Source organism: Phalangium opilio, unplaced genomic scaffold, assembly GCF_054372755.1.
Source record: "Phalangium opilio isolate 3A_F unplaced genomic scaffold, DU_Popi_V2 ptg000073l_1, whole genome shotgun sequence".
NCBI lineage: Eukaryota > Metazoa > Arthropoda > Arachnida > Opiliones > Phalangiidae > Phalangium > Phalangium opilio.
In genome coordinates this window covers 2,686,376-2,747,323 of record NW_028324183.1, presented here as the reverse complement: position 1 = coordinate 2,747,323, position 60,948 = coordinate 2,686,376, and the positions used below count along the sequence as shown (strand labels likewise).

General features: G+C 39.3%; 1 protein-coding gene, 1 long non-coding RNA gene and 9 other non-coding genes across 15 annotated transcripts; 10 read left to right on the top strand and 1 right to left on the bottom strand.

Moving 5' to 3' along the window:
• Positions 1 to 8,185: 8,185 nt before the first annotated feature.
• On the bottom strand, positions 8,186 to 12,579 carry LOC149659330 (uncharacterized). Of its 5 annotated transcripts, none has more exons than XR_016369822.1 (5): positions 11,846 to 12,579; positions 11,545 to 11,721; positions 11,335 to 11,478; positions 8,317 to 11,271; positions 8,186 to 8,256 (listed from the first exon to the last, which is right to left on the bottom strand). XR_016369822.1 is itself a non-coding variant. In XM_089844012.1 (5 exons), exon 5 carries the CDS (start codon positions 10,668 to 10,670, stop codon positions 9,756 to 9,758), a length of 915 nt encoding a protein of 304 aa, XP_089700138.1. In that variant the 5' UTR covers positions 10,671 to 11,271; positions 11,335 to 11,478; positions 11,545 to 11,721; positions 11,846 to 12,055; positions 12,152 to 12,579; the 3' UTR covers positions 8,192 to 9,755. The 5 variants fall into 5 exon arrangements, 4 of the variants coding, with proteins under 4 accessions (XP_089700138.1, XP_089700139.1, XP_089700136.1 ...); XM_089844012.1 differs by having other exon boundaries at positions 8,192 to 11,271; positions 11,846 to 12,055; positions 12,152 to 12,579; XM_089844013.1 differs by having other exon boundaries at positions 8,192 to 11,271; positions 11,846 to 12,041; positions 12,152 to 12,579.
• A 2,808-nt stretch (positions 12,580 to 15,387) lies between these two features.
• On the top strand, positions 15,388 to 15,460 carry TRNAC-ACA (transfer RNA cysteine (anticodon ACA)). The gene has a single exon. It is a non-coding gene; the product is annotated as a tRNA-Cys (tRNA).
• A 1,095-nt stretch (positions 15,461 to 16,555) lies between these two features.
• On the top strand, positions 16,556 to 16,628 carry TRNAC-ACA (transfer RNA cysteine (anticodon ACA)). Its single transcript has one exon. It is a non-coding gene; the product is annotated as a tRNA-Cys (tRNA).
• Positions 16,629 to 18,759: 2,131 nt separating this feature from the next.
• On the top strand, positions 18,760 to 18,831 carry TRNAC-ACA (transfer RNA cysteine (anticodon ACA)). The gene has a single exon. It is a non-coding gene; the product is annotated as a tRNA-Cys (tRNA).
• Positions 18,832 to 19,149: 318 nt separating this feature from the next.
• Positions 19,150 to 19,221, top strand: TRNAC-ACA (transfer RNA cysteine (anticodon ACA)). The gene has a single exon. It is a non-coding gene; the product is annotated as a tRNA-Cys (tRNA).
• Positions 19,222 to 19,537: 316 nt separating this feature from the next.
• TRNAC-ACA (transfer RNA cysteine (anticodon ACA)) lies at positions 19,538 to 19,610 on the top strand. The gene has a single exon. It is a non-coding gene; the product is annotated as a tRNA-Cys (tRNA).
• Positions 19,611 to 22,000: 2,390 nt separating this feature from the next.
• TRNAC-ACA (transfer RNA cysteine (anticodon ACA)) lies at positions 22,001 to 22,072 on the top strand. The gene has a single exon. It is a non-coding gene; the product is annotated as a tRNA-Cys (tRNA).
• Positions 22,073 to 22,390: 318 nt separating this feature from the next.
• Positions 22,391 to 22,462, top strand: TRNAC-ACA (transfer RNA cysteine (anticodon ACA)). Its single transcript has one exon. It is a non-coding gene; the product is annotated as a tRNA-Cys (tRNA).
• Positions 22,463 to 24,427: 1,965 nt separating this feature from the next.
• TRNAC-ACA (transfer RNA cysteine (anticodon ACA)) lies at positions 24,428 to 24,499 on the top strand. Its single transcript has one exon. It is a non-coding gene; the product is annotated as a tRNA-Cys (tRNA).
• A 3,869-nt stretch (positions 24,500 to 28,368) lies between these two features.
• On the top strand, positions 28,369 to 28,440 carry TRNAC-ACA (transfer RNA cysteine (anticodon ACA)). The gene has a single exon. It is a non-coding gene; the product is annotated as a tRNA-Cys (tRNA).
• A 10,998-nt stretch (positions 28,441 to 39,438) lies between these two features.
• LOC149659320 (uncharacterized) lies at positions 39,439 to 39,788 on the top strand. The gene is made up of 2 exons (XR_016369834.1): positions 39,439 to 39,507; positions 39,578 to 39,788. It is a non-coding gene; the product is annotated as an uncharacterized LOC149659320 (long non-coding RNA).
• The last annotated feature ends 21,160 nt before the right edge of the window (positions 39,789 to 60,948 follow it).

Sequence of the window (60,948 nt, the reverse complement as noted above, 5' to 3'; positions counted from 1 at the left end):
AGGTCCGATTACCAAAATTTCATTATAATAATCAATATTTAAACTATAAAATTAAAATATACATGAAATTAGAAAATGTGTGTTTAAAAGACCCCACTTGTCTGTTGAAATGACGGTGAAGGTCCCCACTTGTAAATTTATCGAGTGTGAAAAATGAAATTGAAGTACTTGATGGAACCATATAGGCTTTGACACTAATTCAAAACCTAATAATTTATACTCAAATGTCCCCAGATATAAGGTTGGAAGACTGTTTAGGTCCCCACTTGTAAACCTGAAATCAGCTCAAAACTTAAGTGTTAAGCCTTTTAAAGGTCCGATTACCGAAATTTCATTATAATAATCAATATTTAAACTATAAAATTAAAATATACATGAAATTAGAAAACGTGTGTTTAAAAGACCCCAATTGTCTGTTCAAATGACAGTGAAGGCCCCACTTGTAAGTTTTTTGAGTGTTAAAAAATACTAAAGAAAATTTTCCATTTATTCTATTAGTTGACTCTCACAACTTTCCTGAAGCACCGAAATATCAAGGTAATTACGTGAGAAATGTATGTCAGTTTTTACCCTAAATCAGAAAATGATGAATCGTTGGTTACGTTTTTTTCAAAAATATGTTGATGATTTCCAAACCGAGAAATCTTGAGATTTCGCTCAAACTCTGAGTATAGTTGCTAAACAAAGATTTTACTCGGGGGAAAGAGATACCGCTCAAACTCTGAGTATAGTTGCTAAACATAGATTTTACTCGGGGGAAAGAGATACAAGAAATCCGAGCTGTGATAATTAATTAGTTAGCTATTTAAAAATCTAATTAATTGGCATTTTTCACTAATTGAAAATGGTAATTGAATTTTAATTAATTTACAGCTAATTGAGAAATAATTGTAATAACTAAGTGTGCATCGGAAAGGCATTTATCTATTTTAAAATTAATTAGATTTAGTTTTGGCTTATTAGCCAATTGGATTTTCAATTAATCTCTTTCGCCGATTTGTAGTAAAAAATCGAGTTTCATCTAAACGGGAGAGAATGCGTCCCACTACCAGTAGTGAGGGGGGAACAAAATTGTTAACCCACCCACTGTTTCCTCTCTCTCCGTTTCACAGTGAAAACTATGACTCTTTCGTAAATCGTAACTCCCGTATTTCGATCATGATTTTTCCCTCTTGAATTAATAGCAGTGCGCATGGATTTAAAACTCCGGAGCCCGTTTTAGGAACAGTGGCAAGAAAATGATGAAATGAAACTAAATTTAGCATGATGGAAGTTCCGAGGCTTTTCTCATTTCTCGAGAATAATACATGTTAGGCTTTCATACCCCTTTATCGAAAACAATAAATGCATAAACAAAGGCGGAGTAGGAAGTCCATGTGCACTTTCATGGTGTTATTTTTTACTTACGGTTAATTTTTTGACCTTAATTATACAGGTAATTAATTAGAAATTTGTAATTGAAATTAATTAGTTTAAAAGTAAATGACTAATTTCTTATTGAATTGAATTAGTTTATATGTCAAATTACTAATTGGCTAATTAATTAGTTTAAAACATTTTTCTAACTGCTAATTGTAATTATTTAGTTGCCAGCTTAATAGCATAGCTAGGCAAGAAATTAACATATTAGAAGTATTCGGATTTTTTTGTGATTTTGAAAGATGCAAACAGTTTTCACAAGAGCGATTGCGCTGAAATTTTCCTACTATTGAAGCGTTTTGTTATTACAGCCCAATAAAAGAAACCTTTATTAATTCTGTGATGCTAGAACAGATCAAATTAAGATTAGAGATTTTAAAGAAGCTAAATACGAATGATATTGCCAAGAAATTCGAGAAGAATTGGTTCGGCATTGTATTTCAATAACGTTGTGTTACTTATTTATAACAAATTTCTTTATAACGGTGTTTTCATTCCTAAATTTATCGATATTTCAAAAAAAAATGGCTCGAAAACAAAATAATTTTAACCACTTAATATTTTGCTTTAAAATTGACCAAGGTCCTTTAATTAACCTCCCTTGTAATTTGAACAATATTCAAATTACACTCTCTAATACGATTGAAACAATGTGTTTCTAACCTTTTTGTCTATTCATTTAGAACTGTACTTCTAGACCTTCCAGAGTTAAAATATAATAGAAAACAAAGGTAGGATCCTCAATTATTCATAATAGATAAATCGCGCCAGCATTTATTACAATCCTTTTAAATCCTACGACTCATACCGTTCAAAGCTCTCTGTTTGAACTTTCCATCTCTAGGCACTGAGTGGCGATTGAGTCTCGAGTAATTAATTATGGCTTTTAAAACTATTTAAACGATTGAATTTGCCTAATTTATTATGAATACGAATTATTACTTACTAGTATTTTCAATCCACCATGAGCTCATAAGGTATGTTCCATAAGTTTGTCACCGGTAACTGAGAGTTTGTCTTGAAGTGACGCTGGCAAAACGTCATAGATTCTGTAAAAGGCTTAACAAAGACTAAATAGGAAGATGGACTGAAAAACCGAGTGCACTCAATTCTCGCGTCGTTCGCGATAGCTCTAAGTAAGTCTCTAGCATAAGTTTCATACTTATGGAACATATCTTCTTAACTTATGATCCACCTTATTCCCTATCGCCAGAACATAGTCTTATCTCGGGATTCGTGGAGGATAGGTACGGGAAGAAATTCATCTGTCGGCTGCTACTGTAGCATACGACAGACGAATTTCTTGATTTTCTTCCCGTTAATCCTCTCTACGAATCCCGAGATAGCCCCAACTTCCGACGATAGGGAATAAGGTGGATTAGGTGGCATCCTTATGGTTTTCTCATTTGAGAATGATTCGCGATCCTAAAGTAATAAATCTAACCTTGATATCTCACAAATGTCTGCGGTAATTCAAATTAAGCTTGGAACCAGTTTTCATTTAAACGACATTTTATTTAATCAGGATTATGTTAAATTTGTGTAGTTAGTCCAAAATTAACATATTGCGAGGGAGTTCCAAAATACATGCGAACAGACTAGAAGCCTTCCAGAAGCTATATTAAACCCATAATTCTTCCAATTAGTTGCAACAATTAATCTTTCTTTTCAACAGAGAGACACTTTGCTTGTACGCGACTCTAAAATCACATAACACAAGCCTGCAGTGTACCACGTGACCACGTCCACGTGTTTAATTATTCGTAAACCTTCGGTTGAGAAACCCAAAATGTACCAAAGTGAACCGAAGAGGAAATTTGCTTGTCCACTTTTAAAAATAAATTTAGCCCAAGTCCCAAAGGCCACACGTCAAGTGATGCTATCTGTCTCTGTTATCGGAACTATTTTATCCCTTTCATGAATTATCATTATATATAAATCCGCCTACAATTCATCACGTAGATTTTCTCGTCAGAAGTAAATGGACTTAAAGCTACGACTTTATGTTAAATTTTATTTTCAACAAGCCGTTAATTTAATTTTAAACATATTTAGCCTTATCAAACACAATTAGAAACTCTCCCACATAATAATAAATACATTTCAACCATAAGATTTCTGGAAATTAGTGCCGAAATTCAAAAATAAAGTTTTCGCGCCACGGTAATCTACTTCTGTCTCCTTTTTAACCAGTCTTTGAACACCCCTCCTACCCCAAACCCGATTTCCATGTTTCCTGCATGTACATGTAAAGAACCTACAGTAGTTGGCAGAACCAAAATGAAGGTGCATAATTCTCCCCTACATTCTCTGCACTGTCATAATGGATGACAACCAGACAAGACTCTCTCCTCTCGTTTTGTTGGGAAATCATAAACGCGTGAGAATAATTGTTTTCCCGCTATAGGATAGTCGACTCCGAGGGGTCGGCCATTCACGAAATCCAACTTAAGAAATCCGAAAACAATAACAAAATCACAAATCCGGCAACAATTCAAACTTATTTCGCTGATTTCGAAATCTAACAAAAAAACCGAAATCAGTAACGAAATCACAAAATCAGTAACGAAATCACAATATCAGTAACGAAATAACTAAATCAAAAAATCGGTAACGAAATAACAGAATGAAAAAATTAGTAAATAAATCACAAAATCAGTAAAGAATTCGCGAAGTCCATTACAAAATTCAAGAAATCCAAGAAAAAGTCTCAGAATCCATGGAAATCACAGGAAATATCTCAAAATCCGTGGAAATCACGGGGAAAATTTAGCAAAATCCATGGGATTTTATCGAATCTTGAAATGAATCAAAATCCGACTAAATCAAACGATACGCGGAGAAATCAAATTGTATTTCAAAATCCCGTACATTTTATCCAAAACGTCCGACCCCTCGCTCTACTCCTTATCTCCGACGGCAGCTGATGCGATGTATACACTGTTCCAGCTTCGGTTGTCAGTACGCACAATGCTAGGTCTCTATGTGAGGTAGGTTTTTGCGTACTGCCAACAGAAGAAAGCAATACTGATATTTAGGATTTTAAAACGCGATATTCTGTACAGATAGTTTTCACACATAGAGGATTCATACCATTTACACAAGGAAGACGGGCTATCTGGAGGACAAAAGCAGACGGGTTTTTGTCCGCCGGGTGGCCCGGTCTCCTGGTGTAAATGCTATGAATTTTCCATGTGTGAAAACTATCTATACTGAAAAAAACATTTGTTCGTCGTTACATAGAGACCTAGTTTGGCTTGTTCTGATAACCAATGCTGGAACAGAGTATATATCGAATAATCATAATAAGTTGCCATCGAACGGTTTAAAAATTTATTTACAAAAAACCTTCCTCGCCATTCAAATCAATAAAACCACAGGAAAAAATGAATCTAATCTATCAAAAAACAAAATAAATCCTCCTCTCGCAAAGACTTAATAACTCATACTCTTACACAAAAAACTTCTTCTGTTATCAACAAATGTTTAGCCATTAAAACCAAAAAATAAAAATATTAAGAATGGTGAAAATCGAGCTTAAAGAGAAAGTTAGGCATTGACTTAAGACGAACCTCAATTTAAACTCCATAAATTAAAACTTAAAAAGTATATACAACCCAAGGTTTACTCGTTCAGCACACGCAAAGTGAATTTGTTAACATTAGGGTTCGGTGCTAATAGGGAATCTCAGAGTAGGATTTTAGCCATGCCAATATCAGATTAATGTCAATATACATTATGCATGACGTCACGAGTGACGACTTCTACACCTGCCTCCATTAATTGACGCAGAAAGACCCAGAACACGGCTGTTAAAGATTCCAAGCAGATAAAATCTATGAATTCCTCCCCATATATTTGAGGAGAATTCTCAACAAACGCTTCGATTTTGACTTTGTGTCAAACCCTATACGATTGTTTTAGGTATTTCAACAGACAAGTGGGGTCTTTTAAACACAATTTATCTAATTTCATGTATATTATAATTTCATAGTTAAAATATTGATTATCAGAATGAAATTTAAGAAATCAGTCCTATTTCTAGCTTAACACGTTTTGAGCTAATTTCAGGTTTACAAGTGGGGACCTAAACCGTCTTCCTACCTTATATCTGGGGACATTTGTGTATAAATTATTAGATTTTGAATTAGTGTCAAAGCCTATATGGTTCCATCAAGTATTTCAATTTCATTTTTCACACTCGATAAATTTACAAGTGGGGACCTTCACAGTCATTTCAACTGACAAGTGGGGTCTTTCAAACACACATTTTCAAATTTCAAGTATATTATAATTTTATAGTTAAAATATTGATTATCAGAATGAAATTTAAGTAATCAGTCCTATTTCTATCTTAACACTTTTTGAGCTAATTTCAGGTTTACAAGTGGGGACCTAAACCGTCTTCCTACCTTATATCTGGGGACATTTGTGTATAAATTTTTAGATTTTGAATTAGTGTCAAAGCCTATATGGTTCCATCAAGTATTTCAATTTCATTTTTCACACTTGATAAATTTACAAGTGGGGACCTTGGCTGTCATTTCAACTGACAAGTGGGGTCTTTTAAACACACATTTTCAAATTTCATGTATATTATAATTTTATAGTTAAAATATTGATTATCAGAATGGAATTTAAGTAATCAGTCCTATTTCTAGCTTAACACTTTTTGAGCTAATTTCAGGTTTACAAGTGGGGACCTAAACCGTCTTCCTACCTTATATCTGGGGACATTTGTGTATAAACTATTAGATTTTGAATTAGTGTCAAAGCCTATATGGTTCCATCAAGTATTTCAATTTCATTTTTCACACTCGATAAATTTACAAGTTGGGACCTTCACAGTCATTTCAACTGACAAGTGGGGTCTTTTAAACACACATTTTCAAATTTCATGTATATTAAAATTTTATAGTTAAAATATTGATTTTCAGAATGAAATTTAAGTAATCAGTCCTATTTCTAGCTTAACACTTAAGTTTTGAGCTAATTTCAGGTTTACAAGTGAGGACCTAAACCGTCTTCCTACCTTATATCTGGGGACATTTGTGTATAAATTTTTAGATTTTGAATTAGTGTCAAAGCCTATGTGGTTCCATCAAGCATTTCAAGATAATTTTTCACACTTGATAAATTTACAAGTTGGCTGTCATTTCAACAGACAAGTGGGGTCTTTTATACACACATTTTCTAATTACATGTATATTACACTTTTGTAATTAAAATATAGATTATTATGATGAAATTTTAGAAATAGGATCTTTACGGTTCCTTCAAATATTTGAAGATATTTTTTTAAACTCGAAAATTTTACAAGTGGGGACCTTCGCTGTCATTTCAACGGACAAGTGGGGTCGTTAAAATACATTTTTTCAAAATTCATTTTAATTCACTTTTTTTAATGAAAATATTGATAATTATGATGAAATTTACATTATATGTAACGTTAGTCCCATTTTAAAATGTGGGGAACTTGGCCATCTTTTTAATGTACATCTGGGGACTTACAGTTTTTTAAATCGAGTTAATGTTTTAAACGAAGTTAATTTAATGACGCCTAAAGAAGTAGGAAAAGTAGTTTTCGTACGTCAAGTGTAATTAAATTATGAAAAAATCACCGTTCGGTCTGTGAGATACAAGATTTTATATTGTTATCGCTGAATAATGTATATTTTGTATTTCTAAAGTAGCGACATCTATCTGTGCTTATTGTAATGAAACCCCATTTTTGTGCCCCCACATGTACGCCGAAGAGACCATATGGTCCTCATTTCGTACAACTGGGTACCCGGGTGTGTGAAAACCTCTGGCGACATCTCTCGGATATGTGTTAATTTCCATGGTCCCCACTTGTAATGTGAAAAGACCAAGTACCTTACAAGTGGGGACTTTTTTTAAAAAATTAATTTGGGCTCTAATTAGTCTAATTATATCATTTATCTAATTACTTACATGTGAGGACTGTAAAATGTCCCCACATGTAAGTCGGGTCCCCACTATGTGGGTGAAAAGATTGTCAGAATCCCCACTTGTCAATCGTATGCAGACGCAGACAGACAGACACACACACACAGACACACACGTCGAAATTAGAACCTCTCCGTGACATACGTCACTCGGAGAGGTAAAAATCTAAAAAAAAGTTTCTTTAAAGACAAGGTTGCCAAATCACCCGATTCAAAAAGCATTTGGAAAAGTTTGAAACCATATATAAAAAGTAAAAATAACACTGTAACATCCCTGTTAGTTAATGACAATATAGTTACAGAAAACGACGATATTGCGAGATTATTTAACGACCATTTTACCAAAAATCAAGCCATTCAAAAAGTTGACCCATACTTTTTTATTCATTTCAATCATGAAATATCAGAATTCTGTTTTCAGGAAGTTTCAGAAGATATGGTTTTCAATATATTAAAGAAACTCCCAAATAGTAGAGCCATAGGTACAGACGGCATCTCAGTCTGCCTGTTAAAGGGTATAGCAATTCTTATTGCCCCAATTCTAACCAAAATTGTTAATCTATCATTTTCAACTGGAACCTACCCAGAAAAATGGAAAGAAGCTAAGGTGGTACCACTTTATAAATCAGGTGATCATATGGATTTAAATAATTAACCATGTCAAAAGTTATAGAAAAATGTGCACACCACCAAATTATGAAATTTGCCCTCGATAATAGTCTGTTTAACAACATGCAATCAGATTTCGTGCCTGGACATTCTTTATTAACTGGTACAATAAATTTACATGAACGAATAATTGACGGACTAGAACATGGTTTTCATCGATCTTTCTAAAGCTTTTGATTGTGTTGACCACCAAATCCTCCTAAAAACACTTAAAAGTTGCAAACTCAATAGTTCCTCGATTAAATGGTTTAAATCTTACCTCGAGCATCGTAGACAACAAGTGTATCTCAATGGATGTTATTCTAACTTCGAACATATTAGAGCAGGGGTGCCCCCAGGGCGGCATATTAGGCCCCTTGTTATTTAATTTATATACCAAAGACAACCACCTATCGGTGAAAGAATCTGTTTTACTCGAATATGCCGATGATGAGGCTATAATTAATTCTGATGGCGATGTGAAATGCCTAATCTCCAAACTGGAAACAGACATAAATGCGTTGAAAAGGGCACTGCTGACAATTGGCCTTAGAATTAAGGCGGAAGATAATATTTATTTAGTACTCCACAAAAACACCAGATGTCTCTGACTTTCATAACAGGGGTCGTAATGTTCGGGGGATATGAACTGTTTTTTGGTGTATTTTTCCCACATAATCGTACGGAAATCGCCAATCATCGAGAGGGGCGTGGAAAATCACCGGAATATCTCTTCCCAGTGAGCATTTATAAGAAGGACTCTCCGAGAGACCAAATTCTTCGTCAGCCCCCCTTGTTATTGCTGTAGTAAAAACTCGAGAAATTTCGTGCACCGCGGTAGTAGGCGTGAGAGAGAGATCGGGCTCTGCCGTTATAGTTACCTTGCCCCTTCCCTTTCCTTTCTATACTCACGTCTAAAACCGGCTCAAGGTGTCCACGTGCGGGCTCACTATAATTACAGACGGACCACATGCTGTTCAGTCAAAGAAGGAAGATAGTAGCAAGTTCGAATGTTTTCTTCAATAAATGTTATAATAACAAGATGGTCTAGCCCATAATTAATCCACATCGTTTACGCACTCTTGCTATCCCTACTACAATAAATATACTTCTAGTGAAATATCCCCTAATATACCAGTCAGAGGGAATAATTTTTCAATGGCTGCTTGGCAAAGAGAATCGATATCGCCAAGGCCCGTTACTAAATTACTAATACTAATACTAATACTAATACTACTACCACTACTACTCAGGTAAAACTATCAGTCGCATCGATAACTTGTAGCGAAGAAGAAACCAAAAAAAATCCAAAGCGCGCTTCTAGAATTCTCGCCCGCACGGACCGGTTCTACATCCATCCCATTCCTCTCTCTCTCTCTCTTAGAGCTAACTCAGCACGTCGGTATATAGTTCCTTTTGCTAAAAATTCCCCTCGATTTCATTGAATTCTGAAATAGTGGAGTGAGATGAAAAGCGTGAAACCCTTACTGTTGACGGGTGAAAGGGTCGCGGGACAAACTAATAGCCTCATCGTATATATACGATGGGGCTAAAAATAAATTGGCAACAATGGTGGTGAAGCAATGTTACTATGGAAGAAAAATATCAAGTGGAAAGTAACAGGAAAAAATAGCAAAATATATTTATGTAACTTATAATTTCAAAATTCGAGTAGCCCCAAAAAAGGCTTTGTAACTAAATGATTTCGACAATTTGATTTTAATTTAGTTTTGTCGTCACTGTTTTTGGTTTTCGTTTCGCCAAGTTTTTTGTAAGGGGAACGTTCGAAGTTTTCACCTTTTTCTTTGGCGGCTCCTCAAGTGACTTTGGCTCTCTTATTTCCAGTGATCTGAAGTGTCGAGAGTCAATGATTTCTGGCAGAAGGCATTCCTCATAAAAGAAACGAAGCTTGGGGATTGCTCTCTCCCAGTAACTAGGATCTGGGAAGATACTCAGTCCTTTTAGGGTCCAAATAACAAAGTCACAATAGTTTCGCTTCGTTATATGTAGCTGCCCCTGAATTTGATGAAAATAGTCGTGATTTCTTTTCAATTTCAGCTGACCATTGACGATGCTTGAACAAAATTGTTTTTTCTTATTTGGGGCGTCTAGGGGGTGACAAAAACGGACCGAATGGGGACATTTCACCTCTAAAATACCATCGTTATCCACCAATCCATCTGGTGAAGCGCCCAAAAAACCCATATCGGTGTCAATGAAAATTCCACATTTTGTCACCTGTTTGTTAGAATGCATCTCGTATTCTTCTATCGCCTTTTGTTCTTTTCTTTTGCCCCATTCAACCGCCACATTTGAGAAAGCTTTCGGGTATAGAATTGTTTTCACTAAATTTCGGTATAATGTTTGCGGCCTTCTTTTCATTATTTTTCCAAAATTAGACGCTGTAATTCGATTCTTTCGTAACAAGTGCCATTCCTCGCAATCAGCCTGGTCTTTGGTCCTCTTTTGGATAATATCTTGTTGCTCCTTAGTTACTGCAAGTTCGGCGAAAATTTCCTTTCTCCTTCTTTCCATAGCATCGGGGACCATAACTGGTTTTTCTGAATTTTCTCCGTAGTTTTTGAAATCACGCGTCTCATGATTGCGTTCTTCGGCTTCTTGGCTTTCTTTCATCTCTCTTATACGTTTTTCCAGGCTCGTTCTCTTGTAATTTTTCTGCCTCGCATTTCGACTACCATGAGTTTTAATTGTGACACAAGGCTCTCACTGGTCACAGTTTTCATAATTTTTGCATGCCAATTTCTACCTAGTTGAAATTGTAGCGCAGCTGCGATGCAACGCGTGAAATAGGATCCACGTCTGTTGAAACATATTTGTTTTCCTCCAACAGTTTTTGCGACCAAGGACATGAAGTTTTCCGCCAAATTATTTGTTTCGTTTTGCAAAAGAGCCGTTGCTAGGTCTTGCGCTCTTTGCGAAGCGTTCTTCAGTTTCATTTCTAAAGCTGGGGTCAAGAGAGAAAACCTATCTGGACCCGCGGACTCGCAGAAATAGGGACGACAATTATCGTGCCGACCAAAAACATGGAAGTAGATGTTTCTAATATCTTGCCTTAGAATTTCAGCGTATTTATTTTGAAGCGAAACAAGTTGTTTAACATCGCCATGCAACTGCATGGTTGCTTCTTTTAGTTCCGCGGCGACGTGGGCGATAGCCCCTCTCATAGCTTTCCCCATTCGAACTATCCTCGATGTTGTCAAGGCCACCCCCTGATCTTTACGTCGTAAAAAAAAATTCTTTTTAAATCACATCCCGTCCTCTAATACTTATAACCTACATTTTAGTTTTTATAGGTCAGGAAATCAAACGTGTCCATTTTACCACTAAACCCCCCCCCCGATCTTTACGTCATAAAATAAAACGGGAACACCATAGAAAATACATAGTACGGGTTCCCTATGGGAAATAACATGGTGGTACTCTGGAAAACTCCATAGGTTTAACATGGTGGTTCTTGAGTTAGGACCCCCCTTTTCTCACTACTTACGATGTCAAAATCTCTATCCTCATTACAGACTATACAGTCTCTTCAACATTCACGATCCTGCACTACCGATATCACGAAGGTGCTCGCCAATGTCGGCAAAGGTGCTTCGCACCGGATGTTGTCGGTGTGCAAACAGTTCGGCATAAAGCACTGCCTTTAGTTGAACGTTACTGCGACCTTCAAACAAAATAAACATCATGTCCAATTTGTCCATTTTGCTAGGAAACGAGACTAACTACTATAATTCTACTACTTAGCTGCTACACTGAAGACCCTGTATATCAAAAGCGACCGGAAGTACCTCAAAGTTATCAAAGATTGCCAGATTGAGCGGGTCATGGGGTTTATAGTGGAGAAGGTTGCTTTGACTTTCGACACGTGACACCGCGGTATGTTTTAGGTGCTCCAATGTCCTCTCCCGATAGGTCCAACCAATTACCATCCTGGTTTTTCGGCTCAGCGTTGCGGTATTGCCGGTCCCATTAGAAATACAAGGTCTGTATTGTTAAGGCTTAGAAATAAGTGGTTTTTATAAACTGGTCCTCAGGATTAGTGACCCCTAACGTCTATAAAAAGTAAACTGGTCCTTAGGACCAGTGACCCTTACCTTAATTTTCTTTCTACTGGTCCCATTGTAAATTTTTTTTGTTGATATATATAGGCGCTAGCCCACTTGCGAGAAGGTTCAAGGTAGTTGGACCATAAAGGATAGGTTTGACTAAATTGACTCTGCGAGACTTCAAAATTCCAATCGTGCCGAGACTGCCGACTGCCGCGTAGTTTTAAATCTAACTTAATAACACTACCAAAACCTGGTACCACCAAAGAGGGTAGAAAGACGGGGAGTAGAAGGCTTGGCTGGAGTGTTCTCGCTTTGAAAGTTTACCTCTAAGCTTCCGGTGTGCGCGCGCATCTTTCTCTGCCCTCTTATTGGTTGAAATACGGTGAACCGGATATTAGGAGGAAAATATAACAAATAAATAAAAAAGAAAAGCGAGAACACCCAAAATGCCTTGCCAAAGCCGCTAGCTTCTACTCGCCCTCTTTCTACCCTCTTTGGTAGCACTTGGCAAGCCCTTCATTTGGGTCTTAACTCTAGAGTGATACGGTTTATTGTGTTTGAAAGAGAAAAGTTAAGAGTAGAAATTGGAAGAAACTGGTCCCGCCTCAATTCCCATCAAAAAACTTAATTATTAATTTTTTCAATTAAAAAACTGGTCCAAGCAATTAATAAACTGGTTTTGGACCAGTGGACGTGTGCTCAAAGGTAGAGCATTCCACTGCAGATCGAGAGGTCCATGGTTCAAACCCGAGTTACCTCTGTAACAGCACGGATCATTGCCATTATTTTAGTTAATTCGACATTACGGTTACGAACTGGTGGTGGTAGCTCAGTGATAGAGCATTCGACTGCAGATCGAGAGGTCCATGGTTCAACTCTAGTTGTCCTTTTAACAGCACGGATCATTGCCTTTATTTTAGTTAATTAGATATTACGGTTATGAAGAAGGGGGGATAGCTCAGTGGTAGAGCATTCGACTGCAGATCGAGAGGTCCTTGGTCCAAACCAGAGTTCCTTCTGTAACAGCACGGATCATTGCCATTATTTTAGTTATTTCGAAATTACGGTTACGAACTGGGGGTAGTAGCTCAGTGGTAGAGCATTCCACTGCTGTTCGAGAGGTCCATGGTTCAAACCCTAGTAGCCCCTGTAACAGCTCGGACCATTGCCATTATTTTAGTTAATTCGACATTACAGTTACGAACAAGGGGGAATAGCTCAGTAGTAGAGCATTCGACTGCATATCGAGAGGTCCTTGGTCCAAACCCGAGTTCCCTCTGTAACAGCACGGATCATTGCCATTATTTTAGTTAATTCGACATTACGGTTACGAATTGGGGGTAGTAGCTCAGTGGTAGAGCATTCCACTGCAGATCGAGAGGTCCGTGGTTCAAACCCGAGTTCCCTCTGTAACAGCACGGATCACTGCCATTATTTTAGTTAATTCGACATTACGGTTACGAACTGGTGGTGGTAGTTCAGTGGTAGAGCATTCGACTGGAGATCGAGAGGTCCATGGTTCAACTCTAGTTGACCTTTTAACAGCACGGATCATTGCCTTTATTTTAGTTAATTAGACATTACGGTTATGAAGAAGGGGGTATAGCTCAAAGGTAGAGCATTCGACTGCAGATCGAGAGGTCCATGGTTCAAACCCGAGTTCCCCCTGTAACAGCACGGATCATTGCCTATATTTTAGTTAATTAGACATTAAGGTCATGAAAATGGTGGAATAGCTCAGTGGTAGAGCATTCGACTGCAGATCGAGAGGTCCTTGGTTCAAACCCGAGTTCCCCTGTAACAGCACGGACCATTGCCTTTATTTTATGTAATTAGACATTACGGTTATGAAGAAGTGTGAATAGCTCAGTGGTAGAGCATTCGACTGCAGATCGAGAGGTCCCTGGTCCAAACCCGAGTTCCTTCTATAACAGCACGGATCATTGCCATTATTTTGGTTATTTCGAAATTACGGTTACGAACTGGGGGTAGTAGCTCAGTGGTAGAGCATTCCACTGCAGTTCGAGAGGTCTATGGTTCAAACCCTAGTAGCCCCTGTAACAGCTCGGACCATTGCCATTATTTTTGTTAATTCGACATTACAGTTACGAACAAGGGGGAAAAGCTCAGTAGTAGAGCATTCGACTGCAGATCGAGAGGTCCTTGGTCCAAACCCGAGATCCCTCTGTAACAGCACGGATCATTGCCATTATTTTAGTTAATTCGACATTACGGTTACGAACTGGTGGTGGTAGCTCAGTGGTAGAGCATTCGACTGCAGATCGAGAGGTCCATGGTTCAACTCTAGTTGTCCTTTTAACAGCACGGATCATTGCCATTATTTTAGTTAATTCGACATTACGGTTACGAACTGGTGGTGGTAGCTCAGTGGTAGAGCATTCGACTGCAGATCGAGAGGTCCATGGTTCAACTCTAGTTGTCCTTTTAACAGCACGGATCATTGCCTTTATTTTAGTTAATTAGACATTACGGTTATGAAGCAGGGGGGATAGCTCAGTGGTAGAGCATTCGACTGCAGGTCGAGAGGTCCATGGTTCATCTCTAGTTGTCCTTTTAATAGCACGGATCATTGCCTTTATTCTAGTTAATTAGACATTACGGTTATGAAGAAGTGGGAATAGCTCAGAAGTAGAGCATTCCACTGCAGATCGAGAGGTCCATGGTTCAAACCCGAGTTCCCCCTGTAACAGCACGGATCATTGCCTTTATTTTATTTAATTAGACATTACGGTTATGAAGAAGGGGGGATAGCTTAGTGGTAGAGCATTCGACCGCAGATCGAGAGGTCCTTGGTCCAAACCCGAGTTCCCCCTGTAACAGCACGGATCATTGCCATTATTTTAGTTATTTCGAAATTACGGTTACGAACTGGGGGTAGTAGCTCAGTGGTAGAGCATTCCACTGCAGTTCGAGAGGTCTATGGTTCAAACCCTAGTAGCCCCTGTAACAGCTCGGACCATTGCCATTATTTTTGTTAATTCGACATTACAGTTACGAACAAGGGGGAAAAGCTCAGTAGTAGAGCATTCGACTGCAGATCGAGAGGTCCTTGGTCCAAACCCGAGTTCCCTCTGTAACAGCACGGATCATTGCCATTATTTTAGTTAATTCGACATTACGGTTACGAATTGGGGGTAGTAGCTCAGTGGTAGAGCATTCCACTGCAGATCGAGAGGTCCATGGTTCAAACCCGAGTTCCCTCTGTAACAGCACGGATCATTGCCATTATTTTAGTTAATTCGACATTACGGTTACGAACTGGTGGTGGTAGCTCAGTGGTAGAGCATTCGACTACAGATCGAGTGGTCCTTGGTTCAAACCCGAGTTCCCCCTGTAACAGCACGGATCATTGCCATTATTTTAGTTAATTCGACATTACGGTTACGAACTGGTGGTGGTAGCTCAGTGGTAGAGCATTCGACTGCAGATCGAGAGGTCCATGGTTCAACTCTAGTTGTCCTTTTAACAGCACGGATCATTGCCTTTATTTTAGTTAATTAGACATTACGGTTATGAAGCAGGGGGGATAGCTCAGTGGTAGAGCATTCGACTGCAGGTCGAGAGGTCCTTGGTCCAAACCCGAGTTCCCTCTGTAACAGCACGGATCATTGCCATTATTTTAGTTAATTCGACATTATGGTTACGAACTGGTGGTGGTAGCTCAGTGGTAGAGCATTCGACTGCAGATCGAGAGGTCCATGGTTCATCTCTAGTTGTCCTTTTAATAGCACGGATCATTGCCTTTATTCTAGTTAATTAGACATTACGGTTATGAAGAAGTGGGAATAGCTCAGAAGTAGAGCATTCCACTGCAGATCGAGAGGTCCATGGTTCAAACCCGAGTTCCCCCTGTAACAGCACGGATCATTGCCTTTATTTTATTTAATTAGACATTACGGTTATGAAGAAGGGGGGATAGCTTAGTGGTAGAGCATTCGACCGCAGATCGAGAGGTCCTTGGTCCAAACCCGAGTTCCCCCTGTAACAGCACGGATCATTGCCATTATTTTAGTTATTTCGAAATTACGGTTACGAACTGGGGGTAGTAGCTCAGTGGTAGAGCATTCCACTGCAGTTCGAGAGGTCTATGGTTCAAACCCTAGTAGCCCCTGTAACAGCTCGGACCATTGCCATTATTTTTGTTAATTCGACATTACAGTTACGAACAAGAGGGAATAGCTCAGTAGTAGAGCATTCGACTGCAGATCGAGAGGTCCTTGGTCCAAACCCGAGTTCCCTCTGTAACAGCACGGATCATTGCCATTATTTTAGTTAATTCGACATTACGGTTACGAATTGGGGGTAGAAGCTCAGTGGTAGAGCATTCCACTGCAGATCGAGAGGTCCATGGTTCAAACCCGAGTTCCCTCTGTAACAGCACGGATCATTGCCATTATTTTAGTTAATTCGACATTACGGTTACGAACTGGTGGTGGTAGCTCAGTGGTAGAGCATTCGACTACAGATCGAGTGGTCCTTGGTTCAAACCCGAGTTCCCCCTGTAACAGCACGGATCATTGCCATTATTTTAGTTAATTCGACATTACGGTTACGAACTGGTGGTGGTAGCTCAGTGGTAGAGCATTCGACTGCAGATCGAGAGGTCCATGGTTCAACTCTAGTTGTCCTTTTAACAGCACGGATCATTGCCTTTATTTTAGTTAATTAGACATTACGGTTATGAAGCAGGGGGGATAGCTCAGTGGTAGAGCATTCGACTGCAGATCGAGAGGTCCTTGGTCCAAACCCGAGTTCCCTCTGTAACAGCACGGATCATTGCCATTATTTTGGTTATTTCGAAATTACGGTTACGAACTGGGGGTAGTAGCTCAGTGGTAGAGCATTCCACTGCAGTTCGAGAGGTCTATGGTTCAAACCCTAGTAGCCCCTGTAACAGCTCGGACCATTGCCATTATTTTTGTTAATTCGACATTACAGTTACGAACAAGGGGGAAAAGCTCAGTAGTAGAGCATTCGACTGCAGATCGAGAGGTCCTTGGTCCAAACCCGAGTTCCCTCTGTAACAGCACGGATCATTGCCATTATTTTAGTTAATTCGACATTACGGTTACGAACTGGTGGTGGTAGCTCAGTGGTAGAGCATTCGACTGCAGATCGAGAGGTCCATGGTTCATCTCTAGTTGTCCTTTTAATAGCACGGATCATTGCCTTTATTCTAGTTAATTAGACATTACGGTTATGAAGAAGTGGGAATAGCTCAGAAGTAGAGCATTCCACTGCAGATCGAGAGGTACATGGTTCAAACCCGAGTTCCCCCTGTAACAGCGCGGATCATTGCCTTTATTTTATTTAATTAGACATTACGGTTATGAAGAAGGGGGGATAGCTTAGTGGTAGAGCATTCGACCGCAGATCGAGAGGTCCTTGGTCCAAACCCGAGTTCCCCCTGTAACAGCACGGATCATTGCCATTATTTTAGTTATTTCGAAATTACGGTTACGAACTGGGGGTAGTAGCTCAGTGGTAGAGCATTCCACTGCAGTTTGAGAGGTCTATGGTTCAAACCCTAGTAGCCCCTGTAACAGCTCGGACCATTGCCATTATTTTTGTTAATTCGACATTACAGTTACGAACAAGAGGGAATAGCTCAGTAGTAGAGCATTCGACTGCAGATCGAGAGGTCCTTGGTCCAAACCCGAGTTCCCTCTGTAACAGCACGGATCATTGCCATTATTTTAGTTAATTCGACATTACGGTTACGAATTGGGGGTAGTAGCTCAGTGGTAGAGCATTCCACTGCAGATCGAGAGGTCCATGGTTCAAACCCGAGTTCCCTCTGTAACAGCACGGATCATTGCCATTATTTTAGTTAATTCGACATTACGGTTACGAACTGGTGGTGGTAGCTCAGTGGTAGAGCATTCGACTGCAGATCGAGAGGTCCATGGTTCAACTCTAGTTGTCCTTTTAACAGCACGGATCATTGCCTTTATTTTAGTTAATTAGACATTACGGTTATGAAGCGGGGGATAGCTCAGTGGTAGAGCATTCGACTGCAGATCGAGAGGTCCTTGGTCCAAACCCGAGTTCCCTCTGTAACAGCACGGATCAGTGCCATTATTTTAGTTAATTCGACATTACGGTTACGAACTGGTGGTGGTAGCTCAGTGGTAGAGCATTCGACTGCAGATCGAGAGGTCCATGGTTCAACTCTAGTTGTCCTTTTAACAGCACGGATCATTGCCTTTATTTTAGTTAATTAGACATTACGGTTATGAAGCAGGGGGGATAGCTCAGTGGTAGAGCATTCGACTGCAGATCGAGAGGTCCTTGGTCCAAACCCGAGTTCCCTCTGTAACAGCACGGATCATTGCCATTATTTTAGTTAATTCGACATTATGGTTACGAAGTGGTGGTGGTAGCTCAGTGGTAGAGCATTCGACTGCAGATCGAGAGGTCCATGGTTCATCTCTAGTTGTCCTTTTAACAGCACGGATCATTGCCTTTATTCTAGTTAATTAGACATTACGGTTATGAAGAAGTGGGAATAGCTCAGTGGTAGAGCATTCCACTGCAGATCGAGAGGTCCATGGTTCAAACCCGAGTTTCCTCTGTAACAGCACGGACCATTGCCATTATTTTAGTTAATTCGACATTACAGTTACGAGCAAGGGGGAATAGCTCAGTGGTAGAGCATTCGACTACAGATCGAGAGGTTCTTGGTTCAAACCCGAGTTCCCCCTGTAACAGCACGGATCATTGCCTTTATTTTATTTAATTAGACATTACGGTTATGAAGAAGGGGGGATAGCTCAGTGGTAGAGCATTCGACTGCAGATCGAGAGGTCCTTGGTCCAAACCCGAGTTCCTTCTGTAACAGCACGGATCATTGCCATTATTTTAGATAATTCGAAATTACGGTTACGAACTGGGGGTAGTAGCTCAGTGGTAGAGCATTCCACTGCAGTTCGAGAGGTCCATGGTTCAAACCCTAGTAGCCCCTGTAACAGCTCGGACCATTGCAATTATTTTAGTTAATTCGACATTACAGTTACGAACAAGGGGGAATAGCTCAGTAGTAGAGCATTCGACTACAGATCGAGAGGTCCTTGGTCCAAACCCGAGTTCCCTCTGTAACAGCACGGATCTATGCCATTATTTTAGTTAATTCGACACTACGGTTAAGAAGTGGTGGTGGTAGCTCAGTGGTAGAGCATTCGACTGCAGATCGAGAGGTCGATGGTTCAACTGTAGTTGTCCTTTTAACAGCACGGATCATTGCCTTTATTTTATTTAATTAGACATTACGGTTATGAGTAAGGGGGAATAGGTCAGTGGTGGAGCATTAGACTGCAGATCGAGAGGTCCTTGGTCCAAACCCGAGTTCCCTCTGTAACAGCACGGATCATTGCCATTATTTTAGTTAATTCGACATTACGGTTACGAACTGGTGGTGGTAGCTCAGTGGTAGAGCATTCGACTACAGATCGAGTGGTCCTTGGTTCAAACCCGAGTTCCCCCTGTAACAGCACGGATCATTGCCATTATTTTAGTTAATTCGACATTACGGTTACGAACTGGTGGTGGTAGCTCAGTGGTAGAGCATTCGACTGCAGATCGAGAGGTCCATGGTTCAACTCTAGTTGTCCTTTTAACAGCACGGATCATTGCCTTTATTTTAGTTAATTAGACATTACGGTTATGAAGCAGGGGGGATAGCTCAGTGGTAGAGCATTCGACTGCAGATCGAGAAGTCCTTGGTCCAAACCCGAGTTCCCTCTGTAACAGCACGGATCATTGCCATTATTTTGGTTATTTCGAAATTACGGTTACGAACTGGGGGTAGTAGCTCAGTGGTAGAGCATTCCACTGCAGTTCGAGAGGTCTATGGTTCAAACCCTAGTAGCCCCTGTAACAGCTCGGACCATTGCCATTATTTTTGTTAATTCGACATTACAGTTACGAACAAGGGGGAAAAGCTCAGTAGTAGAGCATTCGACTGCAGATCGAGAGGTCCTTGGTCCAAACCCGAGTTCCCTCTGTAACAGCACGGATCATTGCCATTATTTTAGTTAATTCGACATTACGGTTACGAACTGGTGGTGGTAGCTCAGTGGTAGAGCATTCGACTGCAGATCGAGAGGTCCATGGTTCAACTCTAGTTGTCCTTTTAACAGCACGGATCATTGCCTTTATTTTAGTTAATTAGACATTACGGTTATGAAGCAGGGGGGATAGCTCAGTGGTAGAGCATTCGACTGCAGGTCGAGAGGTCCTTGGTCCAAACCCGAGTTCCCTCTGTAACAGCACGGATCATTGCCATTATTTTAGTTAATTCGACATTATGGTTACGAAGTGGTGGTGGTAGCTCAGTGGTAGAGCATTCGACTGCAGATCGAGAGGTCCATGGTTCATCTCTAGTTGTCCTTTTAATAGCACGGATCATTGCCTTTATTCTAGTTAATTAGACATTACGGTTATGAAGAAGTGGGAATAGCTCAGAAGTAGAGCATTCCACTGCAGATCGAGAGGTACATGGTTCAAACCCGAGTTCCCCCTGTAACAGCGCGGATCATTGCCTTTATTTTATTTAATTAGACATTACGGTTATGAAGAAGGGGGGATAGCTTAGTGGTAGAGCATTCGACCGCAGATCGAGAGGTCCTTGGTCCAAACCCGAGTTCCCCCTGTAACAGCACGGATCATTGCCATTATTTTAGTTATTTCGAAATTACGGTTACGAACTGGGGGTAGTAGCTCAGTGGTAGAGCATTCCACTGCAGTTCGAGAGGTCTATGGTTCAAACCCTAGTAGCCCCTGTAACAGCTCGGACCATTGCCATTATTTTTGTTAATTCGACATTACAGTTACGAACAAGAGGGAATAGCTCAGTAGTAGAGCATTCGACTGCAGATCGAGAGGTCCTTGGTCCAAACCCGAGTTCCCTCTGTAACAGCACGGATCATTGCCATTATTTTAGTTAATTCGACATTACGGTTACGAATTGGGGGTAGTAGCTCAGTGGTAGAGCATTCCACTGCAGATCGAGAGGTCCATGGTTCAAACCCGAGTTCCCTCTGTAACAGCACGGATCATTGCCATTATTTTAGTTAATTCGACATTACGGTTACGAACTGGTGGTGGTAGCTCAGTGGTAGAGCATTCGACTGCAGATCGAGAGGTCCATGGTTCAACTCTAGTTGTCCTTTTAACAGCACGGATCATTGCCTTTATTTTAGTTAATTAGACATTACGGTTATGAAGCGGGGGATAGCTCAGTGGTAGAGCATTCGACTGCAGATCGAGAGGTCCTTGGTCCAAACCCGAGTTCCCTCTGTAACAGCACGGATCAGTGCCATTATTTTAGTTAATTCGACATTACGGTTACGAACTGGTGGTGGTAGCTCAGTGGTAGAGCATTCGACTGCAGATCGAGAGGTCCATGGTTCAACTCTAGTTGTCCTTTTAACAGCACGGATCATTGCCTTTATTTTAGTTAATTAGACATTACGGTTATGAAGCAGGGGGGATAGCTCAGTGGTAGAGCATTCGACTGCAGATCGAGAGGTCCTTGGTCCAAACCCGAGTTCCCTCTGTAACAGCACGGATCATTGCCATTATTTTAGTTAATTCGACATTATGGTTACGAAGTGGTGGTGGTAGCTCAGTGGTAGAGCATTCGACTGCAGATCGAGAGGTCCATGGTTCATCTCTAGTTGTCCTTTTAACAGCACGGATCATTGCCTTTATTCTAGTTAATTAGACATTACGGTTATGAAGAAGTGGGAATAGCTCAGTGGTAGAGCATTCCACTGCAGATCGAGAGGTCCATGGTTCAAACCCGAGTTTCCTCTGTAACAGCACGGACCATTGCCATTATTTTAGTTAATTCGACATTATAGTTACGAGCAAGGGGGAATAGCTCAGTGGTAGAGCATTCGACTACAGATCGAGAGGTCCTTGGTTCAAACCCGAGTTCCCCCTGTAACAGCACGGATCATTGCCTTTATTTTATTTAATTAGACATTACGGTTATGAAGAAGGGGGGATAGCTCAGTGGTAGAGCATTCGACTGCAGATCGAGAGGTCCTTGGTCCAAACCCGAGTTCCTTCTGTAACAGCACGGATCATTGCCATTATTTTAGATAATTCGAAATTACGGTTACGAACTGGGGGTAGTAGCTCAGTGGTAGAGCATTCCACTGCAGTTCGAGAGGTCCATGGTTCAAACCCTAGTAGCCCCTGTAACAGCTCGGACCATTGCAATTATTTTAGTTAATTCGACATTACAGTTACGAACAAGGGGGAATAGCTCAGTAGTAGAGCATTCGACTACAGATCGAGAGGTCCTTGGTCCAAACCCGAGTTCCCTCTGTAACAGCACGGATCTATGCCATTATTTTAGTTAATTCGCCATTACGGTTACGAACTGGGGGTAGTAGCTCAGTGGTAGAGCATTCCACTGCAGATCGAGAGGTCCATGGTCCAAACCCGAGTTCCCTCTGTAACAGCACGGATCATTGCCATTATTTTAGTTAATTCGCCATTACGGTTACGAACTGGGGGTAGTAGCTCAGTGGTAGAGCATTCCACTGCAGATCGAGAGGTCCATGGTCCAAACCCGAGTTCCCTCTGTAACAGCACGGATCATTGCCATAATTTTAGTTAATTCGACATTACGGTTACGAACTGGTGGTGGTAGTTCAGTGGTAGAGCATTCGACTGGAGATCGAGAGGTCCTTGGTCCAAACCCGAGTTCCCTCTGTAACAGCACGGATCATTGCCATTATTTTAGTTAATTCGCCATTACGGTTACGAACTGGGGGTAGTAGCTCAGTGGTAGAGCATTCCACTGCAGATCGAGAGGTCCATGGTCCAAACCCGAGTTCCCTCTGTAACAGCACGGATCATTGCCATAATTTTAGTTAATTCGACATTACGGTTACGAACTGGTGGTGGTAGTTCAGTGGTAGAGCATTCGACTGGAGATCGAGAGGTCCATGGTTCAACTCTAGTTGTCCTTTTAACAGCACGGATCATTGCCTTTATTTTAGTTAATTAGACATTACGGTTATGAAAAAGGGGGTATAGCTCAAAGGTAGAGCATTCGACTGCAGATCGAGAGGTCCTTGGTTCAAACCCGAGTTCCCCCTATAAATGCACGGATCATTGCCTATATTTTAGTTAATTAGACATTAAGGTCATGAACAAGGGGGAATAACTCAGTGGTAGAGCATTCGACTGCAGATCGAGAGGTCCTTGGTTCAAACCCGAGTTCCCCCTGTAACAGCACGGATCATTGCCTATATTTTAGTTAATTAGACATTAAGGTTATGAAGAAGGGGGAATAGCTCAGTCACTGCCTTCTCTAATACTAGGCCTTGCGATAGGAACAAAAAGGGGGTGGCAGTTAGGATTTCACAAATGGCGCTAGATGTCGCTTTTCTGAGGTTTTAAACTGGCGGCAAATTCAAAACTATGGGAAATTTTTAGCAACGACGAAGTGTAATCTGCTAAGTTCGGCTCGAAAAAGAAAGCAAAAAATCGGTCAATAAACCGGTTCATGATGCTGAACGGTTTCCGAGTTCGAATAATACTAGTTTAAATTTGGTGTACGTTTTGACACGTGTCAATGGCGTCTGCATGGAAATTTCAACTTATCACAGCCCTTAAGTTTTTCCCAAAAACTGCCACTGCCAATGAAATGCCTTAAGTTTGATTTGGATTGACCAATGAGCGAGCTTAGGAGAGGTAGGAGGAGATTTCTTATACAGCTGAATTCGGTCACAGACATTATAAACTCCGATATTTTAATTACCCACTTCTCTAGTTTAGGAGACGATGTGCCCTGGTCAATGGTCATGGGCCAGGTTATTTAGTAGTTTAAAAAAATCTTTATTTCCCACCCTGGTCCGCCATAAGCGAAAGACGTGACGTCATGCGAGACTGCGCAGTACGAATTTATTTTCGTCATCGCGAAAATTCGCCTCAAAAAAGAGCCATCTAACGGTTACTAAGCGCAAATTCAAAATGTCACATAAAAATCCTTCTGTCGTACATTTCAAGGCCTAGTATTAGAGTTGGCAGTGGCTCAGTGGTAGAGCATTCGACTGCAGATCGAGAGGTCCTTGGTCCAAACCCGAGTTCCCTCTGTAACAGCACGGATCATTGCCATTATTTTAGTTAATTCGACATTCCGGTTACGAACTGGTGGTGGTAGCTCAGTGGTAGAGCATTCGACTGCAGATCGAGAGGTCATTGGTTCAACTCTAGTTGTCCTTTTAACAGCACGGATCATTGCCTTTATTTTAGTTAATTAGACATTACGGTTATGAAGCAGGGGGGATAACTCAGTGGTAGAGCATTCGACTACAGATCGAGAGGTCCTTGGTCCAAACCCGAGTTCCCTCTGTAACAGCACGGATCATTGCCATTATTTTAGTTAATTCGACACTACGGTTACGAGGTGGTGGTGGTAGCTCAGTGGTAGAGCATTCGACTGTAGATCGAGAGGTCCATGGTTCAACTCTAGTTGTCCTTTTAACAGCACGGATCATTGCCTTTATTTTAGTTAATTAGACATTACGGTTATGAAGAAGGGGGGATAACTCAATGGTAGAGCATTCGACTGCAGATCGAGAGGTCCTTGGTCCAAACCCGAGTTACCTCTGTAACAGCACGGATCATTGCCAATATTTTAGTTAATTCGACATTACGGTTATGAAGAAGGGGGAATAGCTCAGTGGTAGAGCATTCGACTGCAGATCGAGAGGACCTTGGTCCAAACCCGAGTTCCCTCTGTAACAGCACGGATCATTGAAATTATTTTAGTTAATTCGACATTCCGGTTACGAACTGGTGGTGATAGCTCAGTGGTAGAGCATTCGACTGCAGATCGAGAGGTCCATGGTTCAACTCTAGCTGTCCTTTTAACAGCACGGATCATTGCCTTTATTTTAGTTAATTAGACATTACGGTTACGAACTGGGGGTAGTAGCTCAGTGGTAGAGCATTCCACTGCAGATCGAGAGGTCCATGGTCCAAACCCGAGTTCCCTCTGTAACAGCACGGATCATTGCCATTATTTTAGTTAATTCGACATTACGGTTACGAACTGGTGGTGGTAGTTCAGTGGTAGAGCATTCGACTGGAGATCGAGAGGTCCATGGTTCAACTCTAGTTGTCCTTTTAACAGCACGGATCATTGCCTTTATTTTAGTTAATTAGACATTACGGTTATGAAAAAGGGGGTATAGCTCAAAGGTAGAGCATTCGACTGCAGATCGAGAGGTCCATGGTTCAAACCCGAGTTCCCCCTATAAATGCACGGATCATTGCCTATATTTTAGTTAATTAGACATTAAGGTCATGAACAAGGGGGAATAACTCAGTGGTAGAGCATTCGACTGCAGATCGAGAGGTCCTTGGTTCAAACCCGAGTTCCCCCTGTAACAGCACGGATCATTGCCTATATTTTAGTTAATTAGACATTAAGGTTATGAAGAAGGGGGAATAGCTCAGTCACTGCCTTCTCTAATACTAGGCCTTGCGATAGGAACAAAAAGGGGGTGGCAGTTAGGATTTCACAAATGGCGCTAGATGTCGCTTTTCTGATGTTTTAAACTGGCGGCAAATTCAAAACTATGGGAAATTTTTAGCAACGACGAAGTGTAATCTGCTAAGTTCGGCTCGAAAAAGAAAGCAAAAAATCGGTCAATAAACCGGTTCATGATGCTGAACGGTTTCCGAGTTCGAATAATACTAGTTTAAATTTGGTGTACGTTTTGACACGTGTCAATGGCGTCTGCATGGAAATTTCAACTTATCACAGCCCTTAAGTTTTTCCCAAAAACTGCCACTGCCAATGAAATGCCTTAAGTTTGATTTGGATTGACCAATGAGCGAGCTTAGGAGAGGTAGGAGGAGATTTCTTATACAGCTGAATTCGGTCACAGACATTATAAACTCCGATATTTTAATTACCCACTTCTCTAGTTTAGGAGACGATGTGCTCTGGTCAATGGTCATGGGCCAGGTTATTTAGTAGTTTAAAAAAATCTTTATTTCCCACCCTGGTCCGCCATAAGCGAAAGACGTGACGTCATGCGAGACTGCGCAGTACGAATTTATTTTCGTCATCGCGAAAATTCGCCTCAAAAAAGAGCCATCTAACGGTTACTAAGCGCAAATTCAAAATGTCACATAAAAATGCTTCTGTCGTACATTTCAAGGCCTAGTATTAGAGTTGGCAGTGGCTCAGTGGTAGAGCATTCGACTGCAGATCGAGAGGTCCTTGGTCCAAACCCGAGTTCCCTCTGTAACAGCACGGATCATTGCCATTATTTTAGTTAATTCGACATTCCGGTTACGAACTGGTGGTGGTAGCTCAGTGGTAGAGCATTCGACTGCAGATCGAGAGGTCATTGGTTCAACTCTAGTTGTCCTTTTAACAGCACGGATCATTGCCAATATTTTAGTTAATTCGACATTACGGTTATGAAGAAGGGGGAATAGCTCAGTGGTAGAGCATTCGACTGCAGATCGAGAGGTCCTTGGTCCAAACCCGAGTTCCCTCTGTAACAGCACGGATCATTGAAATTATTTTAGTTAATTCGACATTCCGGTTACGAACTGGTGGTGATAGCTCAGTGGTAGAGCATTCGACTGCAGATCGAGAGGTCCATGGTTCAACTCTAGCTGTCCTTTTAACAGCACGGATCATTGCCTTTATTTTAGTTAATTAGACATTACGGTTACGAACTGGGGGTAGTAGCTCAGTGGTAGAGCATTCCACTGCAGATCGAGAGGTCCATGGTCCAAACCCGAGTTCCCTCTGTAACAGCACGGATCATTGCCATTATTTTAGTTAATTCGACATTACGGTTACGAACTGGTGGTGGTAGTTCAGTGGTAGAGCATTCGACTGGAGATCGAGAGGTCCATGGTTCAACTCTAGTTGTCCTTTTAACAGCACGGATCATTGCCTTTATTTTAGTTAATTAGACATTACGGTTATGAAAAAGGGGGTATAGCTCAAAGGTAGAGCATTCGACTGCAGATCGAGAGGTCCATGGTTCAAACCCGAGTTCCCCCTATAAATGCACGGATCATTGCCTATATTTTAGTTAATTAGACATTAAGGTCATGAACAAGGGGGAATAACTCAGTGGTAGAGCATTCGACTGCAGATCGAGAGGTCCTTGGTTCAAACCCGAGTTCCTCCTGTAACAGCACGGATCATTGCCTATATTTTAGTTAATTAGACATTAAGGTTATGAAGAAGGGGGAATAGCTCAGTCACTGCCTTCTCTAATACTAGGCCTTGCGATAGGAACAAAAAGGGGGTGGCAGTTAGGATTTCACAAATGGCGCTAGATGTCGCTTTTCTGATGTTTTAAACTGGCGGCAAATTCAAAACTATGGGAAATTTTTAGCAACGACGAAGTGTAATCTGCTAAGTTCGGCTCGAAAAAGAAAGCAAAAAATCGGTCAATAAACCGGTTCATGATGCTGAACGGTTTCCGAGTTCGAATAATACTAGTTTAAATTTGGTGTACGTTTTGACACGTGTCAATGGCGTCTGCATGGAAATTTCAACTTATCACAGCCCTTAAGTTTTTCCCAAAAACTGCCACTGCCAATGAAATGCCTTAAGTTTGATTTGGATTGACCAATGAGCGAGCTTAGGAGAGGTAAGAGGAGATTTCTTATACAGCTGAATTCGGTCACAGACATTATAAACTCCGATATTTTAATTACCCACTTCTCTAGTTTAGGAGACGATGTGCCCTGGTCAATGGTCATGGGCCAGGTTATTTAGTAGTTTAAAAAAATCTTTATTTCCCACCCTGGTCCGCCATAAGCGAAAGACGTGACGTCATGCGAGACTGCGCAGTACGAATTTATTTTCGTCATCGCGAAAATTCGCCTCAAAAAAGAGCCATCTAACGGTTACTAAGCGCAAATTCAAAATGTCACATAAAAATGCTTCTGTCGTACATTTCAAGGCCTAGTATTAGAGTTGGCAGTGGCTCAGTGGTAGAGCATTCGACTGCAGATCGAGAGGTCCTTGGTCCAAACCCGAGTTCCCTCTGTAACAGCACGGATCATTGCCATTATTTTAGTTAATTCGACATTCCGGTTACGAACTGGTGGTGGTAGCTCAGTGGTAGAGCATTCGACTGCAGATCGAGAGGTCATTGGTTCAACTCTAGTTGTCCTTTTAACAGCACGGATCATTGCCTTTATTTTAGTTAATTAGACATTACGGTTATGAAGCAGGGGGGATAACTCAGTGGTAGAGCATTCGACTACAGATCGAGAGGTCCTTGGTCCAAACCCGAGTTCCCTCTGTAACAGCACGGATCATTGCCATTATTTTAGTTAATTCGACACTACGGTTACGAGGTGGTGGTGGTAGCTCAGTGGTAGAGCATTCGACTGTAGATCGAGAGGTCCATGGTTCAACTCTAGCTGTCCTTTTAACAGCACGGATCATTGCCTTTATTTTAGTTAATTAGACATTACGGTTATGAAGCAGGGGGGATAGCTCAGTGGTAGAGCATTCGACTGCAGATCGAGAGGTCCTTGGTCCAAACCCGAGTTCCCTCTGTAACAGCATGGATCATTGCCATTATTTTAGTTAATTCGACACTACGGTTACGTAGTGGTGGTGGTAGCTCAGTGGTAGAGCATTCGACTGTAGATCGAGAGGTCCACGGTTCAACTCTAGTTGTCCTTTTAACAGCGCGGATCATTGCCTTTATTTTACTTAATTAGACATTACGGTTATGAAGACGGGGGAAAAGCTCAGTGGTAGAGCATTCGACTGCAGATCGAGAGGTCCTTGGTTCAACCCGAGTTCAACCTGTAACAGCACGGATTATTGCCTATATTTTAGTTAATTAGACATTAAGGTTATGAAGAAGGGGGAATAGCTCAGTGGTAGAGCATTCGACTGCAGATCGAGAGGTCCTTGGTCCAAACCCGAGTTCCCTCTGTAACAGCACGGATCATTGCCATTATTTTAGTTAATTCGACATTACGGTTACGAACTGGGGTAGTAGCTCAGTGGTAGAGCATTCGACAGCAGATCGAGAGTTCCTTGGTTCAAACCCGAGTTCCCCCTGTAACAGCACGGATCATTGCCTTTATTTTATTTAATTAGACATTACGGTTATGAGTAAGGGGGAATAGGTCAGTGGTAGAGCATTCGACTGCAGATCGAGATGACCATGGTTCAAACCCTAGTAGCCCCTGTAACAGCACGGATCATTGCCATTATTTTAGTTAATTCGACACTACGGTTACGAAGTGGTGGTGGTAGCTCAGTGGTAGAGCATTCGACTGCAGATCGAGAGGTCCATGGTTCAACTGTAGTTGTCCTTTTAACAGCACGGATCATTGCCTTTATTTTTTTTAATTAGACATTACGGTTATGAGTAAGGGGGAATAGGTCAGTGGTGGAGCATTAGACTGCAGATCGAGAGGTCCTTGGTCCAAACCCGAGTTCCCTCTGTAACAGCACGGATCATTGCCATTATTTTAGTTAATTCGACATTACGGTTACGAACTGGGGGTAGTAGCTCAGTGGTAGAGCATTCCACTGCAGATCGAGAGGTCCATGGTTCAAACCCGAGTTCCCTCTGTAACAGCACGGATCATTGAAATTATTTTAGTTAATTCGACATTCCGGTTACGAAGTGGTGGTGGTAGCTCAGTGGTAGAGCATTCGACTGCAGATCGAGAGGTCAATGGTTCAACTCTAGTTGTCCTTTTAACAGCACGGATCATTGCCTTTATTTTAGTTAATTAGACATTACGGTTATGAACGATTGTAACCGTTCAAAAACCAAACTGCGGGATAAGAATCTGCGCGGACTTCAAATCTACTCTCAACCCGATGCTGAATATCGACACGTACCCACTCCCAAGGGCCGAAGAGATATTCGCTACGCTGGCCGGTTGCCGATTCTTCTCCAAGCTAGATCTGAAGGAAGCGTATAATCAGATACAGTTAGACGAGGAATCCAGAAAATACGCAGTGATAAACACCACACTGGGATTATTCCGCTTCAACCGCCTCCCCTTTGGCGTAGCCTCGGCGTCGGCCATCTTCCAACGCATCATGGAGACCATATTCAATGACATACATCAAGTCACGCCGTTCCAAGATGACACGCTCATAGGCGGACGTGACAAACAAGAACACCTGAGAGTCCTGGACCAAGTCCTTCAAAAACTAAGGGACTTTGGCCTAAAACTGAAGAAAGAGAAATGTCAATTCCTCAAGACTGAAATTCAATTCCTCGGACATACTCTCGAAGAATACGGTATTCACCCACAAAATCAGAAGATGACCGCCATAATGGACGCGCCTACCCAGCGTAACGTGGAAACATTGAGGTCATTTCTCGGACTACTAAATTACTACGCACGATTCATACCGAAGAACGCCACACGACTGGCTCCGCTATATGCACTGCTAAAGAAAGATGCACCATGGACTTGGAGTGACCGGGAAGCCACCGCATTCCACGAAGCAAAGGAAGCCATCAGATCGTAAGGCGTGTGGGTCCATTATGACGTAGAAAAAGAAATTACCATAGCATCCGATGCTTCTCCAACAGGAATCGGGGGGGTCATTTCGCACGTAATCAACGGCGTTGAGAGGCCCATCGCTTTTGCGTCGCGGAGTCTGACAGCGGCCGAAAGAAACTATTCTCAGCTAGACAGAGAGGGGTTAGCCGTGATATACGCAGTAAAGAAATTCAAGGACTACATCTACGGAAAAAGATTTATCATATACACGGACCACCAGCCTCTTATCACGATCTCCGCTGCCAATAAACCAGTACCTCCTATGGCGGCAGCAAGGATTCAAAGATGGTCATTGATCATGGCAGCATATTCGTATGAGATACGATTCCGGAAAGGCTCAGCCAATGCAAATGCTGATGCCCTAAGTCGGTCACCTCTGCCCATTGGGAATATCACGGACACTCCAGCACCAGTGGAATACGTATTCGCCCTCAGAGATACCACGATCAACGGCCCGGTCACGGCTAAAAAACTGGCCGAATCCACAGTTGCTGATCAGACGCTTGTTACCCTACGAGGCTATATGACCCTCGGATGGCCGAGATCCAAAGCTTCGTCAGAACTGGAATCCTTCCGGAAACGCAGGAACGATCTCTCAACCTTTGGAGATATCATCCTAATGGGAAATAGAGTTGTCATTCCCCAGGCGATGCGAAAGAAGTTCCTTCAAGAACTACACAGTTCCCATCAGGGTATTGTGGCCATGAAGACAGTTGCGAGATCCCGGTTCTGGTGGCCCCAAATTAACAAAGACATAGAAGATCTCTCGAAATCCTGCGCTTCTTGACAGCGTCAAGCCAGCATGCCCGCAACTCACTATCATCCGTGGCCGCCATCAAGGAAGCCTTGGGAACGCGTGCACGCGGACTTCGCTGGTCCGATTGACGGACGCTATCTCCTAATTGTCGTCGACACCTATAGTAAATGGTTCGAAGTTGTGATCACGTCATCTCAAACATCTCACGCCGTCATAACCTTTATTCGCGAGTTAATTGCCCGTTTTGGAGTAATGAACACACTCGTCACGGACAACGGCACATGTTTTACAAGTGCTGAATTTGCGTCATTTATTCATCAGAACGGGATTACGCATCTGCGCTCCGCACCTTACCATCCGGCGTCTAACGGAACCGCAGAACGAGGTGTCAGGACCATAAAAGACAGTCTCAAGAAGATCTCTCACGCGTCTGATGCAGATAGCATCCTCAAAAGCGGTCTCAACATGCATACGACCGGACCTCTGGAGAAGAGAATTGCTACTATTCTCTTCACCCATAGACGGACACCAACGTCAAACGGACGCTCGCCCGCGGAAATAATGCTGGGCCGGAACGTGACGACGCATCTCGATATATGCCATCCGAGAAATTCCACGCATGTGCCGAACACGGCTCTACCTAAATATTCCGTGAACGACTCGGTCTACGTACGCCATTTCGGATCCGGCGATAAATGGATTCCGGGTACCATCGTCAATGTCATGGGCAATATGATGTATTCCGTCACCACCATGCACGGCGAAGTGAGACGACACAGAAATCAGATCCGTCCACGAGTCAGATGTCATCTTGAAGCGACGTCAAACAACCCTTCTGCTGACAAAGACCTCAGTTACGGACATGCGGGACTATTCTCTTTCACCGAAAGAGAACATCAAATGCCTGAACCACCGGACAATCGCTCACTAGCCAGTCAACCCATTAGACCCTTCCAGTCAACTCAGTCACCATCTAGAGAGATGACAAGCAAGAACCGTACCATCCACCGAACCCGGATTGGACATCATAGCAGAATCGTCCACCGAATCCAGTGGACACATCATAGATGAATCATCCATCCGACAAAGTTTGAAAGTCGTTCCCGAGTCTTTAACCACTACCGCTACCTCTATCGCCAAAACGAAAGCCCAACGGACAAAGAAAACCCCAGCGTGGTACCAACCTACCTAAAACTAACTGACAGTTACTTATCACGCTATGTAAAAAAAAAGGTATTTGTTACGTCTACTCCACATAAAAAACTATCACTGTATAGAGTAGGAAAAAACTAGAATGTATATAGTAAAAAACCAATGTATCAGCCAACTATAAATACTGTAGACGAAAGGCGATAAGGGGGATTCGGAGAGCCGACGCGAACGATAAAGTTTTACCATAATTTGTAATTAGATTTTAATCAGTTGTATCGAATAAACATTAAGTGTATCAACCGGCAGTTAATTACATTATTCGAGAACACAACACCCGCAATTACGTGAAGCTTTATATTGCCATCGGGTAAATACTTCTATTATATCCCTTTGAATAAGAAGGGAAAGTATATAAATTCGAATTCAATTTAGCTCAGCTCACGCATCAGGAGTTACTTTGGAATGCTTTAAATGAAAAAAATCCCTAGGTTTTGTTTGCAGTGGAAACACTGCCATTGGGAGGCTAGGCGTTTCTTTTAACCCTAGCCGATCGCCTCGTATTTCTTAATCCTAACGATGGTAATGGGAAGCGAAAAATTGCTTCCTGTGAACTCCGATTTGGGAACCGCGAAAGCGGTGACAGACACACACACCCTGACACGTCCAGTGTAATACCTCTCTGTCACGATATCGTCACTTGGAGATGTAAAAACATTTGATCTGCCCAGTACAATTTATCCAAGTGTCGTGAGTTTACTGGGGTCACCACCCGCCTATTTAAAAAAGCGCCCCCTCAGGTCTAAGAACTCTGGGATTTTCACCGTTCTCTGCATGGATTGTTTGTCATCAATCTTGCGGATGGTTTGATATTCCATTTGGGTTGGGGGAATATGCGAAACTTTGTTAAATTCTATGTAAATTGAGGTGCTCTGTCCCTATTCCGCGAGGCACATGTTTCAAAAATCCCACCGGGGAATATAAACCAGTCTGGTCATATTTCCTAAAAATAGGGATCCACTTAACAGCATGGTGAAAGGATTTTCAGCTACAGTCACTTAAGAACCACTTCAATCACATTTAAGTTATTTACCTTCGCTTTCAAGTACATTTTAGAGATATGATGTAACTGTTATTCGTTATGTTAGTCATTTCACAGTAATTTTTATTGATATTTATTCATTTGACAACGTTTTCAAAAAGCTTTGATTAGACTAACGACACTTTTATCCGCTTTCTTAGTCATATCAGTTTGCTTTCAATTGAATGTTTTCGTTTCACAGCGTCTTCAAACGCATTTTAGTAAATTAACAACACTTTCGGCCACTTTTTGAACATTCAACTTCATTATCAGTTTTATTTCAGTAATATAATAACAATATCAAACACATTTAAGTCGAATAGCGGGACTTTTATTAGACTTTAAACAGAAGTTAAACCTATTTTTGGTGTTTTGCCAATACTTACAATTGTAATTTAGTCATTTGATGAACGTCTAACTGCTTTTAGTTCCTTTGAATGCGATTTAATACACATTTTAGTAATTTAACAACACTTTGATCTACAGTTTTAGTCACATTAGTTCGCTTTGAATCGAATGATTTCATTTCACGTCAGCTTGATCCGTATTTTAGTAGATTAACAACACTTCGGACCACTTTCTCATCATTTATTTTCATTATCTGTTTTATAATAGTTATATATTAACAATGTCAGATATATTTAAGTCGAATAACGTAAGTAATAATGTTAAGCTTAACATAGTGTATTCCAATAATATATTTTAAGCCTAACAGTGTGTTCCAACACCTCTGTTTCGACTTACGTTAATGATACGGAATTTGAAGCAGGTGTTGCGGAACTATTTAAGAAAACGGTGCCGCCGTCATATTCATGAAATTCAAGCCAATATACTTCAACTTAATGCTTCTAATTATATTTTAAACTTTAGAAATTATTTCAACTAAATATTCACCAATTTCTCTTTTTTGAAAATATAGACATATTTCGTAATTTCAAGGATAGTGAAACGTAAATAACGTGTCCGGTGAAGGGGAATAGAGACACTCTCATGGTTAATAAACGGCCTATGCCAATTTCAAAATATTTCAAATTTTAGGAGTTATTTATATTCAAATTTAATACTATTTAACTGAATATATAGGCATATTCCAAATTTCAGGAGTTATTTCAACTTAATATCCGAATTAAATACTCCTAAATATAAGCTTTAGAAATTTTTCAACTTATCATTCGTCAATTTCTCTTTATTGATAGGCCTATTTCGCATTTCCAAGGATAGGAAATGTAAATAACGAGGTCGGTGAACGGGAATAGAGAAACTCGGATGGTAAGTAAACGGCCCATAAGAAATTAAACTTTTAATTACATGTTTTGCCCTTTCACATCACTTTAAATTGAAAATTAGTCTTTTAACAGCACTTTAAACGACTTTTTAGTCTTTTGACGGAACGTTTGATTGGGGTTTAGTTAATTAATTAAACTTTAAGCTACATTTAGCTGCTTAACATCAATATGTCTCACATTTTTATTCATTGTACATCGTTTTCAACTGCATTTAAGTAGAATAGCACGACTTTCATTCTAATTTTTCTCATTCAAGTGTATTTTATGCTAAATGCGTAACTTGTATTTGCATTGATAATCATTTCACGTCACTTTTTATTGAAACTTTTTCATTTGTAACAAGCATTTTAAAATTTTCCATATTGTTTTGCGTTCATGTGACCCGACGATAGTGGTGTATCAATTCTTGTTTAAGTTTCAGTATTGGTTGAATTATATGCTCGTATTTGCATTCTAAACCAAAGTATGTAACATCAGCAAATTTGACCCGCCTGTGTTCCAATATTTTTAAATACACCATCATTTGACAGTCAAATTGTATTTCTCAACTAAGAAAAATCGTTTCATCCATTGTTCGCGATTGACATTTTCAAATTTCACTCCGTTACACTTTACACTTATCAAATTATTAAGGGACTCTGCAAGGATTCGAACTGATGACGTCTTGATTTGAACTGATAAGATGATTAACCGCATTGTCTATTTCCTCACCGACCTAGTTGCCAAAAGTCAACATGTCGATAAAAACCCCGAGCCATGTGTATGACAAGGCTTGGCGATGCGTTCAATTTTCACCTTCAACATCTGAGTTATTATGTGTTCGTATTTACACACAAAATAATTAACAAATCGTCCCATGTGTTAACAAAAAACCAAAATGTAATCTTAGAACTAGGGTTAAATTTCGCTATAGCCCCTAAAACATTATATAAAGAACACCTCATTACGGAAATTGAAACCGGACTTAATAAACTTAATACTACAGATAAACCCTGCTTAACACAAAGTGCATTAAAATAATAAAAAATAATAACAAATCTAAACTCAACCTTCCAAGAGAACAATTCTCAGCCCTTAAAGAACTGAAGAACAACCGTGATCTAATTATAACACGCTCAGATAATGGCGGATGCATTGTCCTATTAGACAAAGAAGAATACACACGAGGCTTAAACGAACTACTCAGTGACACCAAAACATATAAAGGAATAAAAAGGGACCCAACCAATTCTTTCCACGCCAAAGTAAAAAATACGATTAAAGATTGTATTACATTAACACCGATAGACAAGAAACAACTTATCGCCACCCATTATGCAGCCCCTAGAATGTACATTTTGCCAAAAATCCACAAACCAACATTAAAGTTTAGACCGATTGTCGAAAATATTAACTCTTCAGCCCAACCCATCGCAAAATTAATTGTTAAAAAACTCAATTTCCTAGCAAATAAGCACGAACATTCGCTCAACAACTCTAGAGAGTTAATTCAAGAACTCAAAAAACTAGAAATAAATGAAGACGAATAAATCGTGTCCTTCGACGTAGTTTCGCTCTTCACAAGCGTCTCGGTTAAAACGCAATAGAAACATTACGACAGCGGCTGGTTAACATAAAGCTAAACCATTTAGAAATAACTGAAATAATTACATTAGTAGAATTATGTGTTAAAAACCCATTTTTTAAAGCAAATGGCAAGGAATACATTCAAATAGATGGCTTAGCTATGGAATCATCCTTGAGCCCATTACTGTGTGATATATAAATGGACCAATTAGGAAGAATTGCTCTGTTAAATTCCCCATTTAAAGTTGATTTTTGGTGGAGATATGTAGATGATGTACTAGCACTGTGGCGGCATGGCCAGAATAACTTACAAACATTTTTAGAATTTATCAACTTAATAGACCAAGCCATACAATTCACATTGGAAATAGAAAAAAATAGATCAATGCCATTTTTAGACATTCTAATCAAAAAAGAACTGAATAAAAAGTTGAGCATCCAAGTATACAGAAAACCTTATTCAGTAGCCATGCCACCACATGAAAACTCTCAGCACCCCTTTAGCCAAAAACTAACCTCCTATTTTTTTATTGACCGGGCAACAAAAATTTGCTCCAACCAAGCAAATTTTAACCAAGAAATTAATTTTATCAAAGAAATAGCAAAAAATCGGGGTTTTGACAATTTTATATTAAATAGAGGCATCGACCGAATAACCCACAGGAGCTTAATAGAAAAAACACCACTTTCAAAAACGAATTTAAAACCGCTGAATACATTATACTCCTTTACTTGGACAACGTCTCAAACAAAATCGGCAATGAGTTCAGAAAAATGAAGTAAAAACCCATTTATAGACCCATTAATAAATTAAATAACAATCTCATACCACTTAAAGAAAAAGTCAACCCTTTAGACAATTACGGTATTTATAAAATTAATTGTAGCTGCGATAGATTTTATATTGGCCAGACAAAACGTAACTTAAAATATAGACTCAACGAACATAAGGCCAATGTCCGAAACAGAAGAACAGCCACATCTGCCTTAGCTGAACACATTGCCGACACCAACCATAAACCCGGTTTTGAAACTACAAAAATTCTCAGCAAAACAGACAATTACCTTAAATTAACCTTAATGGAATCCATTGAAATATTAAAAAGCTAAAAACTAAACCCAAACTGTATACTTAATAGAGACGACGGCCCAGGTAGCATTATAGCACAAATATGGCTTGACAGCCCGATATTCTGAGTAATTAACCAATAAAAGAACTAAATCTAAATTAAAAAAATAACATAAAAAATTAGAACCACAAAAACCTAAAATGTAAAAATCACAATTACCTTTAAAAACATTAGCTTAAAATATTAGTATAATTTAAAAAATACGAGATTTCGTAGAATGTACTGCCAACCGTCAGTCTCAGACCTGAAGAAACCCCCGAATGGGTCGGCGAAACTAGTCGTCATTTTAAAATAAAGTGAATTTTATTATACATTAACTGGAATTTCAATCCTTTACCTAGTATTTTTATGCATAAGTGCCGCTCTACAATACTATATATTCTATATAGGCCTACTATGATAAAAAGAGTTTTTTCTGCAAACTTCGACCCTACACTTTCCATTACATCTATTTGTCTCCGATACTAGACGCTAACTATGAAATATTTTAATTCCGCAGCCACTTTGTCTCAAATTTAAACTAAATAAACTTTAGTTTATTCATAAAAGAAACAAAAATTAATTATCAGGAACTCGCTTTGCTTCGGTCGGTTATAAATTTCTAGGTGGGATGTGTACGTGAACAATGGCCTGTATAAAATATACAGAAAACCAACTCACACTGTCTTTGGGAGAATATACAAAACAGTTGAATTGAAGGCCCGCCAACGTTCATCGCGTATATCTTTCGAATACGCTTGACCTTTTAACCTTCCAGCTTTAGTTGTTAAACCAGTCTATTAGTAAACTGGTGTCAATGCATCGAGTGTCGATTTATAAGTTTGTTCTTGGTCTAATGGATCAAACTACTTTTGCGCAAAACAAAACTTGGAATTTGTGTTTAACTTGGTACAGAACCTGGATAACCTGGAAAACCCTGATAAGTCGGGGATTTAAATGTTTTACGAAAACATTCAGGGATATGTCAGGGATTTCGTTTGGTATATCAAACCATGCTTCGAGTAATGCTAAATATGAGACAGGTGTGATGAGGTGGACTCTGGTGCACGCGTACTTAAAATGGTCCCAGGGATATTGCCAAAATTTGGTCAGGGATAAGATGGCAAAGTCAAGGATTTTCAATGTAAAAATTTCATCCGAACCCTTTAATATCAACTTCAATTATTATTGTCAAAACAACGTTGCTATGGAAATCAAGAAACTTTCTCTACGGTTAATATGAAGTGGAGTGACTTAAGTTTGATATCGCGTTAATTATGGGCCATAGAAAGGCTCTTAATGATGAAAAGTTTTAAGAGTCCAAGCGTACGTGATTCGCTAAAACATTCATTTGTACTAAATTAATGGTCTGGTCCGATAAAGTTCTCTATATCTTCAACTTAATGATAAGAACGTGTTCAATATATGAGACTAGTGTGACTATGTTAAAAGTCAGGAGGTTTCGTGGCTCGGATTCGTAGCAGAATTTTTAACCTCGTAATATGGAACATATCCTTCTATAAATTTGCTTTGAAACACATTCATCTATTTTTTGCCGGGGGAAATTACGAAAAGAAAAACATTTTTCTTGTCAATTAACGGCAGTTGTTATAGGAAACTATCTCCGATCTCTGTAATCTACCTCCTTTAGGATGGTTCACAGCCATGTATGGACAGTTTGTGCAATGCCACTTGAAAAATATCAAGTAAGATAGAGTCCCTGTAATGTTATTACAGTTTAAATTGAATCTTGTCGATTATTTAGTCCCGTTTCCGTCAACCAGACGACAGTGAATGAAATACTTCGGAATAAAAATGGCAGCGTAATGGAACTTGACAATTGGAATAACAACGAAGCTCTTAAAAATGGAGTATAATTTTCCATTGAAAAACTTTTATCTCTTTTCTATACTTTTTTTAAAATCTTTGACCCTTTATCAGTTTTTGGACGGCTTGATTTACCCCATGGGAATAACTGATCATAGAACAGTTGAAGAAGTTCACGTATCACCGAGTGTTTGGCTTTCGTCCGTTGTTATTATTACTTCTATCAGCCGCAAATAATCGGGATCCGAAAATTACAATCTCTTGGGTTTAAACGTCTTCGTGTGGATTGCCATTACAATTTCCCTTCTCATTGTGGCCATCTTATTACTTGGCTTGAAACGCCACAATTCTTTCATTGACCTTGTATGGACGCTGGCATCAGACCTTTTACAAAATTGAAAGTACTACCATGGCCCTACCATCCTGGTTGACTTTCGTTAAGGGCTCGCTACGCACGTAGGCGATAACGGACGCTTGAAACTGACAAACGCCTCGAGAATCATCTTCGGTGCTTGGATTTTGTCAACCAGCGTTTTAATGCGATCGTATTCTGGCAATTTGAAAAGCGATATAATGATATCGGAAGCGGATTATATTGACACGATCAAAGATTTGCTGCGGCAACAATCCGTCAAGCCCGCAATTTGTACGAAATCGCGTCTCTTCACTAGTGCTATGGTAAAAACTCTCTGAATTAATATTAGATGTTTTGGTAAAGAAGTAAAGTATCCAGGAGGATCAGTACGCTTCTCTGCAACAAAGAATGAATGAAAGTGGTTTTTTTTTCGATGAGACGTACGAAATTGATGAAATGTTTCGTAGCGGAAAAATTGCATATTTTGTGAGCTAACAAAATACGTTCAATTCACTTACGGAAAACCTGTCTTCAAGAGGGCACATAGTTTATACGGGAAAGGAGAAGTACGATTTTGGGACAACTCACTTCTTCTTCAGTAACAAATTGCCGATGGCAATCAAGGAGGACATAGATTACCTGTAAGATTCGAATTTTGTACCGGTTTTAGTTTTATTCATTTTCTTGCTTTTATATTTCAAGATCTTTGAGATTCGTGGAAGTTGCCTTGGATGAAGTCAGGGTTCGAAGTGAAGCCTGGTTCAGTAGAGAGGATTTTTATATTGAGAGAGAAGTTTTTAATGAATTCAAGAGACTGACACTCGGTTTTCTTCGACCTGTTTTCAAAATCTGGTTTTACGGCCTTGTTTTGTCCATTGTTGTCAAAATTCTAGAGATTGTAATTATTCTTTGTTTGCGAGGGTGAAACTAAAGACAATCATTGAAGTAAATTTAAAATCATTTAATTTCTTTTCGATAAACAAACCTAAAGGACATTGTCCATCATATTCTCCCTTAAAACAAATAATTTTTAATATTCCACCCTATCAAACGGAGCTGAAATGGCTTAACAAGCCCTAGTTCCTAGCCAAAAACAGAAAAAAGAAAAAGAAAAAGTTCAATAAGACCAGGATATTATGGAGGTGACCCTGGGAATCTATATAAACGACTGCACGAGCGAGATTCGAAAATATACTTTAACACTTGAGATGACATCGGAACGAACAAGATCAATACAAAGAAAGTCAATTGTTCAATCTTTCTTTTCTCATTGAGATAAGATTCCCTTTCCTCGATGAAAAAACCCCAAAGTTGCTTGACTTCATTGATTTTCTATTAAATGATTTGTAAATCCACGCGGCTATTGTAAGCGCGTCAAATATACTACAGTTTTATACTTTTTCTTATCAGCGCTATTGTAGTATTTACCAATGTTGGTAGTAGCGTATTAGTGGTTGTAGTAATGCTTTGACTGTGTCTAAGCTCAAAAATTACACCCTTTACGTAGTTTCCGAAACCCTTTCTTGCACCAATATCACACTATACTTAATTACACCGAGGCTTAGTTACTAAACGCTGTAAACCAAGGATATATAAATAAATTTGTTTGTTTGTTTCCTTTAATAAGAAAATAAATGAAATAAAGCTAATTATTTAATATATTTTTAGGCAAAATTAAATCAATTAATCGGCTAGGATTATGGAGCAAGTTATCGGCCAACTTGTTTGCGTCACAATAACCTGTCATAACAATAGAAACTCAATATAATCATTCTTTTGTTAATGATTTGAAAATCTCCTCTTAGGAAGAACAAATATTAAATATTGATTACTCTAATAATAATAGCTTCGTTCGACGGGCGGTAACGGTTAAAAGCCAAGAATATTAGTTATTAAGTGTTGATTCGCGAACACACACTCTTGCTAAAATTTATAACCTTCCAGTTTAAGGATTTAGAAATTTAATTATGTTTAAATATAGGTAATATTATGTATCAATTCAAATTTAACCTGCCTGGTGTAAGTACAACTATATTTAAATTTAATTCAAACTGTTAGATGTTTTTTTTATCATCTGTTTATAGGATATTTCTTACGACGTTTGCCGCAAGATCGCTTTATCGGCGTACGAAACATTCACTTATACTTACGCTCATTTTATAGTGTGTCATTTGAAAAATACAACGTAAGCGTTGCCTATATGTTCCTGTTGGTTTACTGAATCAAATTGAGGAAATGTTTCATGGCGGAGAAATTACGTATCTTAAAAGCAAAGGAAATTTTCTCCCAAATGTTTTGACAAATCTCCCAAAGGAACGCGTAATTTACATGGGAAAGGGAAAGTACGATTTTTGGACAACTCACTACTTCTTCAATAAGATGTAACCACTCTCACTCAAAGAGGAAATTAATTATTTGTAAGATTGACTTTCCTTAATTAGGTATAGTTCCTAGTTTAGGCCTAACGAATTTGAAAGTCTATTCATTTCTAGATCTTTGAGGTTTGTGGAAACTGTCGTACTTGAACCGAAAACGAGAGTAGACTCTTGGCGCTAAAATAAAATCAGGGATTTTGAGCGAATTGTCTTGAATCACTTTGGATTTTCTTTACCCAGTCTTTAGACTCTGGTTTTACCATAGATATAGTAAAACTATAAAGGGTCTAGATCCACTTCGCTGGCTTAGGCTTAACGAAAAAACACGGAAGGGGCAACGAGCAGACAGCCGCTATTTTCTGGGGGTAGCAGTATAAAACGCCATCTATCGGTAATTTTCGAAACTAAATTAAAGGATGAGCTTAGAGTAGTGGCACCCTATGTTAACCCCCTATAGGGCATAATAAGTCAAACCCTAGCCGGGAGTGTGGCGTACTCCTGTAAGCCAAGCTTCTGGGCGGCAAAGTTTGAGGGAATAAGACACATGTCGGCGATCCTACCCTATAGGTGCCGACTGCCCCGTGTCCGCCGGAGGTGACTTGACCCCCACACACCTTCCGTCACCTCCCAAGTAAACCTCATTTCCTTCCCTGATTATTCACATACTGAAACCTGAATAATCGCATCCTTGTCGCGGACCCTTCTGGGACCCAGTTTACATTGAAACCTCTTAAAACAAAAAAAAAAGTCAAACCCTCGGAGTCGGAGATGCCATTACTCCATTTTATACGAGCTAAGAGCGGAAAAAACTTGTATTTCTACTTACTTTCGAGGAAATCCCACCGTTTTCTGAAGGTAAGAGTCTTTTTTTATACATTTATTAGTAATAAAAACATTTAAGGCGAGCTAAGCCTTGGTCTTGTAAAACAGGGCAGATTAGTGATTAGCGTCGTTGAAAAACGTTATTTTATCATGTTATCCGGACATTAAACTGTTACATATTCTTAAAATAAGAGTCGCTAATGGTGCCCACCATAACAAACTTTGTTAAGTGTGTGTCGCTAGGCCTATATTTAAAGGCATAAAACAAAATATAACATAAACGTTTTTATTTACTTATTTATGTAACAATCATGGCTTCAACTCATGTTTGCTGCGTTCAAACTGTGGGTGTAAAGAACTTTTCTTTCTTACCACAACCTTCTGAAAGAGACTGCCACTAGAAAGAAGTGGATTGATTCTATAACAACAGCTGATATCTCCAGTTTACGGATTTGTTCAAAACATTTTACAAAATCAGATTTCTTTCCCACCACTGGAAAGAGACTACGTAGAGCGCTCAAACCGTTCGCGATTCCATACTAATTTGGAGATCAAATTAATGTAACCGATGAAATTATCCCTAAACTGACTCTCCGTAATTTGACTCTCGAGCAACAATCTGAAGCATTAGAACAAATGGGAGCGTTGTCCTTTGATAATGGATTGAAGCATGAACCCGCTGTTTTTTCAAATATTCAGGCAACACATCAATACCCAGTGTCACACCTCTGTGGGTTTGATTGTTAATCCACAATTTTGCTTCCTTGGGGCAAGCCCCGATCGCCTTATACTGGTTGAGGACCAGCTATACTTAGTGGAGATCAAATGCCCTTACGCTATTTTCAAGAATAAAGAAACTATCAGAGGAAAAGCAGCTTCGGGTAACTTTCACCTTTACATTGACGAAGAAACGGATGAACTGGAACTGAGAAAAACTTCAGACGTCTATCATCAGATTCAGGGTCAGCTTTTCGTGCGTAACGTACCCGTATGCTTTTTGGCAGTATTTGTGCCACCCGATAACATCGAAATCTTGATGATAGTGAAAGACAACCAATTCATCAATGATACCTTGCTTCCAAAATTATCCACTAAATATTTCATTAGTCTCCTACCTCATTTTGCCATAGAAATGTTCGAAAAGCCTAAAAAATAAATTTTCCAAGTCACGAAAGTACAGCCTCTTTCATTCTATCTTTCTATGTGCAAATCTACATTATGGCCATGACCAAGGCTTAGCTCGCCTTAAATGTTTTTATTACTAATAAATGTATAAAAAAAAGACTCTTAGCTTCAGAAAACGGTGGTATTTCCTCGAAAGTAAGTAGAAATACAAGTTCCAAGTATTTTTTAAAAGATTTTACAGGTGTAAAATTTATAAAATACGTTTTTCCGCTCTTAGCTCGTATAAAATGGAGTAATGGCATCTCCGACTCCGAGGGTTTGACTTATTATGCCCTGTAGGGGGTTAACATAGAGTGCCACTACTCTAAGCTCATCCTTTAATTTAGTTTCGAAAGTTACCGATAGATGGCGTTTTATACGGCTACCTCCAGAAAATAGCGGCTGTCTGCTCGTTGCCCCTTCCGCGTCGACCTCCCATTGAATTGTGTATCTACCCTTTTAATATATCTATGGGTTTTACGTACTTATTTTGTCCGTAAATTTTACTCGTGCGGGGGAGAATCCCTCCTCAAACGAGTAATGCCCGGCTTTTCATGGTCTCTCTAGCAAAGCTTTAGCAACGCATGGCGACAGGAATACCGTCTGTTCGGGGCTTTTTATCCCCATCATTCCAATTTCAATTTTTTAAAGTAAACACTTGTTTGAGCACTTATTGAACGAACTCTATTTTAAGCGACGAAAAAGGATAAGTAGACTCCGCCTCCTCCGAAGCACGCAATGGTGCCTTGGTTTAGCGTTGGTGCGATGGTTTAAGGATGGTGGAGCGCGGTGGTTTAGCGTTGGTGCTAGAGGATAGCTTAACTCTTTAGAAGGAAAGTTGTCTGCTGCGAGTTCTACTGTTAATATTTATTAGTCTCGCTCAGGGTGGGAAATAAGGATTTTTTTAAACTGGACATTGGGCCAGCGACCCCTCTGGCCTGGAATAAATAAACTGGTCCATGACCACTGACCAGTGCGCGTCGTCTGCTAAATTGAAGAAGTGGATAATTACAATATATTAGCTAATGTCTGGACTCTGGAAACCCTTGAATTTTCTTAGTGGTCCTGTGGACCACTGACCCCCCTCCGATTTAATTTTTAAACTGGTCCAGGCAATTTTTAAACTGGTCATTTGCCCTGTGCCACCGCCTTATTTCCCACGCTGGTCTCGCTCACAACTGGTGGTATAGCGTCTAGTAAAGAAATTTTTATATTATGTTCGCTTTTTTAGCCCCTATTGTTTCACTTTTTTATTATCTTACATATCCCGCTCGAGTGTCCTTTCTTCTAGGGCAGCTTGTTATGAAAATGACTGGTATACTGTTTTTAATGACAGGGATTTTAGTTGCTATTTAATAAATTTGTATAATGTTTGTTGCTCACCCAATGGTCAGCGTGGTCAAATTTGTACTTAATAAAGGGGCTCCTTTCGTCCTGACGCAGCATCTTAATCAGGATCCGTTGGAACAGTACTTTGGAAGGAAAGATCAACTGGTGGCAGGAGTAACAACCCCTCCGTTTGGCACTACCAGTCAAATATAGATAAAATATAATCGCTAAAAGGCTTTGTTTTGGAAGCAATTGGAGGGAATGCAACACTCTGATTAGCTCAAAAATCTTTACTTCATTATTGTAAAACCTTTTAATAATTTTCCAACAATTGCAAAATCAAATCTTTATCGGGATTATCATTTAGGAAACTATAGTCATCGTTTTTTGGGGCAAGAATTTCAAAAATAAATCTTTGTCAGGATTACCGTCTAGGAAACTTTAATTATTTGACTCATTTGGATTGACGTTTGGCATGACATGCGTGAAAGTGCCTTTATCACAAAATGGCATAATAAAATTTGGGTCAATCCTACTGGGTTTGTTTAGAGGAGTTGGTAAAGTTATTGATTTGAAACCTTTTTTGAGATCTTGGTAGGAGATTTTGGAGGCCGTTTAGGTGAGTTTTCATTATATTTGGGCCCTGTGTATTTTTTTGGAGTGGTAGCTTTGGTTTTAATATCACTGTTTGGTACATTTTGAACTATATCTGTAAGTTTTTATGCAGCAGCTTCACTTTGTTCTTTAATCGATTTCCTCAAAGCTTTCATTGCTTTTAAGGATTCTTTGTTTCATGTTGGTAATGCTCTAAAACGTCTTTTACAATAACTTTACCACGTGTATTGAGGAAGGTTTGAATGATGCTCCTTAACCATTTAAGTTTCTTATCTTATGTATCACAGTTTTTTCCCATTCTAGTAAGAGAAGTTCATCTTTTAGTATTGCCACTGTTGCGTGTTGTTTTATAGATTGATTCCTTAGATGAATTACGGATTCAGATGACGAATACATGTAGTCTTTATTAGAAAATATCTCCATTCGAATCACCATATTAAAGAAGCCCTCTTGCACTTTTATTAATCCTCCACGATTAAGTACATTAACCTAACGCTCAGATCTATCTTTAGTTTTCTTTAGAGAATCATCCTCTCTTTTCTTTTCAATGTTTCTCGTAATTTTAACACGGCAGTTTTTCCATTTTAAAGACCGTGCAATAAACCCAGCTACATATATTAACACATCTTTGTTTACATATCCGGACTGTTAACTTATCTTTCTCCATAAACTTTTTGTTGCCTCAGCCTTCTCTTTTTCCGACTTCAAAGACAATTCTTTTGCATTTTTTTCAATCACTTTCATCACTAACTCTTTGATTCATATTTTTGAACAACCAATGAGTTCAAAAGAGAAAATCCGATAGATCATTTGTACAAATGTTTTTTGAAAATATTCTGACAACAGTTGTAATGTTGATGAAGACAAACAGAATTCATCGTAAACATTCCTGTTTTAGTTCCATAAAACTTACCTTTAATACTATTTCTATGTATTCAGTATCTGAGGAACATTTGAGTAGGTTACCCGTTCTTATTTCGTTTTTTAAATGTTTCAAATTTAAATCTGACATTTATATTCTCAAAGAATTGGGTGATGTAGTCCAACTCTTCAGTCTTGTATTCTTCTTTCAAGTTGGGCCAATGAATCGTTTACAATATTTTTTGAGAATCTAGTTCCCAAATCTTATTTATTATATTTGTTTAAAGATATATACATTTTAAAGTAGTAGAAACTAAACATAAAAAATTACTGAAACTAACTCTCCATTTCGGTAGAATCGGCCAGTGGTGGGAATCTTCTGAAGAATCTTCCTTGGGAGGGTGCCTCTGCTCCTTCTTTACCCTTCTTTCCGTAGAGGAGAGGTGTACTCAATAGAAGTAGGGGGATCCGTCTTTGAAAATAAACTTGGGCAGATGAAGGCACCGATACCCTTCCTTCCTTCCCTCCCTGAACTGAAAAGGGCATGTGAAGGATTTTTAGTTTTGGGGAACGTTCGCGTCCAAGAGTCGGAAGATACTCCTTGGAGAAGAGGGCAGATCCTTCTTTTTTGGGGGAAAAATTCTCTTCGGAATTAAAGAAGGCAACCGGCATGGGAAGGAGGATTACCTTCTTTTCTGGGTTGGGACAGTACCAAAGAATGGACGTTTTTGGTGGGGGTTTGACCAGGCATTACACAAGACGGGAATTTTAAGTTTCTTCTGTGATGTAAATACCCTTCAGAAGGTTTTAAGGCTTCTTTCAACGGGAAAGAAGTTAAGACATGGAAATTTTAAAACGCAAATGCGAGAAACTAAAGGTTGATGGGTGTTACTAAACTAAACAAAATTCATTATGTGAAGATTTCAATTTGATTGTCAATTATAATAAAAAACCAACCTGTCCGGGGCTGCCGGTCTCCCGCACATTACGCTTTTTACATTACTTATTACTTTTTTATGTGAAGCATATAAAAGCGTATTTTTATATTAAGCATATAACTATGTATTTTTATATTAAGCGTTAAGTTATTATTTTTGAGAATATGCTATTAAAATGGATTTATCAATCTTTTAAAAATATCGGAATTTCTTCTTTATAAATAATCCTCTATTTAGTAATTCTAAGTGTGGAGTTAGGCTTTTTCTGCTGTCACGCAATTAATTGAAGGTAGACTAAAATTCCAAGAAAAGGAAACTAATGATGGTTGGAATTATAAGGACACTTGAACTAAGGGCCAAAAAAAACCACCTAAAAGAAGAGAAAAACCTAACTGGAAGATACCGCCATATAGGTTATTTTTCTTGCAATGACACCCCAACAGGTAGGGTGTGCAAATAATATATATATAACCTTTGAATTGATTGGGAAGAACGTTTAGAACATGACTTTGGCGAAGTTGATTAGTTAGTCTCTTGTCTCAGAAAAATGACCGCGTATTTCAACTGGTTACGACACTATTACCATCAAATGCGATGGAAGGTAAAGGTTAGGGTGGTCATTCTTGAAAACCGAATTATCGGACCTTGCTTCTGCGATGAAAATATCACTTGGAGTTCCTGCGTCATGAGTTATGTAATTGCAAATTTACTTCAAGACATGGACAGTCGTCTTGAAGAGTGCCTCCACGACGATGGAGGACAGATCGATCATTTTCATGGATATGTTTACCAAAAAGATTGGAGGTTGTAATTTGAGACCTAAGTTCGAAGACCAATCGTAGGACTATTCTTTTTGAACCTTCTCATTTGGATACAACAAAACCAAAAGTAAGAAGCGTATATATTTGAGGTCTATAATTTAGTTTAGTGACGTCATCCGTTGGGAGTATTGGGGTTGTCCACAAAAGAAGGTTTTGGTCTGATATTGTCCACGCTGTATAATAATAAAAGGATTGATTTTAAGAACCAAGGTGAGTGAAAAGAAAAAAACAATTATTTATTTGAGAAAGTGGTGGAAAAACCTTTCAGATCTAAAAAAATAGTATCACCAATTACGCAGATCAAACTAAATATATCAGAGACCTTACGAAGGCCAGGAACCAAATAGAAGAAAAGTTAAAAGACCTTTATGCAAATAAATTTATTTTATAACCTAACTAACAATGTTATATATACAGAACATACAAACAAATAAAGCAGTTTTGCTTTCAATGTTTGTTTGGTTAATTTTTCCTACTAATACATGGTTCACCTTATCAAGCGGTTTAACAGGGCAGAGAAATAAGCGCGCGCCGGAAGTAGATAGGAATGATTTCATACCTACAGACCAAGAACCCTCGAGCTCACCTTCTACTCCTTTTCTTTTTATGCTCTCTTAACGGTAAAATACAAAATAAAAAATGTGTAGCGCACACCCTTCAACTAGCAGTAAACGACGCTATCAAGGGCAACCATAATGCTAAAACATTATTTAGAAAACTGCAAGAATGGATAAATTTCTTCAGGGGGTCAGCGAAATGGACCGAGGAGCTGAAGTGTCATACTTCTGGAAGAGACGTCAAGCAGGCTGGTGGTGTTCGTTGGAACGCTTTGTTTTTCGTACTTGAGCGGTCAAGCCGTTTTTGGAAAAAAGTTTAAATCCTCCCTCCCAATGCCTATATATTAAAGATTTCACTTTGTTTTACCGGTGTTCTCTTTTTTGTTCCTAATTTAAAGATTTTGGTCCTATTTTTACCTCATTTTTATATTGTCAAAAGTCCCCTTTTTCCCTATTTTGTTGGGAACTCTGATTTCATGATCGGCCCCTAAAAGAACATAATTTAAAATCTTTCATCGCACACAAATCTATTTGCAGCCTGACATGTTAGAAGGAATGGTGGAAGCGTTTTCTAAGGCTCAAAAAGAGAACGTAAAAGTATCGTTCGTGTTGCCAACACAAAACGACACCGAAGAAGCGAAACCATTATTGGCAGTTTTAAAACCATTGAAAATTGCAACGGACTTTTACCAAAAAGCTAGGTTATTTGCCCCAAATGTTATTGGGGGTTTATTAACCCTGTTTAAAGAGACCTACGAGGTTAAAACTGTAATGTTTGAGGATTTGCAATCTAACCTTTTAAAAAATGTAGAAACGAGGTTTACAAAATGCATCGAAGACCCAACATACATTTTAGCCTCTTTGCTAGATCCTAACTTTTTGACAGTTAAGTGGTTTTCATGGAACATTGTCTTAGTTACTGTTTTTTAAGTTTTTACAAGGAACTGAATCATAATGTTAATTGAAAAAACAAAATGCATACTGTAGGAAAAATGTTTTTGTATTTAGGTATATACACGTCTCCTGCCTGGATGGACAAATATCCAAATTTTAAATGTCCATCGAGGACCATCGCAGAGAGAATTTTGCGAGAGGCGTCATTGAAGGAAAAGATAGATTCACTGCAAGAGCCGATATCAGTGCAATCGGAGGAAACGTATTCGCCATTCAGTTCCTTACAGTTGCCAGTTGCTGAAAATCCAAGGACTGCGATGGACGAGGTACATCAATGTTTAATGGAGAAACGATCGACGCAGCCAGATGTAACACTGGACTACTGGCGGACAAGGGAAATTGAGTTTCCCACTCTAGCCATTCTTGCCAAAAGGTATCTTGCCGTGCCGGCAACATCAGCTGATATTGAGAGACTGTTTTCGGTCGCAGGGTTTATATTATGGGCAAGAAGAAACTGTCTGACTTTGAAAAATGTTTCAAACATTTTAATTTATAGAGAGTTTAAGCAAATGAGGGAAAATCTGTTTTTGTAAACATCTCAAAACGGTTGCAAAATGCCATTTTTCGTTATTGTTATTAAAAAGGTTTAAACGCACGAATATTTGAAGCTAAATATGGTTTTCGGCATACTTAGCAACTTATTCTTTTAACTATAATGTATTACATTACAAAAACATCACATTAGTGATATTAATTTTCATATGAGCAAATTATGCTAACTTATCGCGATAATATAGAATAGGGGTCCGGGTAAACTAAACTTAACAAGGATATAATCCAAATTCAAATTAACTTGTGAAACAAGGATTTAATTCGAATTCAAATTAACTTGTGAAACAAGGATTTAATCCGAATCCAAATTAACTTGTGAAACAAGGATTTAATACGATATCAAATTTATTTCTGAAACAAGGATTTAATTCAATAAGTTTAATTCTGGTAACTTCAACAATGAAGTTACTTCTGGTAATACCTATGACACGCAACTATTTGAAATGAAAAAAAACTTAGTTTCCGTCCAATGTTCCTAGCCAAATTACGGTGTTGCGATTTCTCCAACAAAGACCGTAAATACCTTAACCAATACGTAAAGCCAATACGTTTTTCACACTCGTAACTAACAACCTTTGTATATTGAAGGGTCAGGAGAAGTTTGCAACAGCAACTATAATTACACGGGGTGTTATTACAAATCCCATGAAAAATAAAGGGGAATGTTCTTTCGGCGATTATGAGTCGAAACTGTAGAAAAGATTTTGCCGTCTGGATCACTGTTTGCAAGTAAAGATTGGAGTCTTTCACGCATGACCCCTTAAATGTAGTTCAGAAAAAAATGCTAATTCAATATAGGTGTCATCCCTATAACACACAAATTGTAACTCGAAAACAGTGGTCTGTCCATTTTCGACTCAACAAGCTCATAGAACATCCCTCTTAATTTTTAATGGACTTCGTAAAAAACACCCTGTAGAACAGCAACACAGCCGACATTGGGACAATTCTTTATCTTTTTAAGCGAGTTATCGCAAGTGATAGCTATCATCTAAAGGGTTGATGCCAACCTCGTGCCGTCTATGAGTGCGCTATATGTAAATTTTAACTTGACCACCTTGTTTTTTATTTGCACGAGCGGAATTCACGAGACATCCGCGGATTTTCGTTCAAGGTTTGATGACACATAAATAATAGCCTATTTAGATCCGGCGCTCTCATAGAACACACGAAGTTGACACCAACCCTTTAGACGATAGTTATCACTTGCGATAACTCGCTCAAAAGTTAGAGAATTGTCCCCATTATTGAATCATTCATTCTTGCTACCGTAACCGCAATACCAATCCTTCGCGCCAACCCAACAAACTGGTCTACAAAGAAAATGTTTCTCAAATATACGCTTTCCAACAAACCGCCTTCGATACAGCCGCCCATCAAATTAACCCCAAACCTGAGGGTTGTCGCAATCTAAACGGGTAAATTCTTTGATGATGCCAATGTTGCTCCCTTCCCAAAACTTCCAAGAACCGAAAGAGGATCTTTTTTCAACATGGATCCAAACAATCTTGTTTTACCTAAATTGGAAGTCTGGAAAACTGCTGTAAACTCGTACTATACTATAGCGCTAATTTACTTACTTTTGCAAGTCTTTCACATTACGAGCCCCAACGTAGTAGTGTATAGCTTAATCAGTTTCTATGCAGGCTTGTTTACCCTGTATCCGGGGCAACAAACACACAGACAGACAAAACACCATCGCAAAAATAGGTCTAGTTTCTTAACCACACCTAGGAAAAACTGACGCGCCTAATATTGTTCATTCCACTAGCTCCTTTAACATTAGTCCTCCAAATAAAAGAAGCTACTTTGAATTCAGGAGTAGGTCATCTTCTCGAAAAAAAAAGGTATTCTTAGCCCTCTGGCAACAATGTCTCCGACCACAGCAGGTTTACTTCTAAAGAAGGTAAACTCTCCTTCAGAGGCAAGCGCTTTCTTTTCGAAAGAAGCAAGACATTTCGTCGAAGAGGGGAAGATAACAGTTGAGAAGGGGAAGATCACTTCCTAACCTAGACCGTCAGCCTCTCTTAGTTACTCACCCACCTTCTTATCTCTTATACTAACTCTTTAACGGGGAAGGTATAGTAGATAATTTTGGAAATCTCGCCTGAGAAGGTGAAGCGCGAATTGACGGTGTCGCCCTCTGCCTCAAAGAAGGGGAAAATTGGAAGTGGGAAGAAATTGCGAAAGTCCCACCACTGGTCACTGGTTACTGAGAGCTTGTCTCGAAGTGACGTAAATGAAACGTCATAGTTTCTCGTAAAGCGACGCCTGATGAGGCCCTGTCAATGGCTTAGTACAAACTAAATAGGAAGATGGAGTAGAAAATGGCGTGTAGTCAATTCTCGCGTCGCTCTCGAACTACCTCTCATTAAGTCTCTAGAATTTCGAAGCATAAGAAGTGTCATACTTATAGCACATAATCTTAGAAACTTATGCTATAACTTTAAAACATCAAAGACTTCCGTGACAAGTATTTTTAGAGGCTTCCATAGCTTTAGCTACATACCTCATGGAATACTAAACTAAAACTTAAAGCACGATCGAAATATCAGAATCGCAGTAGCGTTAGCTTGTATTGTAAATTCACGGTGGCTGATTGCTAGTGGAAATCGGCATTACTTTCTGTCAAATTTCCATGTTTTGAGTGATATGTAACAAAACCAAAAGTGAGAGCGCACAAAATATCTACAATTTCGAGAAATAGGAAGTTATGGCAAAATTATCGAAATTATAGGAACTAATACGAAGACATCCAAAAATAGGAAAAGCTATAAAATTTAGAAAAATTTGGTCACCCAGCACATGTCTACGGAATATGCTTGTGCACAGGTCTATAGATTGTTTTTGTACACAGATCTACGTAATAATCTTCTAGCCTAGGTCTTCGGAATCTATTTGTATTATTGCATCCACTGTCCTTTGCACGTGAAAACGACAGGAAGGCAATTTGAGTTGGACTGGGCGTTGAAGCAACCAGGATTAATACTTCTATAATAGATGGTTAGGGCCTTGTTAGTTCAAACGCGGTAACTTAAAAACGTGCAACACCACAAGACTTAAATGGAGCGCCTGCTTTTCAGTATAAGTTTTAAAATACTAGTTTCTAAACAGTTTTAATTCATATTAAGACTGAAGTCCAGATATTAAAAAAACTGTCTTTGTATACAAAGACGCGAAAAAGTAAGAGATAAGTGTAGAAAATGAATTGTTTGAAGTAACAGATATTCAAATTTTCATTTTTGAAGACGTGATTATAAAACATCAAATAATTGAAAAAATTTCTTATCTTATTTTTTTTTCTCAAAAAATTCAGAGAAACTACCTTGATACTACTATTTATTTTCTAGAAACATTTGCTTCGAGGAAGTTCAAATACTCGGATATCTGAAAAATAAAGCTAGATGAATTTATTTTTAGCCACATCGTATGATGAACATCTACGATGTGGGTCTTAGTTTGACCTGGCCTGTTGTTGGTGGTGGTGAAGGTGGTGGTGGTGGCGGCGTCGTGAAAGAGAACTGCCTTAGACAGTATAAAATTTTTCGATCGTCATTGAAGGGAGAGTGAATGGGAGAGAATTGTGGTGAGGTGATATTTTTCGTTCGTGTATTTTAAAAGGAAGGGAATTATAACAGTAAGTTTAAGATTTCGATTTATTTGTACTAATAAAGTTAAACATTGAAAATTGTGTTTTACGTTTGCTCGATATATTTAAAGCGAGAGAGAGGATTATGGTATTGCCTTAATTAAATGGACGGTTTAATACTCCCTTTAAAATTCCTGTCAACCGTCGACAATAAGGGTTTCACGCTTGTTATCTTGCACCCCTATTGCAAAATTCAAAGAAATTGAGGGGAATTTTTAAGAAGCAAAAGGAAGTATATACCGACGTTATTCTATGAGAGCGGTTGCTCTCTTAGATAAGACTTCATACTGACTTTAAGGAGGGTTTTTTGTTTGTATGTAACGTTTTTCGTATTATGTTTACTGTTTTGAAAAACTTCCACGGATCTACAATCCAGACCCTTAATATGTGGTTAAAATTTCAAAGAGATCCATTAATTAATTTATTTTATAAACAACAAAGTTGCTAAGGGTGGTTTTCATTTCCATAAAATGATTCAGTCATTTTGGCAAAAAAGGGAAATTTTCCCTTAGGAATAACATGGGAAATGTTTGCTGTGATGGCCAAAGTGACTCGACCATTTTTTGAAGACTATTTGTTCGTTAGGTCTGAAAACGGTTTTAAATGAAAGGTCGAACATTAAACTGGTGCCTTTTGAAGTTTCATTAAAAACAATTAAGTTGAAGTATTGTTTTTCTTAATTTTAATTACATACTCTAAATTGCGTTGTTTACCCTGAAACTGCGGAACATAGGACTTTTTAGTGGTATGGGTTAGGTAGTTGTTTCACCCCAAAAAGAGTTGAGCATAAATTTGCTAAGGCATCTGAGACCTTCGTTTTTCTCTACTTTAGTGATATCCAGTTCTACACCCTCTACGTCTTTGAAACTTTTGACATAGTTCTCCTTATCTTCTTGAGTCTGGCAATCTGCTGGAAAGCCGCTAGCTAGGGTTTTATACTCTAAAAAGGTATTAACATAATCTTCAAACAGTCCTCCTTGCTTTGTTTTGGGGTCGTACTGTGTCACTTTGTATGACCAAGCCTCTTACATTCGTGTGATTATGTAACCATTCTCTACTGCATGACGTAACTCGTCGACTACCCATGTACCTCGCAATTCTCTTTGTTCAGGAGTATGTTCGCAATCACCTTGAAATTGGGTTTTACAACATGTGTAACATAGTGGAAATGCTAATTTCCCGTTTATACGAGCAGGGAAAACGGGATGAATTAGGTTTCGTGCCGGTAATACGTCGCATTTAAGAAGACCATCAAACGAAGATATGTCTGGAAAGTTATATAAAATAATTTGAGGATATCCTATAGGTATCTTGGTGGTTTTATTAATGAATGGGTATAAATATCGAAGTAAACAAATCATACTAAACTAGATTTTTAAAGCATTTTTTTCGCATTTTAAGTTTGTCGATGACGAAAATTAAGTCACTGATACATTAAGCTCTTTATTGAAACTTTTAGTAAAGCTTCAGCCCTAAAGACAACTGCTTACCCTATCTTTTAGCCACATCGCAGTATACGGCGTTTCCGCCAGAGTAAAAAGGGGGAAGAAATGGGGGCGAAAACCGGTTTTCAGGGGATGTCAACATGGCTTCCTAACGTGGCCAGAGCGGGCAGCCGGCAAGAGGAGAGGAAATTGGGAAGGTAACTTGACGTCACGCGCAAAGACCCTATACGATAGGCTTTTAGTTTGGCCCGGGCCTTAGTACTTGTAGTAGGCCTAGTTGTTGTGGCCGGAGTTTTCGCTTTAGTACCTCAACCCACCCATAGGTGGAACTGAGGTCGATTAGAGATTTTATTTTAGTTAAAAAAATTTTCTTAGTCGCAACCGGGAATCGATCCCGGGGTCGCTCGCGCAACAGTAAGACATTCTACCACTGTACCATAAGGGCTTGACAGAAATAGCGAGTTTTCTTCGTTTAATTTATCTCTAAAGGGTCGAAAATGAGCGAGGACCCTATTTGTGGGGTCGCATACTTCTGAATTTGTGTCTTTTGCTCTTTATATTTATTTTCTTTTTATTTATGTGCTAATTAAATATTTAACGATGTGGCTACTATTAAGGCCAGGCCCTTGGGCCATCTTGTTTATGATGTTTCGCCTTATTTCTATTTTATTTGATATTTCGAATTCCGGATTACATATTTCTGGTGTCAGATAGCTGATTTCGAGGGAGTGGGTTCAGAGTATAGGAAATACCCCGACACTACGGTATTAAATTATTTCTAATATTGAGATTGAAAATGAATTTGGACCAAAACAACGGACTCATTAAGTTATTTGCGTGAAAAAACAAACTCATTTCTCGCGTATAAAAACTCGCTCGTTGCTCGCTTGACTAAATAAAGTTCTTTCGAAATTGCTCTTTATGGCGTTATAATTGAAATATAAACTTTGGGGAAAAGTTCCCAGGAATGATTTATATCACGCAATAACGTTGAATAAAGCGGAACTCAAGAGTTTAACTTCTTTCGAAATAAATCACGTCCAACCATAACAGCTTATTTCTAGATTTTTGTTCTTAATTGCAAGGCATAAAAGCGGACAAAGAAACGTTTTTGCGTCACGCGAAATTATTGAATAAAGCTTTACCTTTTGAAGTATAGAAACAGTTATCGATTTACTGCTCATTTTCTGACCCACGGTTTTCGCCATAGCGCTCTAAAACATATCACGAATGAATGCTGAAGCTCATTCGTGGCCTGTCATCTATCCATATATTTTGTGTTTAATTCCCGAAAGAAAAGTAAGGTGAAAATTTTCATTTTTTAAAGGAAAGCAAAAATGACAAAGAACATGATTTTTGACCAGCTTAATTAATTACTTGTCGTCGGTAATCTAGCTTAATTGCCAGTCGTCGGTAATCTAGCTTAATTGCCAGTCGTTGGTAATCTAGCTTAATTGCCAGTCGTCGGTAATCTAGCTTAATTGCCAGTCGTCGGTAATCTTGTTAAATCATCTTTATTGTTACTGACTTTAAAGGCCCGTTTTCAATTCAAGTTTTTGTAGTTGCTTTTTTAGGAGCTTAACTTCAACACTAAATCACGATTTGCCTGAAAAAAACGCGATTCAGATAGTGAAGCAAAAGCGAAACTCTTCACCCGTTTTCAAATTCACTTGTCGATTCTCCTCTCCACGCTCGTCAGGACCCGTTTTTAGCCACATCGTAGTATACGATGAGGCTCTTAGTTTGACCCGAGCCATAGTAGTAATAGTAGTTGTGGCCGGAGGTTTCGCTTTCGTTATCGTTAATTTTTAGCTTAAAGGAACTTTACATAACCACAACCCACCCATAGGGGTAACTGAGCTTGGTTAGAGATTTAATATTAATTAAAAAATTTTCGGACAGACATTCTACCACTGAGCCATAGAGACTTGATAAAATCCCCGAGTTTTTATTATTTAGCTCTATCTCTAAAATGTCAGGGTGATGTGGGGTGGGGTACATCTTAATCTCTGGGGTTGGCGAAAGTGAATATTCTTGATAACACACCAACGGTTGGCCCTCTGGTAGCGGTTTTGAGTTTTCCCTCCAAATAGTGACACGCAGACGGCCGAACTAGATTCAAGCACCCGCGTCCGTGTTCCGCGGCTTTAGGTTGAGGGGAAGGGGGTAGAAATTTTTTGAAACTCGACCAATTTTTTCTCTCTAGTGTAGGCGTGATGGAAGCGGCATAAAATCCTCAAATTAGTTCACAAGTGCCAGGATCTACTAACAATTCTAGACCTCTTTACTTCTAGTCTCATCTTACTTCTGGTATTATAATACACTGGTTAGTCTTGCAACCTCCGCCCACTGCCATTATGAGCACAAATTATTTGAGGCTGTTTTTCTTCAGCTCAACCGCTGTCTTGAACGACTCAATCTATGCAATTTTACCTTTACAATAGTTTTACTTGTCCTTGCCGAACTTTTCAAATCAGTTGACTGATGGCCAATGGCTTCAACGACGAAGCTTCCCCCACTAGGGGCATAGTTAACCGAGTTGGTGCCCGAATTAGTGTTGATCGCTTACGGGCCCTTTGAAACTATTAGAAAGGTTTACATAAGGTTTTACTTAAAACCCATAAGGTTTTACTTAAAACCCATAAGGTTTTACTTAAAACCCTTTCGAAGCACTTTGAAATTTCCCTGTTTGAAAACCCAGCTAAACCCCACAAGTTCTCATTTAAACCCAGAGAGTTCTTACTCAAACCCCGCGAGTTCTAATTTCTTATTCAGGCCCTTTGAGTCATTATGCAGACGCTTCGAATCATAATGCAGACACTTTGAATCATTATGCAGTAACTTTGAATCATTATGCAGTAACTTAGAATCATTATGCAGACGCTTTGAATCATTATGCATACGCTTTGAATCATTATGCAGACCCTTTGAATAATTATGCAGACCCTTTGAATCATTATGCAGACGATTTGAATCATTATGCAGACGATTTGAATCATTATGCAGACGCTTTGAATCATTATGCAGACCCTTTGAATCATTATGCAGACGCTTTGAATCATTATGCAGACCCTTTGAATCATTATGCAGACGCATTGAATCATTATGCAGACACATTGAATCATTATGCTGACGCTTTGAATCATTATGCAGACGCTTTGAATCATTATGCATACGCTTTGAATCATTATGCAGACCCTTTGAATAATTATGCAGACCCTTTGAATCATTATGCAGACGATTTGAATCATTATGCAGACGATTTGAATCATTATGCAGACGCTTTGAATCATTATGCAGACCCTTTGAATCATTATGCAGACGCTTTGAATCATTATGCAGACCCTTTGAATCATTATGCAGACGCATTGAATCATTATGCAGACACATTGAATCATTATGCTGACGCTTTGAATCATTATGCAGACCCTTCGAATCATTATGCAGACCCTTTGAATCATTATGCAGACGATTTGAATCATTATGCAGACGCTTTGAATCATCATGCAGACCCTTTGAATCATTATGCAGACGCTTTGAATCATTATGCAGACCCTTTGAATCATTATGCAGACGCATTGAATCATTATGCAGACGCATTGAATCATTATGCAGACACATTGAATCATTATGCAGACGCTTTGAATCATTATGCATACGCTTTGAATCATTATGCAGACCCTTTGAATAATTATGCAGACCCTTTGAATCATTATGCAGACGATTTGAATCATTATGCAGACGATTTGAATCATTATGCAGACGCTTTGAATCATTAGGCAGACCCTTTGAATCATTATGCAGACGCTTTGAATCATTATGCAGACCCTTTGAATCATTATGCAGACGCATTGAATCATTATGCAGACACATTCACTCTAAGAAAAAAAGGTTCTACTTTGCCGAGAAAAGGGTTCTTAACGCTTGTCCCCTATTTTAAACCTTTTTTTGATCTACAAAGAACTCTTTGATATTAGTTCTCTATAAAGCCCTAAAGAGTTCATCTACGATCCGAGCTGGGGTTTTTCTTTGAACCAAGTTAGTTTCTTTTGGAACCGTATTAGGTTCCTCCCTGAATCATGTGGCGTGTGCATCAGAACCTTGTTCAGTTGTAATCGGAACCATGTGTAGTTTGACTGAGAACCGTGTTGAGTTCGACTCTGAGCCCCGCTTCGTACGGCTAAGAATTGTATTGCGTTAAACCCAGAACCCGGTTTAGTTCGACCCAGAACCCTGTTTAGTTATAATCCCAACGCTGTGTAGTTCGACTCTGAACCCTGTCGAGTTTGCCTCTGAACCCTGTTTAGTTATAATCCGAACGCTGTGTAGTTCGACTCTGAACCCTGTCGAGTTTGCCTCTGAACCCTGTTTAGTTATAATCAGAACGCTGTGTAGTTCGACTCTGAACCCTATCGATTTTGCCTCTGAACCCTGTCGAGTTTGACTCTTAACCCTGTCGAGTTAGCCTAAGAACCGTGTTGCAGTCAACCCAGAACCCGTGTAGCTCGACTGAATCCGGTTTAGTTCAAATCTGAACCTGATTTATTTTGACTCAGAACCCTCGTTTGTTTCAAATCCGTTGGAAATATATTATAGGGAGAGGGCAAACCCATTCTTGCCACGTCACAGGCTTATATCTCTTACCTCGATTCCATACCCCTAACGGGGGAATTTCAGCATCGCGCCTACAAACGCTCCCCTAAGTAGAGGTATGAAATGACGTCGGATGTTCTTTCCCTCCCTGACAATCGCCCACTCCCTATAGCATATGACCACCTCATAGAGGTTCTTATTTTAACAGTGTTAGGTTGCAATCATGACAATGATATTCAATTTTTCTCCCTTGGTGACTCTTTAAAATCACTTCACCTGGAAGTATAGGTTTACACTATATATAAATGTAGTAAAGCTGAATTAAAGAGTAAACACCAAATTTGAAATATTAATATAAAATAATTTCTTGGAATATGGAAATGAAACAGAGCTTTATAGCTACTAAACTACTAAAGGAATCGTAATGCCGAAAAATATTTAACATATTTTCATTT

Bases quoted from the DNA above. Each gene is read 5' to 3' on its own strand.
- LOC149659330 (XM_089844011.1), bottom strand. From the start codon at position 10,670: ATGAAAGAAAGCCAAGAAGCCGAAGAACGCAATCATGAGACGCGTGAT.